Consider the following 72089-nt stretch of genomic DNA (forward strand, 5'->3'; position numbering starts at 1 on the left):
AAATTACTAATTAAGAAAAAGATGTAGCTCAGAGAACTTGAGAATAAGATCAAAACTTTTGATAAAAATACTATTGTACAGCCCTTTTTGAATCAACTGAAGATAGATATGGAGGGATTTGAGAAATTCATTATAGATGGTAAACGGAAAAAACTTATGAGGGATCGCCAGGACTATGATAGTGGAGCAGCCTATAGGTGGAGACATAGAGGGAATGGGAGGAAGCATAGGAGACGCCCCAGACCACAATATCCTAACAGACCTAATGGAGCAGTGCCACCTCAATCCAGGCCTCCTCCACCATCTAATAATGGACAGAATGTCAGGGCCACTCCACCTAATGATACCATCTCTACAAGCGATTGTTTATCGGACAGCGACACAGACCTAGAAGGCGAACTCGGAGGGGTGGTAGGAGACAAGAGAGCAGGATTGCTCAGGGATTTACAGACCCCACGGGTGAAACGACTGAGGGAACAACAACACATGGATTGAAAATTATAAACCTTACAAATTATGAACTAACCGAGACTAAGTAGAGTGTTTTGGAAAACTCGTTTTCAAAAAGAATTTTGAGGGGGGCACGGAGGCCCCGCCTCCAAACATGGAGTCCTTGGACCGTCAGGTCTTTGAGGATCTCATGGGACTTTTGCAGGAGAATCAACAAAATGATGCGGAGGCGGACAAAGCGGGCAACGTCGTCCAAAGGAGATGTATCTACAGGAGGCCTATAAACTACTGAAGAACACTAACAACTATACATTGTTACCAGGAAATCCCACGGAGTACTACAAAGCTCTACTTGATGACATCCTTGCCTCGGCCAGGAATGCAGAAATCGATTTCCTGGATGTCAAGATCAGGATCAATGTAGAGGGTCAGCTTAGAACTGACCTTTTTCGCACGCGGATTAACTGACCGATTCAGGGACAGGGGCTATCCAAAAAGAGTGGTTTCCCAGGCATACCAAAATGCGAAAACTATGAATAGATCTTCACTTCTCCATCAAACATCTAAACCTTCCAGTCAGCTGAGATCGAATTATATTTGTGAAATGCCTTTTCCATCTGACTTATGGATGTATGGACGTTTTGGACTCTCCTCTTTTGCCATCTTTGTTTATTACATGCCTGAACTTTGTGGACTCAATTTGGACTCTAGCTCATTTGGATGGACTTTGGACTGCCTGTCCTTTTAAATCATACATATATATATATATATATATATATATATGTTCTTTGAACTGCCTGTCTCTTTAATATCTGGACCTGGACTTACCTTGCCCTCTATGCCCCAGTACTATACATCTGGACCTCCCTTTTGGTTTATGGAATTTACTCTTATAATGTACTTTTATATGTGTATATGTATATCTGTTGGAATGCATATAGATATGTTTATTATCAGCTCTGCTTTGTTTACTTGCCTGTTTGATCTATGGATAATGAATTATAGCGCTTGGTGTGTATTGTGATAATGTGCATTAATGCCAGGTTGTCTCCCTCTGGTGGTCATTTACTATTCTCTACTATCCCTCTCCTCCTCCGTCTTCGTTCTATATTATCTCTTCTTAGCTGCCTATCTGTTGGCACAGGTGTGGCTGCATCTACTCACCTTCCGGCTTTCTTGCCGCTTGCGCTCCAGCGTGGTTTCTTCTTCCTGGATCTCCACCAGACTACTTCCTCTTTCGTGACGTCACATCCGGTAGACGCGCGGCGACTCCTGGGGCGTCTGCCTCGCTCTCTGGACCTTCTTAAACATCGATCTGGCGTCTTGCAACATGGTATCCCTCTCCTCTCCTTCCAAAGCGGGATGACGCCCGCGGAGCTTACGGGACTGTCTTGAAGGGACCTTTCTTTATCTACAGCTGCACTGTCTCAGCCTCCTTGGTCTTCCTGGGCTAAGTATCTTCTATTTTTGGCACTTTCTTTCACTCTATGCGCTTTAACTATAGGCTGCTCCCAGGGATATTGTTATAGCAGCCCTTGCTGGTTTGCACATTTATTTATATTTTACAGGGATTGCTTCATGATATAATATGCTTGCACTGGCTATTTACACTATATTGTAAGTGGATGTATATGTTTGTTTTCCTTGCTGAACCCGGGTTCAACCTCGTGTGTGCTCTGATTAGATGCACACTAAAGGCATTTATATAGGCATTATTTGTGCCATATTTGTGATTATAATTATATGGTGGTTTGCACCCCTGATTTGATTAAATACATGATTGTATGCAGCCGTTACCATATTAGACCACATGGTCGGTGTTAATTGTTTTTATCTTTTTGAAACTCAAAGATGTCATTTTTTGTTGTACTAATGCTATATATATATATATATATAAATTTTTGAATAAAGGTTATACTACTTTGAGTGGTGCTATTTTTATGTGCTTTCTGTTCCTTTGCACTCTTAACCTCCTGAGCGGTATGGACGAGCTCAGCTCGTCCATCACCGCCGGAGGCTGCCGCTCAGGCCCTGCTGGGCCGATTTGCTTCAAATAAAAAGCAGCACACGCAGCCGGCACTTTGCCAGCCGCGTGTGCTGCCTGATCGCCGCCGCTCTGCGGCGATCCGCCGCGAGCAGCGGCGAAAGACGGTCCCCCCAGCCGCCCGAGCCCTGCGCAGCCGGACCAATCAGTTCCGGCCAGTGCTAAGGGCTGGATCGGAGGCGGCTGACGTCAGGACGTCGGCTGACGTCCATGACGTCACTCCGCTCGTCGCCATGGCGACGAGGAAAGCCAATCAAGGAAGGCTGCTCATTGCGGCCTTCCTTGTTTGTTCTGGGCGCCGGAGGCGATCGGAAGAACGCCTCCGGAGCGCCCTCTAGTGGGCTTTCATGCAGCCAACTTTTAGTTGGCTGCATGAAATAGTTTTTTTTTTAATTGAAAAAAAACCCTCCCGCAGCCTCCCTGGCGATCTCAATAGAACGCCGGGGAGGTTAATTACATGGTTTAGTGTTGCGGACACACTTACTTTTTTTTTTTTTTAGCAGCATGTATGCGGCTAATTGAAGAGAGGAAGAAGACGAACGGAGACGGCACCACAGGACAAGTAATGTATAAATGCACATTACATTCATTCACAGTGGCGGACTTGCCCAATTCCTGAGATTTCATGCTGAAATTGATTGGGAATTGGCCTGTAGTGTATGGGAAGCTAACAGATCTCTCTAATCAGATTCGATTAACCTCCTTGCCAGTTATCCCGAGCTCAGCTCGGGGTAACCTGCGCAGGAGGATTTCTCAGGCCCCGCTGGGCTGGTTTGCATAATTTTTTAACTTCCGATCGCCGCCGCGCCGCCACCCCCCCCTCCCAGACCCCTGCGCAGCCTGGCCAATCAGGGCCAGGCAGCGCTGAAGGGTGGATCGGGATTCCCTATGACGTCCCGACGTCGATGACATCATCCCGCCCCATCACCATGGCGACCGGGGAAACCCAGCAAGAAATCCCGTTCTGAACAGGATTTCCTGCTTACTCCGATCCCCGGAAGCGATCAGAGTGGCTGCGGAGCTGCCGCTGCTCAGCGGCTATCATGTATTATCAAAAAAAAAAAAAAAAAAAGTGCTGCGCTGCCTCCTTGCTGGGGGATTTAGATCGGCAAGGAGGTTAAGAGAGATTTGTCTCTTGGTCGAATCTGCCCATCATTGCTAGCTGTATGGCTACCTTAACTTCCTAACATCCGCCTAATGTCAATTGGCGTGAACAAGGCGACTCCCCCAGGACCACCTAACGCCAATTGGCATCAAGTCCTGGGGGTGAAGATTGCACGGGATTGCACACATCCCCGCTTGAATGACGGAGCTCGGCTCAGTCATCAGTCTCCAAGCGGCAGTCACCGCTAGGAAACTGTTAGACGGTGGTGCGATTTGCCTTCTGTTTTAAGAAGGCAAATCACACCACACTTGCCAGTGAGGTCTCCCTCCTTGCCTTTAATTATGTATATTTTCCCATTATCTTGATATATAGCGTTCTTCCTGTGTGGTCAGAGCGTTGTGTGGTAGAATACCAGGGAAGCTGCAGATTCCAGTTCACCTTTAACCACTTGATGACCCAGCCTTTACCCCCCCTTAAGGACCAGCGTGGTTTTTTATGATCTGTGCTGGGTGGGCTCTGCAGCCCCCAGCACAGATCAGGTTGCAGGCAGAGTGATCAGATCACCCCCCTTTTTTCCCCCCTATGGGATGATGTGCAGGGGGAATCTGATCGCTCCTGCCTGCCTGGGTGTTTTGGGGGGGGCACCTCAAAACCCCCCTCCGCAGCGAAAATCCCCCCCTCCCTCTCCTCCCTGGTAATCGGGGCTGCACAGGACGCTATCCGTCCTGTGCAGCCTGTGACAGGCTGTCCTCTGTCACATGGCGGCGATCCCCGGCCGCTGATTGGCCAGGGATCGGCGATCTGCCTTACGGCGCTGCTGTAGCAGCAGCGCCGTTCAATGTAAACAAAGGAGACATACATCTCCTGCGTTTACATTTAGTCTGCGAGCCGCGGACAGCTGCTCGCAGTCTATTCACGGAGACCCGCTCCGTGATCTAACAGGAAAGGGCCGCTCGCACGAGCGGCCTTTCCTGATTAATTAGGGAGGCACCTGGCGACCTCCAGCTACCACTTTGCCGACGCACGGTATGAGTGTGGGGTCGGCAAGTGGTTAATATCGTTGAGTTAGAAATAAAAGCTGGCATTTCAACCCTATGCCAAGTGGATGTTTGTGTGGATACAGTATAAAAACAGATGAGGATGGGAAGAGTAATAAAAGGATAAACTAGAAAAGGGGAGAAGAGATTAAGAAATGAAAGGAGAATTGTCCCCCTCCGCACAGCGGGAACATAGGACAGGTAATGTATAAATGCTCATGTGGGGGGGGGGGGGGGGGGCACATTTATACACCGGGGGAACAGCACCAGGGGCATCATGCAAGCCACCGCACATGCAATCTACTACGATCACGCAACATTTCCCAGAATGTTTGATACCTGCGACTAATTTCGACCTGAAATTGGTAGCATCGTTGATCAGGCATTTTGGCGGCACAGAATTTCATCTGTTTTGGTAATTATCGAATCGGATTATCGACCGGCTGCTAAGTCAAGTATTGTATGACCACCTTGATACTTACCACAAAATGAGAAATACTGCGTTCCACAGAACCAAAAAAAAAAAAAAAAAAGACCACAAGGGATCGCAGCTTAGTTCGGAGTCATGTCTCCTTTCACCAATAGAGCTGCGCTTCTTTCACATCCTTACAACAGTGCAGGAAAGTAACCCTAAAACAAAATACAGTGCGCACACAGTGCAAAGTACTGTTTACTTAACAGTCAGCACCCAGAGATGCGCCACCACCTTTGAGGATATACACAGCTGGGCTCCCCCTCATGTGAATCCACTCGCCAGACGGCAACTGGCTTCATGCGTATCAATATTTGTATAGACAACAGCAGGCGGTTCCAAGATAAAAGCTTGTCTTTAATAAAACAGCATCCGACAGGTTACCAACAGCAGACCACTATACCCCGGCCATGGAACTCAGGGTAGTGCGTCCAACCGGGTTGCCTGCACAGCGTAACGTCAGCGTGCAGCCATGCTCTGCCCTACAGGTTTCGTCAGAGCAACTCATTCAGGGGCTGGCTGCACGCTGAGAGACGTTACTATATACCACCGCTGAGATATCCAAGGCGCCGCCCACGCACCCACCTTCTCTAAGCGACCCCTTGGACACCTTACAATTCTAGATGCGTACACCTAACAAACATTACGTACATACAAATTGATACTTAAAAATCTGACAAGCATGCAGATCAGGTGTTAGTCTGACCCATAAATCCTGAACAAGATTGGCTGCATATTTGTGTTTCAGGTGCATAATTCAGACTCTCCTGACTAGATATCAGCAGTGCTGCCAAGTAACTTGTATTGGAGAGGAAACAGAGGCAAATCCAGTTTCCCTGCAAGCAAATTGCATGGGGAAACTGCCATAGGGGATAATTCTGCCACCATCCGAATTGCTTGCCCTAGCGATTCGGCCCGACATTGCAGTCAGTGTTCAATGTGAGTAGCAGCAAATCCCATTGCTGTGCACTGCATGGCTTCCAGGATTCGGCTGCATACTCGCAAAAAAGGAAGTGCCACCACGTGTCTCAGGACATGCAGCAGCTAGTGGAAACAAAGCCTCACGGGAAATAAAAATGGATACTGAAAATTAACCTGAGGTGTGAGGAATAAGGAGGCTGCTATATTTATTTGCCTGAGGTGCACTTTAATGAAGCCCTAACTATCACAAGCAGAACCTCACGAGTCAAGAATGCAAGTCTGCAAAAGCTTTTATGACCCCTTTCACATTTACACCAAGACTGACAAAATGTCTGCTTGTCTTTGGTAAACCATTACTGAAGTTTTGCAAAACATTGGCAGAAGAAATTCTGCAACTTCATTTTGCAAAATATGTGAAAAATGCACGACATTATTCCCATTAGTTTGAAAATGATAAACCCTGAGTACACATTTACCGGGGTGAATGATTTTATTTTTAGTGTGATATGAGAGAAGGGTTTTTCCCTATGACAGCAGAAAGGCTTCTTTTACATTGTTGGTAGCATCCAGTAAAATTGTGATTTACACAGCAAGAAAACCTGCAGAAAAAAAAAAAAAAGTTCTGCATGCTGCAGTTTTTTTTTTTTTAAAGAATATCAATTTTTACATGCAACTTTATGCATCAAATTGGAATGAGTGTAAAAGAGCCCATATGCTGCTTTTTCGGCAGGTGGTTCGATAATTTCCGACATGTCCCATCTGATTTTCAATCGTTTTTCTGATCAACTTATCATAAAAGTGTATGGAAACTGATTAGAACAGATAAGATAATCAAAATTAAGATTGGACAGTAAATTGACTGAAATCTAATTGTGTATTCCCAGCATTACTCAGTTTCCACTGGGAATCAGATAAGGCTAGAATGAGGAGGGGTCAAAAAGGACACTGCAGAATATTGTACGGCTTGTAGTTCTTTGAGTGACGCCCAAAAGCTTGCATCATTTCCTGTATTGCACTCCGACGCCTCAGTTTATCATACCGACTAAGACTCCTCAACTCCTCCAATTTGCATATAACAATTTTGCTGACTGAGGCTAGGTTCATAGTGGGACATTGTGGTACGAATTTATAGGGGCATCTTTACACAGAAAGTCACACTGCATTAGTAAGTATGTACATTGTAGGTAGTGTGTTCCTGCACAGAAGCAGTGAAGCATACTTTGACTGATTCACTGCATCTTACCTTAAGGTCACAACACGGTGCAACTTTCGTTGCTTTCCTGTAATACATGGATTGCAATGCCCCACTGTGAACCTAGCCTGAAAGTATTCAACATAAAAAGGCATGTCATCACTGCCAAAGCTGACACTACCCTGTTGGCCATCCTGATCTGTCTTCGCTAATGTGAATGCCCTTGGCATGTCATCTGTATAAGATTCGCCAAAACTCCATATCAGCTGGGTTCTGGCGTGGCCTTCCAGAAAGGCCTTTGCCTTTCCTAAGCACAGGAACCCAGATACAGGGTTCCAGTGATATTATTAAATAGACAAGGTTTTGAGACTAAGCATTAGTGTACCTCTGTTTTTATGTACACCAGAGATGCAATTTATATCCCAAGTTATTGAGTAGCTGTTGAAGCAGAACTGAAAATCCCCCAAAAAGTTTACCTGGGGCGTCTGCCAGCCCCCTGTAGCCAGCCTGTACCCATGCATCCACTCACCGATGCTCCAGTCCCCCACCACAGCTCATTTTCTCTTCATGCAGTTTGAGTGCACTGCCCTGGCCGTGCGCATCCTCGTTTGAACTTCCGTTGCCCGGGAGCGTACTGCAAAGACGCAGTGGAGATTTTCCTCGTACTGCGCGCCTGCTCCTGGCTATGAGAATGCATAGAAGGATATGTGTGGCAAGGGTGCAGTGGATCAACTAAGAAGTTGCCTTTCACTGCGTGAGAAGTAAGCTGCAGCGTGGGAACAGAGGATCGGTCCAGGATAGCATGGGCACAGGTCAGCTGCAGGGGGCTGGCAGAAGCCCCAGATAAGTGAAACTTTCAGTTCCGCTTTACATATACTCTAACCAAGGACAAGATTTGATTTCTATTTAGAGGGTGCAGACAGGAATGAAGATTATCAGGCCCTAGGCAATCTAATTGTGGATACATCCGAGAGTCATGTGCAGGCGGATGAGGGTCTTACTCTATTACACATTCTTCATGCACAACCTGAACCAGCTTTGCAGGGGATAAACACCTCTGCATTGAAAATGCACTTTGCAAAACATCCTCAGATTCACAACAGCCATGCAGGAAGGGAATATGTATAGTACCACTGTATATGTTAAGTTGTAATCAGATGCCAAATTTAATATCTGCTGAATGGTGACTAATAAATAAAATTGCTTTTTTTTTAACATTCATTTTTGTGCAAAGTCCCTCTTTACATTTTGGTGACATGGTCAGCACTTATTAAATTGCTAACTGATAGAAAAAAAATATTCTGTCAATAACTAGGGATGAGTCAAAGAGTTGCAAATAATTTTAGGTTGATTCATGGTTATGCAAATTCTGATTTCAACTATATGAATCTTGAAATAATAGACATATTGAATTCCATTTTGGTGGAATTAGATTGGTCCAGGTTTCAAACTGCATACAGTTTCATAATCCTGCATAAACTCAGATTTGCATTTCATTGCCCATTCCAATCAATAATTACCCCTAAAAGCCACAGCAGATCTTGGTGTGCTGCAAAAGTCAAAGCTAGACCACTAAATTTGATTTAGCAGATATGGTCACATCACCAACTGTCAACACAGGTTTTTTTTTTGTTTTATAGCAACTTTTATTGAAGAGTCAAAATGTTGGTATTACAAAGATGACTCCAAACTGCACAAGCAGTCTCTGTTGGTAAAAGAGCAGAGGTGTTTTCCATGGTATAAAAGTCTTAGCGGGTTCCAATAGTCACTTGCCAGACTCTGATTAAGTTGTCTGTGTAGCCGGCAAAGAGTGTCTGCAGGGAAAGAAATAAACACCAATCAGGATAGGTCACACCAGGGAAACCTGTATGTTGTATAGTCTAACATCACTTTAAACTGATCAACAAAATAGTGTTGGTTTCAGTGAAAATTGCCCTGACTCAAGACTCCAACGCCCTGGTTTACAAGGCATTCCGAAAAGCCAAATACTTAAGTTTATAGGGAATGAAGAGTATTAAAACAAACAAGCCTTGCCTGCAGCTTCACCAACGCCAAGGCATTCAGACCCATGTAGCAAGGGCTTATGGGAGCTTAGTCTGGGCGAGGAGGAGGTTACTAGCCAGAGATTTCAAGGAGAACCGAAATGAGAGGTATATGGAGGCTGCCATATTTCCATCTAAGTAATGCCAGTTGCCAGGCCCTCCTGCTGATCCTCTGCCTCTAATACTATTAGCCATAGCCCCTGAACAAGCATGCAGCAGATCAGGCGTTTGACATTAATGTCAGATCTGACAAGACTAGCTGCATGCTTGTTTCTGGTATTATTCAGGATACTACTGCAGATAAATAGACCAGCAGGGCTGCCAGGCAACTGGTATTGATTAAAAGGAAATATGGCAGCCTCCGTATACCTCTTACTTCAGTTACCCTTTCAGAGGGCAGAGGAGAGGGGGGAGTAAATGTTTCACAGGCTGAGGGTTGGAGATGCAGTTTACCTGTGTAATGATGACAAACAGAACATGGTATCACAGGATTATATCAAACTATTGAAGCTGTATGCAGCCAGATTTACCGTGTAAACTATCTAAACTTTAGATAAGATATACAGACAAGTTACTTGTTATAGTTCGTTTTTCATCTCGGATCCACTTTAAGCTACAGGGCACTTTACTTACAGTATGCACAGTAGAAGCCATTACTTTGCACTTACACTAATAGCAAATGTGCTCTGAAACTATACCCACTGCTTCTACAGTTGGAAATTGACTACCTGTTATTACTGTCCCTCTGGAAATGTACTGCACTTTAACACTTGAGAGAGAGTACAGGCTAGTAATGAACAAAATTTGCATTTGAAAACTAAATATATAGTAAAGTACATACTCCCAAAAAAATATAGCAAACCACACTTTTTAGCTACTGCATTTGCCAATATTGTAACCCCTTAAAGTGGATTCGAGATGAACTTTTACTCATTGCATAATTGTGTTCCTTTCCTATAGTTTATAGGGCATTCCTCAAGCCAAATACTTTTTTGTTTTTGTTTTAATACTCTACAAAGAACACTTATATCGCGCTTTTCTCCTGGCAGACTCAAAGCGCCAGAGCTGCAGCCACTAGGACGCGCTCTATACGCAGTAGCAGTGTAAGGGCCTTTTTCCACTAGCCTGCGATTTGCGATTTGCTTCTGATCGCAAATCGCAAGGTACATTAAACTAATGGAAACTGCAGCAGCAATTTCCATTAGTGCAATCTGATTGCGATGCGATTTTGGTCAAAGTGCAATCGTTGTCCTGCCGCGTTTTGTATGCGATTGAGCTGGACTATAATTAGTATAGTAGCGCAATCGCATGGTGGAAATTGAAACACGATCAGAATCGCGATCGCATTTCATAGTGGAAGTCCAAGGTCTCCTGAATAGCTGCTGGCTTACTGAACAGGCAGAGCAGAGATTCGAACCCTGGTCTCCTGTGTCTGAGGCAGAGCCCTTAAAGAGAACCCGAGGTGTGTTTAAAGAATGTTATCTGCATACAGAGGCTGGATCTGCCTATACAGCCCAGCCTCTGTTGCTATCCCAAACCCCACTAAGGTCCCCCTGCACTCTGCAATCCCTCATAAATCACAGCCGTGCTGTGAGGCTGTGTTTACATCTGTAGTGTCAGTCTCAGCTGCTCCCCCGCCTCCTGCATAGCTCTGGTCCCTGCCCCCGTCCCTTCCCTCCAATCAGCAGGGAGGGAAGGGATGCAGGCGGGGACTGGAGTTCTGCAGGAGGCGGGGAGAGCAGCAGACTGACACTATAGAGATAAACACAGCCAGCTCTGACAAGCTGTTTGTCAGCAGCGTGGCTGTGATTTATGAGGGATTGCAGAGTGCAGGGGGGCCTTAGGGGGGTTTGGGATAGCAACAGAGGCTGGGCTGTATAGGCAGATCCAGCCTCTGTATGCAGATAATATTCTTCAAACCCACCTCGGGTTCTCTTTAACCATTACACCATCCAGCTAAGCTCTAATTGCCTATAAACTAAATAAGCCCCACCCACAGTTTTCAGAGAGCCTTGGCAGTAGCAAGGGCTCATGGGAGCTCAGTCTGGGCAGGAGGAGGGAGAGGTATTACTAGCCAGAGATTTCAGAGGCAGAGGGGAGGAGGGAGGATTCGTTTTTTTCAGTCTGAGTGCTGATGGTGCAGATAAGCCTGCCTGTGTAATGCCTGTGTAATGTTTACAAACAACATGTCTGCTGTCATTGTATCACAGGAAGAAATAATCATATTCTATTAAAGCAGTATGCAGACAGATTTGCTGTTTAAACCATCTAAACTGAACATCAGATATATAGACAAGTTACTTGTTATAGTTAGTTTTTCATCTCGGATCCACTACAACAAGTCATGATGGCATAGGATACAGACTAGATGTAAAAGCAATTAAACTGGTGGTTCATCACTGACCCTGAAAGCTTCTACAGCTCTACTGTAAACCACAAATATATAATTAACTGAGTGACATTAATACAATGCATTTACCTGTCCATCTGCTGACCATGCCAGAGAGGTGCACTGTGGTGGTTCAGCCTTGCTGCTTGTACTGATCACTTCCTGCTTCAGCTCATCTACAATAATCTTGCCCTCCAGATCCTGTGATGGGGAAAAACAACATGCAGGTCAGCAATACAGAAAGTCCTACAGTAGCAATGTATGTCAGGACAGTCACTGCTCAGAAACAGCCTCTGATTTCAGCATTGAGCTTCAGATGGCATAGAATACATCATAGCAGGAAGACTAACCCTAAGTAGTACCCCTGGAGTTACAGTGTACACAGCTTTTAAATATAAAATCTAAAAAAAAAAATCATCTTTGTAGCTACGATTAGATAAGAATTTGCTTAAAGCAGACGAACTCTTGCACAGGAAAAAAAAAAGAAAACAGAAGTGTACCCTGTGTAGAGAGTTTAGCTTGTCTAATTCCCCCTCATCTGTGACCAATCGCCACTGTAATTTGATCTCTTGGCTGTGTCGGGTCAGGAATCTCTGCTGTCACAGAAGCCAATTTGTAATCACAGGATGTTAACCCTATATCCGCTTCCATGAAAGCAGGAAGTAAATACTGCAGATATATTGCAGGATTATCAGCTGTAACTAAAGGTTTTCTTTAAAGGTTATTATGCTGTTGCACATCTTTTACAGCAGAGAAGAAGTTCTGAGTTCAGGTCCACCTCAAAGCAGAATTTCTCTAAAATGTTAAAGGCAACACAATCCACTAAATTCAGCTCTATTACAGAAATCAACAAAACACAAAGCACTTGTACATAATGCTGACATCTTCCGTAGCTTTTTTTTAACAAAGTGCATAACCTTACTTAAAGGGAACCTTAACTGAACGGGGGGTAAAGAGTTTTACTTACCTGGGGCCATTACCAGCCCCCTGCAGCAGTCCTGTGCCCTCGGAGCCGCTCTGGAATCCTCTGGTCCCCCGCTGTCACTTAGTTTCGTTTTTGACGACTCACCAGTCGCCGGCCGCCATGCGTATTATTGGACGCATTCACCAATGCAATTAGCGATATTGCGGACCGCAACGCGTACAAAAATACGTGTTGCCGCATTCCGCACGCGTAGATATGCGGCAATACGTATTTTTGTACGCATTGCGGTCCGCAATAGCGCTAATTGCATTGGTGAATGCGTCCAATAATACGCATGGCGGCCGGCGACTGGTGAGTCAAAAACGAAACTAAGTGACAGCGGGGGACCAGAGGATTCCAGAGCGGCGCCGAGGGCACAGGACTGCTGCAGGGGGCTGGTAATAGCCCCAGGTAAGTAAAACTTTACCCCCCGTTCAGTTAAGGTTCCCTTTAAGTTTGTGATTGTGCTGCCTTGCTCTGTTCATACAATTTTACTCCAAACAGTACTGTTGCCATGGTAAAAGTGCCGATTTAGGGACATAGCTGGCTGCATGTAAAAGATATATGGTTTTCATTAAAAACTAATTGCTTCAGTTGTGCAAAGGTTACAAAAGACTTTCAAGAGAGCCAAGTTGGAAGTGATGTAAACATTCATCTGTACACATACCCAGATCTTGATGCTGGGGCCTGTGGCAGCACACAGCCAATAGCGGTTAGGGCTGAAACAAAGGGCATTGATTACATCTCCGCTGTCCAGAGTGTACAGGTGCTTCCCCTCATTCAGATCCCAAAGCATAGCTTGTCCATCCTGGAAATGCAAATATAGTTATCAGACAAGGGTAAGGTTATTTTATTTTATTTATAAAGTACCAACATATTACGTAAATACATTCAACGTTGTAAATACAAAAGGTTATAAATACATTCTCCTACACAAATAATGAACCCCACTAAATCGAAGTGTAATGCTTCTCACACCCTATACACAGCTCATAGGCTGAAAGGCTTGGTTTGCGTGAAGGATGTTTTAACCAGAGATGCCACCTTCTTGGCACCTCATCCCGAAGTAGCGACAGGTCTTATAACTAATTTGTAAGGGCCAGATCACACTAGAGCATATGTAAAAACAGACATGGTAAGTTCCATCAGTTTTGCATCCGCTGCAGCTATCTTCACCTCTCCACTTGTGTCCACACTGCCACTCGTGTTCCACCGCTCAGACCCTCGGTACTCAGCCCGGAAGCTGGTAGGGGCAGACGACAATAAACCAATTCTGCCTAGCAACAGGAAGAAATTTCATTGGACCACCATGAACCAAAGTGGAGGCGGATCCTATCCCACACTAAGTGGAGATTAAAAAAAAAAAAAAAATATCGAACGGGTATATTTTTGAAAGTATGAACCAGGTTCTAAACCAGTTGCTAATGGTTGCCATGTTCTGCTATCATGACAAAGACCAGCACATCGCTCCTTTAAAAAAAATAAAATAAAGGGAGAGTGTAACTGTACTGAAAGACAACTATTTACGGTAACGTCTTTTCCAGTAGTCAGGAGGACAGCACCCCTGGATGAGACCCGTCTCCCTCCCCACCGTGGACAGGAAACTGCAAAAGAGAAATTTGCATAAGCAATAGGCAGCTGAATAAAGGTACTTACTTGCCTCTATACTTCATTTAATAAAAAAGATGACACGGGCATTAATAATGCTTATACAAACCTTTAATCTTCCACCCATTAAGGGCGGGTTGTAAGGGTGCTGTCCTCCTGACTACTGGAAAAGACGTTACCGTAAGTAAAGTTGTCTGTCCCAGATCGTCACTCTGACAGCACCCCTGGATGAGACGCTATACTAGAGATTAGGCTTAGGGCGGGACTACTGCTTGCAAGACCTTTCTTCCAAAGGATAAATCTGTGCCCGCAGATACATTAAGCCGATAATGTTTAACAAAGGTGTTTTGACTAGACCATGTTGCAGCTCTGCATATCTGATCAATAGAGGCCCCTGTCCTCTGCCCATGATGTTGAAATGCCTCTTGTAGAATGAACTTTGATAAAAGAAGCTAATGTCTTCCCTTGTGCATGATATGATAAAGCAATTGCTTGTTTGATCCAACGTGCCAAGGTTGTTTTTGAAGCCTTGTTCCCTCTTGCTTTGCCTGAAAACAAGACAAAGATTGCATCTGATCTCCTCCAGGAATTAGTTCTTTCTAAGTAACTCAATAGACATCTTCTAACATCTAGAGAATGTAGTCTCTTCCTTTTCATTTGATGGATTTTCACAAAATGAAGGAATGTAAACCTCCTGGTTCCGGTGAAATGAAGAAACCACCGAAGGGAGAAATGTTGCGTCAGGACGTAGTGTTAGCCTATCCTCCGAAACAATACAATAAGGTTCTTTTATGGATAAAGCTTGTAGTTCTATTCTTCTTGCTGTAATTATTGCTAAAAGAAACACGGTCTTCAACGACAGGAACTTGTCCGAAATCTGAGATAAAGGTTCAAATGGTGACTCACATAGGCTGTGCAGAACAATATTAAGATACCAGGAAGGTATCCTTGATCTTACTGAAGGTTTTAATCTCTAAGGCCTGAAAAAACTGAACTTTTAGAGTACTAATGCTGAGGCCCTTTCTATAACCACATTGTAAAAACACACAGATTTGAGTTAATCTGTTAAAGGACCTCTCCGCACACCAATCTTTAAATACTCTCCATGCTTTCTGGTAAATCACACGAGTTACTTTTTTCCCTTCTGTTGAGTAACGTTTTCGGAAAGGTCATCTGAGAATCCCTTGTACTTTAAGATCTCCCACTCAGGTTCCAGGCTGAGAGGTGAAGTAGATTCAGATCTGGATGAAGAACTGAGCCCTGGGATATCAGGTCCGGAGTAAGTGGAAAGATTATCGGCTCTGATATTGCTAGAGACTGAAGCAACGTGAACCATGGTAGTTTGGGCCAAAGCGGGGCAATCAGTATGACTCGTGCCTTGTCCTGAATAATCTATCACTCGTGAAAGTAGTGGAATTGGAGGAAATGCATATATTATCATACTTCCCCAATTTATTGTGAAGGCATCCACTGCCCAAGGCGCATCTTCCGGATACAGGGCACAACATTTCGGACACTTCGCATTCCTTTTCCTCGCAAATAGATCCAACTCTGGACATCCCCACTTCGAGACAATCATCCGAAATATTCCTGGATTGAGAGACCATTCGTTTTGATCCAGTGTCCTGCTGAGATAATCTGCAATCTCGTTTGATGTCCCCTTCAGATGAGCCGCTGTTAAGGATTTGATGTTATTCTCTGACCATAATTTTTGCCGTCTGACTCCTCGTGCCCCCCTGTTGGTTTATAAAGGCAACAAAAGCCCTGTTGTCAGACCTTATCCTGACATGATAACCTCTGACCTGATTGCTGAAATGTTGTAAGGCCCTCCATACAGCTTCCAGTTCTCTGCTGTTTGATGAATTTGAACTAATTTGTACAGACCACCATCCTTGAGCTGGAAGAGCATCCAAGTGGGCCCCCCAGCCCCATACACTGGCATCCGTTGGAATTGTCTTGATGCGAATAATTCCATAGGCGACCTGGTGATAGACGAAAATGATCCAGCCAGCAAAGAAGAGACCTTTATGCTGTGAGGGATAAGAATCTTTTTGTCCAGAACTGCGAGACTTCTGTTCCATGATCTGAGTATCCACAACTGTAGGAATCTTGCATGGAATTGTCCCCACTGAACTGCAGGAAATTGTATCCATGTCAGCACTAGTTCCAGGTAAATCAGAAGGAACAGTAGAAGTAGAAGCAATAGCAGAATCTTTTATCTCCTTTATTGCTGTGGACATTTTGGCCCGCATCCAGCCCATCAAATCCTTAAACAGGTGAGTCATCCTTAACCACTTTCTGTACGGTACTGACAATGTTTTAGAAGAAGATGAAGACAAACGATTACAACAAATTGCACATTTCCTTTCAGACTTGCTAGAACCATGCTGACTGGTTTGAGTAGCAGATCTTTCAGACTTTTCTGCTTTATCAGTTTTATCACTCTTGTCATGTTTTTTGGGCTATATATATAAAAAAAAAAAAAACAAACAACTATTACTAATGCCTCTCACAATGTCACTTAAAATCAAGCAGGAGTATCACAGTACTACATCTACTTGACAGAGAGGGGTCTGGCCAGACAGACTGCAAAGGAGCTGACCCTGAAGCGTCCTCCATGATCACAAACAGCAAAGTGAATCATGGACATAGCATCCAGCTATATACACAGAGAGACCCAGCTGAAACCAATTACTGCAGCCCCTGCTGCTTAATTACTCTAATCAGCTGCACGTACCTTATAGAATCAGACTGAGTGCTGATTCAGCTTCACCGCTGTGGCCCCTGCCGCATAATTAGTCCGGCAATGATTGCTTAATTACAATCAGCTGTTGCGCTGATTCTCCTTCCTCCCCCGCGGCCCGTCGCTCTGCAGGCCTCAGATCAACCGGTACGCCATCGCCCGACTACTTCCGGTTCAACCAGAAGTGAACTTCCTCCATGCACGCGCGGAGAAGCCTCCCATACGCTGAAGGACTCCCCACTGCTCACTGAACAGCTTCTCCTGGGAGGCCTGCTAAACGCTGCCCCTGCCTGCTGACACGGATGGCACTCCTGGAGACCTCTCCTCCGCTCCATCCGGGACAGGAAACTAAACTGAAGTAGAGAGGCAAGTAAGTACCTTTATTCAGCTGCGTATTGCTTATGCAAATTTCTCTTTTGCAGTTTACTGTCCACGTGGGGAGGGAGACAGGTCTCATCCAGGGGTGCTGTCCGAGTGACGATCTAGGAAAATAGCTTTTTATTTTCACCTGCCATTTAAACATCTTATTTATCAAAGTGGGCAAAACACTGACTAAATTAACAAACATTTAAGAAAAATGGTCTCCCAGAATGCTCTGGGAGATAACATATCTAAACAGCCTAGGCTTTGACATTGCTGGGAGTGACAGGGCTACATGGCAATAAAATACAGCAATATTTACTTTCTGATGCTGAAGCCAGGAAAAGAAAAAAACTAGAAAATCAATTATTCATAATTTTGTTACAGTATCACTAGAGTGCCTCTTATCATGGCCTTCACTAGGGTGGCAGTCTACAACAAGGTCTTCATTACTTTAAAAGATACCTGAACTGACATGTGACTTGTATGTACAGTGCCTAGCACACAAATATCTATGCTGTATTCTTTTTCTTTCTCTGCCTGAAAGTCATATATCAGGTATGCAAGTGGCTGACTCAGTCCTGACTCAGACAGGAAGTGACTACAGTGTGACCCTCACTGATAAGAAATTCCAACTATAAAACTTTCCTAGCAGAAAATGGCTTCTGAGAGCAAGAGAGAGGTAAAACAGGGGAATTTCTTATCAGTGAGGGTCACACTGTAGTCACTTCCTGTCCGAGTCAGGACTGAGTCAGCCACTGAGTCACAGGAAGTGACTACCTGATATTTAACTCTTTCAGGCAGAGAAAGAAAAAAAAAAAAGGAACACAGCATAGTTATTTGTGTGCTAGGCACTGTACATACACGTCTATCATGTCACATGGCAGTTCGGGTATCCTTTATATCAGGGGTCCCCAACCTTTGAGCCCGGGGCCCACTATCCCGACCAAAAATTTCTCCGGGGCCCCCCTGGGGGCGGGGGGTGGGTGAGTGGGCGTGGCTAGTGTCAGCGGCAGCAGCTCCCCCTTTTTTTCCAGTTTTCACAGTATAGCAAGTACAGTTAGCCCGGTATAGCAAGTACAGTTAGCCCGGTATAGCAAGTACAGTTAGCCCGGTATAGCAAGTACAGTTAGCCCGGTATAGCAAGTACAGTTAGCCCGGTATAGCAAGTACAGTTAGCCCAGAATAGCAAGTACAGTTAGCCCAGAATAGCAAGTACAGTTAGCCCAGAATAGCAAGTACAGTTAGCCCAGAATAGCAAGTACAGTTAGCCCAGAATAGCAAGTACAGTTAGCCCAGAATAGCAAGTACAGTTAGCCCAGAATAGCAAGTACAGTTAGCCCAGAATAGCAAGTACAGTTAGCCCAGAATAGCAAGTACAGTTAGCCCAGAATAGCAAGTACAGTTAGCCCAGAATAGCAAGTACAGTTAGCCCAGAATAGCAAGTATAGTTAGCCCAGAATAGCAAGTATAGTTAGCCCAGAATAGCAAGTATAGTTAGCCCAGAATAGCAAGTATAGTTAGCCCAGAATAGCAAGTATAGTTAGCCCAGAATAGCAAGTATAGTTAGCCCAGAATAGCAAGTATAGTTAGCCCAGAATAGCAAGTATAGTTAGCCCAGAATAGCAAGTATAGTTAGCCCAGAATAGCAAGTATAGTTAGCCCAGAATAGCAAGTATAGTTAGCCCAGAATAGCAAGTATAGTTAGCCCAGAATAGCAAGTATAGTTAGCCCAGAATAGCAAGTATAGTTAGCCCAGAATAGCAAGTATAGTTAGCCCAGAATAGCAAGTATAGTTAGCCCAGAATAGCAAGTATAGTTAGCCCAGAATAGCAAGTATAGTTAGCCCAGAATAGCAAGTATAGTTAGCCCAGAATAGCAAGTATAGTTAGCCCAGAATAGCAAGTATAGTTAGCCCAGAATAGCAAGTATAGTTAGCCCAGAATAGCAAGTATAGTTAGCCCAGAATAGCAAGTATAGTTAGCCCAGAATAGCAAGTATAGTTAGCCCAGAATAGCAAGTATAGTTAGCCCAGAATAGCAAGTATAGTTAGCCCAGAATAGCAAGTATAGTTAGCCCAGAATAGCAAGTATAGTTAGCCCAGTATAGCAAGTATAGTTAGCCCAGTATAGCAAGTATAGTTAGCCCAGTATAGCAAGTATAGTTAGCCCAGTATAGCAAGTATAGTTAGCCCAGTATAGCAAGTATAGTTAGCCCAGTATAGCAAGTATAGTTAGCCCAGTATAGCAAGTATAGTTAGCCCAGTATCGCTGCCCCAGTGTCGCCAGTACAGTTAGCCCAGTGTAGCCTCTCCTCTCCTCCCCCCGCGCGGCTGCCGCTCCTGTTACCTTACGAGCGGGCAGTCGCTTCTTTATGTTCCCCATAGCTCCTCTCCTCTTGCAGCACCTCGTATTACAGCAGCGCTTCCCGCGCGGCTGCTGTAAGGAAGGGTCGGAAATAGGGCAGCGTCTTCCTGTAGCGGCGATCGCCGTTACCATGGGAACGCTGCCCCGCCTCCTTCCCTGCTTACAGCAGTCGCACAGCAAGCGCTGCTGTAATACGAGATGCGAGAGGGGCTATGGGGAATATAAGGAAGAAAGCGGCCACCCGCTCATAAGGTATCAGGAATGGCGGCCGCTGGGGGGAGAGGAAGAAAGGCCAGATCCGCCACGGCCCCCCAGAAATCTGCCCACGGACCCCCAGGGGGCCGCGGCCCCCAGGTTGGGGACCTCTGCTTTATATGATCTTGCATTTAAGTCTATTAATAGACATACACTACAGCCATCTCAGACAAAGTCTATGCAGAACATCATTCTGGGTACAAGATACGTTTTCCGCTTGATTTTCCACCTGATCGTTTCTTCGCTCGATTCTGCACTCAATTTTCTTATCTACTAATTTACATTCTGACATTTATCACATGGTGACTTTTTACTGCTGGCAGGTGAGGTCAGTGGAAGGAGAAGCTGCTAGCTTTTTTTGGCAGTTGTAAACAGCTGTTATTTCTCACGATGCAACACGGCTTCCCCACAGTGTGATGTCAGGACCTTTGTCCTGACATCACATATGGGGGGGGGGGGGTTTCACCACAATATCAGCCATACAGAGCACCCCCCTGATCTGTTTGAGAAAATGAATAGATTTCTCATGGAAAGGGGGGGGGGTCTCAGCTACTGATTGGGATGAAGTTCAATTCTTGGTTACAGTTTCACTTTAAAGCACACCAGAAGTGAGAGGACTATGGCAGCAGACATTTAATTCCTTTTAAACAATGCCAATTGCCTGCCTGTCCTGCTGCCCCCATTACTTTTAGCCATAGACCCAGAACAAGCATGCAGATCAGGTGTTCTGATGCACGTCTGACCTGGTTAGCTGAATGCTTGTTTCAGGTGTCTTATCCAGTCCCTACTGACTGAAAGCCAAGAGATTAGCATGGCTGCCAGGACACTCGTAAGGAAATAAATATGTCAGCCATCATGTGATTCCCACTTCAGGCTCCCATTACCACCTGGACAGTTCTGAAATGTTTGCTGAGAGAAATGTCAACTGCCCTCCATCACAAGAACATTTCACTTTTCTGGTCTGCCACCTTTGGTTTCAGTGTTTGCAGGTTGAATGTTGGAATATCAGTGACTCAAAAGAAAGAAACTTATCTGTACTAACCACAGGTAACTGTCTCAAAGAATTACACTGCCTGCAGACATTACACATAGCAAGGCATGATCAGATACAGGGCTCTGTACTGAGCTGACCTGCATGATCTGTAACCAAAGTAACCAGCTACGAAGAAATCAAGCACGGCTGAAGGCAAGATCCCTATGCACAACACAACACAATTTCCAGACATTGACTGGGGTATTGAGGCTACCCATTCTGGTAAAAGCAGCATATTTCTGGCAGCACTACAGGACAATTACTTGACTCAAATGGTAACGGAACCAACTAGGGGGAATGAGTTACTGGATCTGATCATTTCTAATAGACCAGATAATGTATCAAATGTGCAGGTTCAAGAACATTTGGGAAATAGTGATCACAACATGATAACGTTTGATCTGGTGACTGATCGGCCACGGGGCAGCGGGACTACTAAAACTATGAATTTTAGAAAAGCAAAGTTCAATCAAATTAGGCAGGCACTAAGTTTGGTGAACTGGGATAATGTACTACAAGGGGAGGACACTGAAGGGAAATGGCAAGCTTTTAAACTTATTCTCAATCAATATTGTAGTATGTATATCCCATATGGAAACAAAATGTCTAGGAATAAAAAAAGGCCTCTATGGATGAATAGAAAGGTTAGGGATACAATGAAGAGGAAAAGGAATTCCTATAAGGTCCTAAAACAGGAGGACCGAGGCTGCACTAAGCAATTATAAGGAGTGCAATAAAAATTGTAAAAAAGAAATTAGGCTGGCAAAGATTGAAGCTAAAAATCAAATCGCTAGGGATATCAAATCTAACCCAAAAAAGTTTTACAAGTACATCAACTCTAAAAAAAGAAAGGTTTACTATATATGACTCCTAAAGAATGAGGGTGGGAACTCAATGGTGGATGACCAAGGTAAGGCAGAGTTATTAAATGCTTTCTTTGCTTCTGTCTTCACAAAGGAAACAGCACTGTTGCAAATTACAGAGGCAGAGGAGTCTCAATCTTCTAACTGTAATATTAAATACTTTTAGACACTGAAGCGAAAAAAAAAATATGATATAGTGAATTGGTTGTGTACTATGAATAATTACTAGAAGATGAGCAGCAAAGAAAATATTCTCACACTTTTATTTTCAGGTATATAGTGTTTTTTCTAACATTGCATCATTCTATAATATGTACAAATTACACAACACTCATCATTCAAAATGAGTCTTTCAGAGCAGTCTGAAGTAATGACCTCTCCTCTAGCAGAGGAAAAGTAAATAGTCCAGGAACAGTTGAGATAATAAAAGTCAGATAACAGCCCTCTCCACGACTAACTTAGTCGGAGAGCTTAATGGCTTGTTTGCATAGAGATAACAACTGGAGTTTCTCAACTCTTCCTGTACTGGAAACAATTAGACTGATGTATCTGATCTTAAGCAGGCCATACACTGGCTCGATTCACGGCCGTTTCGACAGCAGATCCGATCCTGGGATCGGATCTGCTGCCAATCGCTTGCGCTAAACGCACCCGCCGATCCGATTCCCTCCCGAAATCGGATCGGACCGTCGATCGCGCCGTGCGGGAAATTACCCTCGATCGCCCGGCGGTAGGAGCGCGTCGCTTGCGGCGTACGATTCGGGCCCGATCCGAGCATGTATACATTACCTGAAGCTGGCTCCGGGGTCCTCTTCTCCTCGCTGCACCGCATTTCCGCATAACCCAGTGTACGCTTATACTTCCTGTGTCACTCCGGTGACCAGGAAGTTGAAATAGAGGGCGCTCTATTTGAACTTCCTGGTCACGGAGTAACACAGGAAGCGCCGGGATGGAGCAAGAACAGCGGTGCGGTGCAGTGCGGAGAAGACGCCCGGGAGCCAGCCTCAGGTAATGTATACGGGGGGGGGGGGACAGGCGGCAGGAGCAGCTGAACAGATTGTGATCGGTTTCAGGCTGAAATCGATTCACAATCTGTTTGCAGTAAAGGCAGCCATACGATCCCTATCTGATCAGATTCGATCAGATAGGGATCTGTCAGCTGGTCGATCTAATGGCACATCGACCAGTGTATGGCCACCTTAAATGTTTAATTTCTTAGCTGTGCTACACATACAGAATCATATCATTTTTTTTTCGCTTTAGTGTCTAACGCAGGAAGTAGTAAAGGCAAGACTAAATTAAAAATAGACAAGGCACCTGGCCCGGATGGCATGCATCCTCGGGTCCTAAGGGAATTAAGTTCAGTTATAGCTAAGCCCCTTTATCTTATCTTTTGTGACTCTCTTGCAACTGGCAGAGTCCCAGTGGATTGGCGTACAGCCCACTTTTCCCATTATTTAAGAAGGGCAAAAAATCTGATCCAGGAAATTATAGACCTGTAAGTTTAACATCAGTTGTATGCAAACTACTATTTGAGGGGTTACTAAGAGATACTATACATGACTTCATAGTAGAAAATCTTATTTCTCAGCATCAACATGGGTTTACTAAAGACAGGTCCTGTTTGACTAACATGCTCAGCTTTTATGAGGTAGTGAATGCTAATACGGATATTGGGAATGCTGTAGATGTGATATACTTGGACTTTGCAAAGGCCTTCAACACTGTTCCCCACAGAAGTCTGGTGCAAAAGTTGAGGATGCAAGGACTGGGGAAGAGTTTGTGTGCATGGATAGGGAACTGGCTAATGGACAGAAAACAAAGAGTTGTGGTCAATGGATCGTACTCAAAATGGGAGACTGTTAGCAGTGGGGTCCCACAGGGGTCTGTACTGGGTCCAGTGCTCTTCAATTTATTTATTAATGACCTAGTAGATGCAGTAGTGAGCAATGTTGCTATTTTTGCAGATGATACAAAATTGTGCAGAATCATCAACTCTCAGGAAGATAGTGTCATATTGCAACAGGATCTGGATAGGATGGCTATATGGGCACATACATGGCAGATGAAGCTCAATGTTGACAAATGTAAAGTCATGCATTTTGGTCGTACCAATGGTCTAGCACCATACAAAATAAATGGGATACAGTTGGGGACATCAAACTTGGAGAAGGACTTAGGAGTACTCATCGACAACAAGTTAAATAATCGTACTCAATGCTAAGCCGCTGCAGCTAAAGCGAACAAAATTTTGGGATGCATTAAAAGGGAAATAAAAACTCGAGATGCTAGCATAATATTGCCCCTGTTTAACTCTCTAGTAAGGCCACATCTGGAATATGGAATTCAGTTCTGGGCACCACATTACAAAAAAGATATTGCAGTTTTAGAGCAGGTGCAGAGACGAGCTACAAAATTGATACGTGGGATGGAAGGTCTCGCTTACCAAGAAAGGTTAGATAAACTGGGTTTATTTAGTCTAGAGAAAAGACGCCTTAGAGGGGATCTAATTAACATGTATAAATACATCACAGGGCAATATAATAGCTTAGCGGATGAGCTTTTTGTCCCTAGGCCTTCTCAAAGGACTAGAGGACATGATCTGCGCATGGAGGAAAAACGTTTTAGCCATTTATTTAGGAAAGGGTTCTTTACAGTAAGTGATTAAGATGTGGAATGCATTGCCACAGGAAGTCGTTATGGCAAACTCTATACCTGCATTTAAAGTGGGCTTAGATGCTTTCCTTGCGTTGAAAGACATCCATGGCTACAATTACTAGGTTATGCCTAACGATGTTGATCCAGGGATTTTATCTGATTGCCATCTGGAGTCAGGAAGGAATTTTTCCCTTTTGGGGCTAATTGGACCATGCCTTGTGGGGGTTTTTTCACCTTCCTCTGGATCAACAGGGGTATGTGGGGGACGGGCTGGAGTTGTACTTTGTACTGGTTTAACTCGATGGACGTATCTTTTTTCAACCAAAATAACTATGTAACCAACTACAGAAAAGTGATACTTGTTAAGATGGTGACCCAGAATGATCACAGATGGATGTTCTGGCTCTATAAGGCTTTAAACACAGATTACTAGAGAATATATAGTTCATAAGGTTGCCCATAATCTTGACCCTGCCAGTTATTCTCTCCAGGCCAAAACAATTAGTAATCTGTGGGTAGAAAAAAAGGTTATGCTCAGCTTACCAAGAGTACTACTTCTGGTGTTTCCTGGTCTCCTCTTACCAGATCCAACATGCAGCAAGGTGTTTCCACTTATCTTCTAGTCACCACTCTTGTAAGCAAATAGCCCTAACAATCAGGATAACTAAATGACAGCAACCTCTCTGAAGGCACAGCAGCACTGGGCAAGGAGTGTATCCACTGGAGAGTAGTGGAGACTTGAGAGCCCATGGTGGGCTCCTATAATAAAAACACCCCACTAAGGTACCCAATTCGGGGCCTGGGTGGATCAGGTAGCCACAATCCCCTCTGCTCCTGAGACCTGCACCGCCCCAGTTTCACTTTTGTGACCTCGGAGTCTTGATGCTGGAAGGAGATCTCTCTGCCCAATGGCAGTTCTGGAAAGCCTGCATGAACACCCCCTTTAGGGGGCGTTCCTCCCATTACCCTCCAAGATGGCAACAAATATTGTCGCTAATTTCAGGGCTATAACGCAGGCTGTGGGTGACACAGAGGCAAGTCATGAGAGAGAACATTCGTAAGTGTCCCATCTGATCCCTGCCCCCAGGTTTTCTTTAAAGGTCAACTGTAGCAAGAGATGTGGAGGCTGCCATATTTATTTCCTTTTAAACAATACCAGTTGCCTGGCTATCCTGCTGTTCCTCTACCTCTAATACTTTTAGCCAAAGACCCTGAACAAGCATACAGCAGATCAGGTGTTTGACAGAATTGTCAGATCTAACAAGATTAGCCACATGCTTGTTTCAGGTGTGATTCACACACTACTGCAGCCAAATAGATCAGTAGGGCTGCCAGGAAACTGGTATTTAAAAACAACTAAATATGGCAGCCTCCATAGTCTCACTACAGTTGTCCTTTAACTACTTTCGCCTTCTGGACTTAGAAGCTACGCCCAGGAGGCCATGTGCGCTCCCGCGGACAAATGCACGCGTGCTCCCGGCTACAGATAGTTAGCCCAGGAATCAGTGAATCGGGCCATGGTGCCCGATCACTGATTCCTCTCCCCCGCAGAAAAATCTACCGCTTCTCTTGGAAGCCTTGCTTTTTCTGCCTCCTATGTCCCCTTACGTCCCTCTAAGCATACATGTTAAAGAAGAACTGTAACGACAAAACGGCCCCTGGGGGGTACTCACCTCGGGTGGGGGACGCCTCAGGATCCTAATGAGGCTTCCCACGCCGTCCTGCGTCCCTCGGGGGTCTCGCTGTAGCCCTCCGTACAGCCGTGACGCAATATTTACCTTCCTGGCTCCTGCGCAGGCGCTCTGACGGCTGTCGGCGCCGAAGTAGGCGGAAATACCCGATCGCCGTCGGGTCTGCTCTACTGCGCAGGCGCAAGTTTCCGGCGCCTGCGCAGTAGAGCGGACCCGACGGAGATCGGGTATTTCCGTCTATTTCCGTGCCGAAAGTCGCCACAGCGCCCTCGCTGGAGCCAGCAAAGGTAAATATTGAACTGACAGTCGGCACAGTCGCCGGCTGTTCGGAGGGCTGCGGCGAGACCCCCGTGGGACAGAGGACTGCGTGGGAAGCCTCATTAGGATCCGGAGGCTTCCCCCACCCGAGGTGAGTACCCCCCAGGGGATCTTTTTAATGTTACAGAGTCTCTTTAAGCTTAGAGTGACATCATGTAAACAAACCCAAAGTTGCCATCTTGTGGCCAAAAAGTAAAAAACTACATCTAAATAAGAAAAACATTTACATTAAAAAAATTACTATGTTCATCCCACCCTCCCAAAAATACCCAAATAAAATGGTTTATAATAAAAAAAAATATATATAAAAAAACACAAATATTTACCTAGGTGTAAACTTTTTAAATATCTATGTTAGGGCTGGTTCAGACGGACGTTTGGAGGCGTTGCGTTTGCTGGCGACGCGTTCAGCAGCGTTCGTGTGCGTTTGGATGCGGTCGCGTTTTTTCTTCCCCTAGGGGGACATTAGCCGTCGCGGTTAACCTCCCCTGGAAGCTACATGTAGCTTCCAGGGGCTCCTTGAACGCCAGGGAAAATCGGGACCCAAACGCCGCGTTTGTGTAAACGCGCTTGAAAGCTTGGTACAAACGCTCCCATTCACTTGAATGGGAGCGTTTAACACCAAGCCCTGAACGCTGGCTGTAAACGCTCTGCAAGCGTCCGTCTGAACCAGCCCTAAAGATGAAATATTTCTATTTTTTATTATAAGCTTGTAAATCGTGATGGATGCAAAAAAGAAAAAATTCACTTTTATTCCCAAATAAAATATTGTCACCATACATTGTGATAGGAACATAATATAAACGGTGTAATAACTGGGACAAATACAATATGTGGGTTTTAATTATGGAGGCATGTATTTTAAAACTATAATGGCAGAAAACAAATACCGTATATACTCGCAAGCAAGCCAAATTTTTCACCCCCCAAAAGTGGCCCAAAAGTTGGGGGGTCGGCTTGCTTGCGAGTCATGGGTAGGTGGGTGGGTAGGTGGTGCCCCTCTCAGCTCCCCCCGCGGCCGCCGCTGCTATTACCTTAGGCGGCGCCACTTCCTCTATCCCCGTCCTGCACCGATAACTAACTACTTCACAGCAGCGCGCCCCCCGCTGCTGTGATGACGGAGGAAACCATAGAGAGCGGTTCCCATAGTAACGGCTTTGCCGCTACAGGAAGCTGCCCTCTATGGTTTCCTCCGTCATCACAGCAGCAAGGGGCGCGCTGCTGTGAATTAGTTAGTTACCGGAGCAGGACGGGGATAGAGGAAGCGGCGCCGCCTAAGGTAATAGCAGCGGCGGCCGCGGGGGGAGTGGGGAGGGGCACTAACTACCTACCCACCTACCTACCCATACTGGCACTATGCTAGCTATACTGGGGCACTATACTGAGCACTATACTAGCTATACTGAGCACTATACTGACTATACTGGGGCACTATGCTAGCTATACTGGGGCACTATGCTAGCTAAAGTGGGGCACTATGCTAGCTATACTGGGGCACTATGCTAGCTACACTGGGGCACTATGCTAGCTACACTGGGGCACTATGCTAGCTACACTGGGGCACTATACTAGCTACACTGGGGCACTTTACTAGCTACACTGGGGCACTTTACTAGCTACACTGGGGCACTTTACTAGCTACACTGGGGCACTTTACTAGCTACACTGGGGCACTTTACTAGCTACACTGGGGCACTTTACTAGCTACACTGGGGCACTTTACTAGCTACACTGGGGCACTTTACTAGCTACACTGGGGCACTTTACTAGCTACACTGGGGCACTTTACTAGCTACACTGGGGCACTTTACTAGCTACACAGGGGCACTATACTAGCTACACTGGGGCACTATACTAGCTACACTGGGGCACTATACTAGCTACACTGGGGCACTATACTAGCTAAACTGGGGCACTATACTAGCTAAACTGGGGCACTATACTAGCTATACTGAGCACTATACTAGCTATACTGGGACACACCAGGGGAATAAGGCGGCCAGCATTTCCTACCCCCGGCTTATATGGGGGTCAATCATTTTCCCGTTTTTTTTTTTCAGGTGAAAGTTGGGGGGGGGGGGGGGGGGGGGGTCGGCTTACATGCGGGTTGGCTTGCTTGCGAGTATATACGGTACTGAATTTTCCGTTTTTTTCTTGCTGTTAAAATGCATTTACAGTAAGGTAGCTCTTAGCAAAATGTACCACCCAAAGAAAGCCTAATTGGTGGCGGAAAAAACAAGATATAGATCAGTTCCTTGTGATAAGGTTATAGGCTAATGAATGGGATGTGAACATTGCTCGGATGCATAAAGTGAAAACGACTGAGGGCTGTAGTGGTTAAGGAGTGTTCCTGTAGATGTATGCAAGTTCTTGTCATGGGTCAAGCAGACAGCAGTATTTCATCTCACCTTGCCTCCAGAGGCACACAGGGAGCCATCAGGTGACACAGTCACTGTGTTTAGGTAGCCAGTGTGACCGATATGGTTTGTCTTCAGCTTACAATTGGCCAAATTCCACACCTAAAATGAAAGTATAACATTACAAGACCAGCAGGTATTCAGCAATGCACACATTTGATAAGGACTTTGCAATATTACAAACAAATCTGGCCCATGCAATTATCTGCAGTTTTACAAGGATAAAAAAAGGGCTTAGTTCACATACACAAAAACAATGCAGTTTATTTTAACAACTGCAGATTACCTGGTGACAGATGTTATCATGCAAACATACATGAATGTGCAAAGCAGCTGACGTGCAATGAGCTCCCGCTGTTGTGGTTCTTCGCACACAAAGGCATGTTCAGGTTTGTAGGCATCCTAAATAGTGTTCCAGTGCAAGTGTATACAACAATTCATCATAACCAAGATGCTGCCCACAGGACCAAAGAACCATAACGGACCTTCCAGGTTGACAAACCAATGCATCTATAGGTTTCAAATTTATGGCATGGCAGTAGATCTGCTGCAGTACAGCTGTCAACCGATAGTAAGCTTCTCCCCCCCCCCCCCCCCCCCCCCCCCAAACATCTGAAAATCAATTTGTCCATTTGGCATGTACGAGTTGAGCCCATAGGAAACTATGGTCACTTTCTGCATGCCCACTCCTACAGTTATGTCCACAGCGTTTTATGCAGGCAATTCCAACTGGCACACACCCCAATCTAAGTGAAGTCAGTAAGGACAATTATATTTCAGACTCCAGCCACAGAAATGTCATTACAACTTTTAGTGTGTCCAATAGGATGCCATATTACTACAAGTTCACAGAATCTGTTATAGTTAAACTACCCCCATTAAGGTTCCGATGCCATCTGACCTTAGTTCCAGTATGACTGCCACCGAATTGCTATGCAACGCGCATTTTCTAATGTTTCCCAAAACCTCACTGTAGAAAGTGTTTTTTTTTTCAAGACAGATGTTTCCATGTCAATACAATTGTATGGCTAGCAAATTCACATGCAGTTATGAAGCAAAAATATGCATAGTGTGAACTCACCCCAACTGTATCTGAACTTCGGATGACTGTTAATAAATAAGATTTGTATGTTCTCCTGTAAAGCCTGTCACGGAATAGCTGTGAGGAGCGCAGGCGAATGAGGAAGATTCGCGCAGTCGAATTTCTGATTGTTTCCCGGTTAGATTTGTGCAATCATTGCAGCGATCAGGATGACATTCCTTCTTAAAGGCAGTTTGCTTTCCTTTTACCAAATGGCAGGAAGCCTAAAGCAGGAAAGTGTCCCAGGCACCCAGCTGTGCTAAGGGCCCATCCATCAGATGAAGTCAGATAAGTAGCCTGACAAACAATTTAATGGAGATAGCGCGAGACTCCTAAACCTCGATCTCAGCAGGGGAGCCGACACGTAGCTCTGCTATCTTAGCTTCAAAGACCTCATTGAGCCCTTCACCTAGAACTGACCTGCTGTAACTCCTAGATGTCTATAATAATCTATAAACTACTATATTTGTCATTTCCTGTGTTGCAAGGCTGCCAGGCCCTTCAAACTCACAGAGTGTGCCGGGCTTTGCCTGGCGCTGGTACTGAGAAGGTCTCAGAACATTCAAGTTATGGGCTGTCAGTTAGGCAGTTCGAAAGTGACCTGGTGATACCACTGGGGTCCTACCCCTCGTGTTTGGCATCTTTGTGCTGGATAAATGCAGACTGACCGGAAAATGTTATTAAATCTACCCTGACCTGTACGGTTCTGCGAGATAGAGCCCATATACAGGTCCTTCTCAAAAAATTATATTGTGATAAAGTTCATTATTTTCTGTAATGTACTGATAAACATTAGACTTAAATATTTTAGATTCATTACACACAACTGAAGTAGTTCAAGCCTTTTATTGTTTTAATATTGATTTTGGCATACAGCTCATGAAAACCCAAAATTCCCATCTCAAAAAATTAGCATATTTCATCCGACCAATAAAAGAAAAAAAAAGTGTTTTTAAAACAAAAAGTCAACCTTCAAATAATTATGTTCAGTTATGCACTCAATACTTGGTCGGGAATCCTTTTGCAGAAATGACTGCTTCAATGCGACGTGGCATGGAGGCAATGAGCCTGTGGCACTGCTCCGGTGTTATGAAGGCCCAGGATGCTTAGATAGCGGCCTTAAGCTCATCCAGATCGTTGGGTCTTGCATCTCAACTTTCTCTTCACAATATCCCACAGATTCTCTATGGTGTTTGGGTCAGGAGAGTTGGCAGGCCAATTGAGGACAGTAATACCATGGTCAGTAAACCATTTACCAGTGGTTTTGGCACTGAGCAGGTGCCAGGTCGTGCTGAAAAAGGAAATCATCTCCATAAAGCTTTTCAGCAGATGGAAGCATGAAGTGCTCCAAGATCTCCTGATAGCTAGCTGCATTGACCCTGCCCTTGATAAAACACAGCGGACCAACACCAGCTGCTGACATGGCACCCCAGACCATCACTGACTGTGGGTATTTGACACTGGACTTCAGGCATTTTGGCATTTCCCTCTCCCCAGTCTTCCTCCAGACTCTGGCACCTCGAATTCCGAATGACATGCAAAAGTTGCTTTCATCCAAAAAAAGTACCTTGGACCACTGAGCAACAGTCCAGTGCTGCTTCTCTGTAGCCCAGGTCAGGCGCTTCTGCCGCAGTTTCTGGTTCAAAAATGGCTTGACCTTGGGAATGCAGCACCTGTAGCCCATTTCCTACACACGGTGGCTCTGGATGTTTCTACTCCAGACTCAGTCCACTGCTTCCGCAGGTCCCCCAAGGTCTGGAATCGGTCCTGCTCCACAATCTTCCTCAGGGTCCGGTCACCTCTTCTCGTTGTGCAGCGGTTTCTGCCACTTTTTCCTTCCCACAGACTTCCCACTGAGGTGCCTTGATACAGCACTCTGGGAACAGCCTATTCATTCAGAAATTTCTCTGTGTCTTACCCTCTTGCTTGAGGGTGTCAATGATGGCCTTCTGGACAGCAGTCAGGTCAGCAGTCTTAACCATGATTGCGGTTTTGAGTAATGAACCAGGCTGGGAGTTTTTAAGAGCCTCAGGAATCTTTTGCAGGTGTTGAGATAGTGGATTCAGATGATTAGGTTAATAGCTCGTTTAGAGAACCTTTTCATGATATGCTAATTTTTTGAGATAGGAATTTTGGGTTTCCATGACCTGTATGCCAAAATCATCAATATTAAAATAAAAGGCTTGAACTACTTCAGTTGTGTGTAATGAATCAAATATATGAAAGTCTAATGTTTATCAGTACATTACAGAAAATAATGAACTTTATCACTAATTTTTAGAAGGACCTGTATGGTTAGATAGGATTTTCGGCCCCCAGGAGAAGGGGAGGACTCATCTCATGTTCTAAGGGGGTGTGTGGTTCCCGCCCTCACTCCCTCCTACTGGATCAGGGGTATAAAAATGACAGAGGACCCAAAATCAATGTCCTCCACTTTGAAACATCATCCTGATTACACCCTTACCAGCTTGAGGACATGCTGGCATCCGGCTTGTTTGGACTTTGACACCGAGTCCTCCACTCTGAAACCAAGGACTTAGCATTTCTTTTCCCAGAAAGGACATATTTCACCTGACCTTAAAGGGATACTGTAGGGGGGGGAAATGAGCTGAACGTACCCGGGGCTTCTAATGGTCCCCCGCAGACATCCTGTGTTGGCGCAGCCACTCACCGATGCGCCGGCCCCGCCTCACTTCTGGAATTTCTGACTAAAGTCAGAAAACCACTGCGCCTGCACGCCCGTGTCCTCGCTCCCGCTGATGTCACCAGGAGTGTACTGCGCAGACACAGACCATACTGGGCCTGCGCTGTGCGCTCTTGATGACATCAGCGGGATCGAGGACATGGCAACGCAGGCGCAGTGGTTTTCAGACTTTAAAGTCTGAAATTCCAGAAGTGAACCGGAGGCGGGGCCGGAGCATCGGTGAGTAGCTGCGCCAACACAGGATGTCTGCGGGGGACCATTAGAATCCCCTGGTAAGTTCAACTCATTTTCCCCTGACCCCCCCTACAGTATCCCTTTAAGTGTACGTATTTTCTTCCATTTTTATACTGGCTATTTGTCTCTATAATTGTTGATTTTAAGTCTATATTTATAATGCATTTTTAATAAACGAAACCCTATGTTAGTTACCTGGTAACTTCATTTTTAGTAACCTCCAGGACAGGTCCACCATGAGACGACATAGGCTCCTCCCAGGAACAGGAAACGTCCAATTGAGTACTCTATAAATTTTATCAGACACCCTCACTCGCCAGTATAACACAAGAACTGTTCTTTAGGTAACACCAAGGGTGTCATTCATATTATTATCATTAATATAAACATATATATACATATATACACATACATATATATATATATATATATACACATACATACATACATACATACATATCCCTTAAGTAGGGTGGGTTACGGACCTGTCCTGGAGGTTACTAAAAATGAAGTTACCAGGTAACTAACATAGGGTTTTTCCAGTAACCTCCAGGACAGGTCCACCATGAGAAGATGGGCAAGAATCTTACCATTTAGGGTGGGTTAGCTGCCTGCAGAACTTTTCTTCCAAAAGATTGCTGTCTTGCAGACATCAGATTCACCCTGTAATGTCTTGAGAAGGTGCCAAGGCTTGACCACGTAGCTGCTCTACAGATTTCCTCCGGCGTAGCGCCCGCTCTGTAGGCCCATGACGTAGCTGTTGCCCTAGTAGAATGGGCTCTTACAACCCCTGATAAGTTTGACCCTGTCAACTTATAAGCCTCCTTTATACATAATCTTATCCACTTTGCTATTGTTCTTTTAGACATCTTCATGCCCTTAGAAGCCCCTATAGTATTTATAAATAAAGCTCTAGACCTTCTAATATCTGCTACTGCTTCTAAATAATTTATCAAACATCTTCTGACATCCAATGATGGTTCTGTATTATAAGAAGGTAACGTAATCTCCTGAGATCTGTGAAACCTCGTAGATACTTTCGGTATAAATTCTTCACATGTCTTCAGAATCACCTTATCGTAGATAGTGCAGAATGGTTCATCGCAACATAAAGCCTCCATCTCACTTACTCTTCTGGCTGACGTAATTGCTATTAAGAATATCGTTTTCATTGTTAATAACTTCAATGATATATCTGACAATGGTTCAAAGGGCTCTTTCTTCAACACCCCCAAGACTAAGGATAAATCCCAGGTAGGGATCTTCCTAACAATCAATGGTCTCTTCCTCTCTATAGATCTAAAAAATTGAATGATAAGAGGATCCTCTGCTAACTTAACATCTAGAAATGTTGACAATGCCGCCACTTGGACCTTCATAGTACTAAGGGCTAAGTTCTTCTCCATTCCATCCTGCAGAAACTCCAAAACCATAGGAATAGTATCACCTGAAAACCCTGACTGTTTCTGCCACATATTGAACGTCTTCCAATATTTTAGATATATCTTACGAGTTATACTCTTTCTACAATCTAATATTGTCGTAATTACTCTCTCTGAAAGACCCCTTTTTCTCAGAGGAGACCTCTCAGAAGCCAAGCGGACAGGTTTAGATTTGGAATGCAACCTGGGCCTCTTCTTGACTTCAAGATCACTGATTCCTTTTGTGGAATCCTCCATGGACCGTCCAATCTCATCTTTAGAAGTATTGGATACCAACTTCTTCTTGGCCAGTCTGGTGTTATCATGATCACCGTAGTCCTTGACTGTATCAACTTCTGTAACACCCGAGGTATTAACTGAATCGGAGGAAATGCATACGCCTTGTTGAATACCCATTTCTGGCTCAGTGCATCCACTGCCTCTGCCCCCTCTCTGGGATTTAGTGAATAAAATCTTTTGCATTTTGTGTTTTGTCTGTTCGCGAATAGGTCTATTTGAGGACGACCCCACTTCCTGACTAATACTCTGAATATCCTGTTTGATATCTCCAACTCTGTATTCGATAGTCTGTGTCTGCTTAGAAAATCCGCCATGTTGTTCAAAGATCCCTTTAGATGAATTGCTGATAACGATAGGAGATTCTCTTCTGCTAACATCAATATTTCCATCGAGAGCTCTAGAAGCTTTTTTGATCTCGTTCCTCCCTGACGATTTATGTATGCCACAGCTGTGGTATTGTCTGTCCTGATCTGAACATGCTGTCCCCTTAATAGATGTAATGACTGCATCAGAGATTCTTTTATTGCTCTTAGTTCCCTGTAATTTGAGGACTGGTTTCTTACTGTTCTTGTCCAAAGACCCTGAAGAATTCTTCCCTCTAAATGTGCACCCCATCCTAGTAGGCTTGCATCTGTAGTCACCACCTTCTGTGTGGGATAACTCCATAATCTTCCCTCTGTGAGGACCTTCTCTGTCAACCACCATTCTAGTGACTTTAGAACTAGTTCCGGTAACGTTAATGTCTTCTCTAGATCCTCCTGTTTCTTGCTCCAGTTCTCCATCATCCAGAACTGTAGGTTTCTCGTGTGCATTAGAGCCCACTGAACAGCTGGAGAAGTTGATGTTAGAAATCCTAATACCTTCATGATTTCTCTTATTGACATGGTTGGATCTGCCTTGCAATCTACTATAATTCTTTTTGTCTTTAATACTTTTTCTTCCGTCAGATAAAGTCTCTGTGTCTGTGAGTCTATCAAGACTCCTAGAAATTGTATTCTTGATGTTGGTTGAAGAACCGACTTGTCCCAGTTTATGATCCATCCCAGATTCTGTAACTGCTCTAGAACCGTCTCTGTGTGATCCTCTGCCTGTTTGTTCGACTCTGCCACAATCAGAAGGTCGTCCAGATAAGGGATAACTAGAATCCCCTTTGTGTGAAAGTCTTTTATTACCTCTCCCATTACTTTTGAAAATATTCGGGGAGCTGACGATATTCCAAACGGTAGGACCTTGAATTGAAAGTGCTGAACTAGTTTCTTTTTCTTTACCGCAAATCTTAGGAATTTCTGGGACGAGTCTCTTACTGGGATGTGCCAGTATGCATCCCTTAGGTCGATATTTGTCATTACACATCCTGGGGTCAGTAAGTTTCTTACAGAAAAAATCGATTCCATCCTGAATCTTAGATAAGATACAAAGGGATTTAAAGGCTTTAGATTGAGTATTAACCTGAACTTCCCCGTCGGTTTTCGAACCAGGAAAATCGTCGAGTAAAATCCTTTGTGTTCCTGACTCTTTGGGACAGGGACCACTACCTTTTCCTTCACCATATTCTCTATGCTGTTTACCAACGCGAATCTCCTTTCCTTGTCTCTTGGAAGAGGAGTCGCCACAAATCTTTTTCTTGGAAATGATTGAAACTGAATTTTGTATCCCTGTCTTACCAGATTGAGAATGAAATCGTTTTTCGTTATTTTTGACCATTGGGAATAATACTGCATTAGCCGACCCCCAACTCTTCCTTTGGCGTCACTTTTTTTCTTTATTGTCTGTGTTACGAAAAAGAAAATTCCTTTTCGCTCCTTCCTTATTAATGGCCCAGGGTTTCTTTCTCTGTTGAAACTTATCCCTATTATCCTGCCTGTTTCTCCTGAAAAATCTTTTGTTCTGAATAAATTTCTTTTTCTTCGGAAACCCTTTCTTCCTATCGGAAGTTCTCTCCAATATTTCATCTAGCTGGGCTCCGAACAGCAGTTCTCCATCAAAAGGTATATTACACACCCTAGCTTTGGAGGCCTGACTTCCATCCCAGTTTTTTATCCAGAGATTACGTCTGGCCGTATTAATTAATGCACTTGTTCTAGCATTTACTCTAATATTTTCTGCTGCAGCATCCGTAATATAATCTGTAGCCTTGGCTACAACCTCTAATGATTCTAAAATTTCTTTTTTAGATGCCCCCCTCTCAACATTTTCCTGAACCTTCTTTACCCAAAGGGCTAATACTCTTGAAACACAAGTCGTAGCTGCCGCAGGTCTAAAGTTAGCTCCAGCTGAAGCCCAGGCCTTCTTTAAAGCAAATTCGACTCTCTTATCTTGTGGGTCCTTGAGGTATCCCAGATCCTCAAATGCTAACTCGTTGTCCTTATTCACTTGTGAGAAAGCTGCATCTAATCTGGGGCATCGATCCCATGTCTTTATATCCCCCTCTGAAAATGGAAATCTTTTAACAAACCCTTTGGACATGAATAATTTCCTATCCGGAAATTTCCATTGACTCATTATAGTATTCTTAGTGGATTTGTGAACAGGGAATGTCAGTGGTTCTGATGGCTCCATTCCCTGATATAATTTATCATGAATTGATATTTCTTCCGTCTTTTTGGGTTCTATTTTAAGAGTGTTATTAATAGCTAAAATGAGTTCATCCGTCTCATCCGCTGGAAATCTGAATCTAGAAACCTTCTTAAGATCCGACTGACTTTCCACACTCCTTACTGAGGATGCATCAGACTCATCATCATCTCCTTCATTATCCTCATCCTCTTCCATAGCTTCCTCTTCTGATGAAGAGATCACTCTTCTTTTATTTGATTTACTTTTATGTTTACCCGGTTGTTCTGGCTGTATCGGATCAGAACTATGCTCCGGTGCTGTACCAGCCGCTGTGCCAGCTGATGCTGTAACTACTTCCACTGCCGGATTCACAGCCTCTGATAGAGCTTCTTTCAAGGATTTAATTGTATCTGTCATCTCTTGTTTCATCACTGATCTAATTTCTTCCTGTAATGTGCCTGACTGTTCCTGAACTAACTTCACTAGGCAAGGTTGACAAAACTGTCTGGCATAATTATGGGCAAGCTTTGTGTCACAGAGCGGGCACCGCCTTCTTGGCCTTGAAGGGTCAGTAGCTTCTGTGCCCTACAATAAAACATATAAAAAAACAGTGTCACCTAAAGTCCTCTACAGAAGAAGGACACCCAGGTGCATATACCTCTAATAGTGATAATACAGCCATCACCCAGACAAGGCATCCATGATTGTGTAGTTAGAATATGTACTAACTATACATAATAGATAGACTAAAAGATCTTCATCAATCTATTTAGTACTTCAAGACAGAATATACAATATTAATCTGTATATAACAACATCTGTAAAAATACCCCACGGCAGACTATAATATGCGAAATAGCAGAATCCATGTTTATAAAATAATTGCAATGCACTATAATCACGGATTTCAGACATCTGCCAGATACATAATAACTAATAATATGTCAATGAACAGACCTCAGAAAAGACGCTAAGCAGACAACCCGCGTATACTGCTATACTGATAGTGCTATGTATACATTCTGTATATAAACAGACCTCAGCATAGATGCGGCGTACTAGCGTATGGCTCATACCATAAAGGTCACCAAGCCTCCGCCAATCTCACCTTTCCCGGTTCCTGCTTAGCGTCCATCCCGCTCCGCTCTCCAAACGAAATGCCGAGCCATGCGGGTTTCCGGCGTCTCTTCACCCTCGCGACCGGAAGTGACGTCACGTAAGGGCGGAAGTCCAACGTCCGGGCGCCGCCATTGTGGGCAACATCCAGCCAACCCTCCGGAGGCTCAGGACCACTCACTCCGTCACTTCCGGCGCGACCAACGGCCTCCGCCACGCGGGGAGTCACAGACGCCGCATGCTGTGCCCGGATCCACCTCATCCAGGGTAGCCGAGACAGTCTCTGGAGGAGGTAAGAAGAAATCAGCTCCTCCAACCGGATCCAAACTCCTCTCCAGGCAGGTCCATCATACGCCGCCAACCCGGTCCCTGGCACACCTGGCCTGACAGACCGGCGAGCGACATAGAGCACTCTTGTTCCCTGGAACAGGAAACGTCAACTGGCGAGTGAGGGTGTCTGATAAAATTTATAGAGTACTCAATTGGACGTTTCCTGTTCCTGGGAGGAGCCTATGTCGTCTCATGGTGGACCTGTCCTGGAGGTTACTGGAAAAACTATCATTTGTTTCGCTACCCTGCTATTCAGCCGCACAAACTGAACCCTGGCTTCTGAAGAGTCCCTACTATGGTTGATAGCTAGATAAAATAGAGTGCAGTGTTCTCCCCAGGCTCTTTTAGCAGGGTGCTCCACCCGGCTAGATTTGGTGACCACCCGGCTGTCATCGGCTCACCTCCTCACCTCCTCCTATGCTGTAAGCACAGTTGCCCTGCATTTTCAACTCGCCCCACCCGGCTACTTTTTAATGCCACCCGGATACTATTTCATGCCACCCGGCTGGAAAAAAATTCTGGGGAGAACACTGGAGTGTGTTTAACAGTTTTCTATTTGCCGGTCTAGAGTCAGCCAGTCAGTGGGTTCCTCTGTCTCATGGTAACAGAGGTGGTGGCAGTTATACCCTGAAATAGTGTGTAATTTGTATTACCGTAACTCACAGGCTCCCCTTCTAGTCGGTCTGCTGCCAAATTCTCAGCGGTTTCTGCACACCAATTGCGACCACAGATCGCATGGTCTGTGTCCTGAAACCGATTGGAAGGCATTGTGCGGTCCCGGCCACTAGGGGCCCTGTGACAAAGCCCAACTAGCTACACAACTGTCTGAAAAGTCCAAGTTCTCAGTTAATCCCACTTCCTGCCAGCAAGTATACAGGCAGGGAGTGGCAATTTTGAAGGAACAGATTTTTAGAGATAAAAACTATAGCTTATCAGAGAAGAACCCTTTTGTTTATATAAAATAAAGACATCCAGAACTCCTGCATACATAAATCAGACTTTCACTGAGCAAATGCCCAGACTTCTTACCTTCACCATCTTGTCCCATCCACAGGAAACGATTATTGGATTGCTGCTGTTGGGCGAGAAGCGGACACATGAGACCCATTCAGTGTGAGATTCCTCCTGTTAAACATAAATCATAATTCAGAGATCAAATGCAAAAATAACCAGACTACTTCTTAAAGCATTACAAACTACAGCTTTACTGATCCCATCATAATTGCAGGATTCTCAGCCTATTTGATATTGTTTCTATGAGAAACACTCAGGTGAGAGATTTTCTAATCATGGGGACCAGATCAGCCCAATCAGCAATGTCCTCCCCAGGTCAGTGTCTCACCTGCACTGTGTACTTGCACACTCCTAGCGTGTTCCACAGCTTAATGGTCTTGTCTCGGGATCCAGACACAATCTGACGGTTGTCTGCAGAGAAAGCCACGCTCAGTACATCTTTAGTGTGACCCACAAAGCGCCTGGTGGTGGTGCCACTGAAACAAAGAATATTTATACATGATACCACTGTTAGTCAAGCCAGCCTCCATATCACCATGGGATTCATCTAAATCAGGTGCCAGGAAATTTGGGTGCAAGGTCGAAAAAACGCTCACCTGTTCCTGAAAAAGCCCCAGCGGCGTAGACCACTATCCCCACCCCCCAGGATGGCAAGATGCAATTCAGCTGCTGGCTATTGCTGGCGGCTGAATTGCACTTTTTTGTAATTTGGGCTCAGTCTTTTGCTGCAGTCCAAATTATTCTTTGTGCACAGCTATAGCCATTATTCACATTACAGTCTAAGGCGGCACCCAGCTGTCCGGTGCCCTTTAAAAAACTGTCTCAACTCAGATCTACCAACTTACGTAGTAAGATCCCACAGACGTAGAGTTCCATCCCAAGATCCAGACAGAGCAAACTGACCATCTGATGAGATGACAACGTCGCTGACGAAGTGGGAGTGACCACGCAGGGCACGCTGGGGTACACCATAATTTGTCTCATCACGGGTCAACTTCCACATAATGACTGTCTTATCTGCAATGAAAATGTCGAGCTTTACTAGGCTGCAAGGAAACCGAAACAGAGCAAAAATAATTACATTAACCTTATGAAAAAAAATTACAACAACATAGGTATGAATATCCAAACTAAGCAACAACTGTCATTCAAATACAAAATATAAAAAGGAGTGTATTACAAAAATGCATAAATGGTAGCACAAGTAAAAGCTGCTTATAAACATACACAAATCCAGTAACACAAGTAAATGCAAGGGGAAGGGGAGGGGGGGTGGTCCACTTTCTTGGCTGGAGTACAACTTTAAAGAGAACCCGAGGTGGGGATATTAGAATGAAATCGATACACAGAGGCTGGGTCTGGCTATAGTGCCCAGCCTCTGTTGCTATTTGAATCCCCCTCAAGTCCCCCCTGCGCTCCGTTCTAGCCCATAAATTACAGCCGCGCTGTCGGGCAATGTTTACCTCCCTAATGTCACTCACGCCGTCCCCCCCCACCTTCTGCAGAGCGCCGGTCCCCGCCCCTTCCCTCCAATCAGCGGCGAGGGAAGGGACGTGGGCGGGGACCAGCGTGAGTGACACTAGGGAGGGATTCAACTAGCAACAGAGGCTGGGCACTATAGCCAGACCCAGCCTCTGTGTATAGATTTCGTTCTAAGATCCCCACTTCGGGTTCTCTTTAATTGCCTAACTGGACAAGCCCTACAGAGGTGTTACTAAAAGACAACTGCTGGTGATATGCCAGTAGACTAACCACAATCTGCAACAGTCTGACCAACTACATGTAAACAGAGCAGCAGCGCAATTCTAGTTCATTCCTGCAATCTAATATATGAATGATATAATAAAGTACCAAAGTATCAGATAAAAAGCACACAATGTCCCAGTGAGCAGCGATGGGATTAAAAATGTAACGTTTGGCCCCAAACACCAAAATTAGCAGTAGCTGAAACAGAAATCGTAGGGAGTAATTTACACAGCCAGTTTCCAAACCGTTCAAGGAACACCATAGTAAAATTTAAAATACATGTGTACACATACTTCTAAGTACATTTCTCCCAAATTAAAATGCTCTACAAATTATTCTAAGTTGCCACTTACAGTAGGCAGTACAAATCTGACATGTTTCCAACTAGTTCATCACCGAATGGTGGGATTCTCAGTTTTTTTTTTTAAAGCATTTACATGGCAGTGACAGTCCAGCTGCCTGAATAGTAGGCCGAGTAGGCAAGCCATCCAGCATCATTTCCAGGGAGCGCTTTAGTAAAGAATAAAGGAGATACAGAGAATCCCCCACGAGGAGATTGACGAGTCCAAAATCTGCAGGAGCTGTCAGAGTTTAACTGCCTTATGTAAAGTGAAAGGAACATAGAAACGTAGTAATTTATAGTTTAATTTACTATGGTAGAATTGTACTATAAGAATGTGTACACATGATTTATACATTTTACTGAGAGTTGTCTTTAGAGCCACATTACACCTCAAAAAAGCATGTGCAATCTCCATTGCACTTGTGCTGTAGGCCTTTACCTTTTAAGCGCAAGAAAGGCCTATCTACATATACAGTAGCAAGTATGAAGCCTATAAACTATAAGGAACTCTATAGAGCAAGAGAAACGGGTGCAAGAAATAAACGAACAAGAGCATGACTTCACATGACTTCAACAATTGGCGCACAGAACGAGGCAATACTACAGTGCTAGGCCCACACAGAGCCTGTACTGCTACAGACCAGTGTTGCCAACCTTTCACGTTTTTACTGACAAATACCTAAAAATTTACTGACAAAAGATTTTTTTTTTACTGTCAAAAACCCCTGCGCCACAAAAATATGCGTGGTCACTCAACAGAATGTGGGCATGGTCATGGGTGGGGCCAAATATACATGATTTTAGTATTGCTGTAAAAGGTCTGCCAGAGAAGTTTGAGCTCTGTCATAGTGTTACACCCCCCCCCCCCCCCCTTTCATGTTATCTTAGGGCCTGTTTCCACTACACGCAGATTCTGCATGCAGAAAACTGACTTCAATGAATTCCTATGGGCCTGTTTCCACTGAACGTGATTTTTCTGATGCAGATTTCCCATAGGCATTCATTGGAGTCAGTTTTCTGCATGCAGAATCTGCGTGTAGTGGAAACAGGCCCTTACAGCATTTCACCAAAAATCCAGGTAATCTGGTAGAGGTTCCCTAAAAATAGATCTGGCAGCAGATCTATAGACGTCCCCAAAACAGGTAGCCGGGGGGGGGGGCGAGACGTCCCCAAAACAGGTAGCCGGGGGGGGGGGGGGGGCGAGACGTCCCCAAAACAGGTAGCCGGGGGGGGGGGCGAGACGTCCCCAAAACAGGTAGCCGGGGGGGGGGCGAGACGTCCCCAAAACAGGTAGCCGGGGGGGGGGGGGCGAGACGTCCCCAAAACAGGTAGCCGGGGGGGGCGAGACGTCCCCAAAACAGGTAGCCGGGGGGGGGCGAGACGTCCCCAAAACAGGTAGCCGGGGGGGGCGAGACGTCCCCAAAACAGGTAGCCGGGGGGGGCGAGACGTCCCCAAAACAGGTAGCCGGGGGGGGCGAGACGTCCCCAAAACAGGTAGCCGGGGGGGGGGGGCGAGACGTCCCCAAAACAGGTAGCCGGGGGGGCGAGACGTCCCCAAAACAGGTAGCCGGGGGGGGGGCGAGACGTCCCCAAAACAGGTAGCCGGGGGGGGGCGAGACGTCCCCAAAACAGGTAGCCGGGGGGGGGGGGGGGCGAGACGTCCCCAAAACAGGTAGCCGGGGGGGCGAGACGTCCCCAAAACAGGTAGCCGGGGGGGCGAGACGTCCCCAAAACAGGTAGCCGGGGGGGCGAGACGTCCCCAAAACAGGTAGCCGGGGGGGCGAGACGTCCCCAAAACAGGTAGCCGGGGGGGCGAGACGTCCCCAAAACAGGTAGCCGGGGGGGCGAGACGTCCCCAAAACAGGTAGCCGGGGGGGCGAGACGTCCCCAAAACAGGTAGCCGGGGGGGCGAGACGTCCCCAAAAAAGGTAGCCGGGGGGGCGAGACGTCCCCAAAAAAGGTAGCCGGGGGGGCGAGACGTCCCCAAAACAGGTAGCCGGGGGGGGGGGGCGAGACGTCCCCAAAACAGGTAGCCGGGGGGGGGGGCGAGACGTCCCCAAAACAGGTAGCCGGGGGGGGGGGAGACGTCCCCAAAACAGGTAGCCGGGGGGGGCGAGACGTCCCCAAAACAGGTAGCCGGGGGGGGCAAGACGTCCCCAAAACAGGTAGCCGGGGGGGGGCAAGACGTCCCCAAAACAGGTAGCCGGGGGGGGGGGGGCAAGACGTCCCCAAAACAGGTAGCCGGGGGGGGGGCGAGACGTCCCCAAAACAGGTAGCCAGGGGGGGGCGAGACGTCCCCAAAACAGGTAGCCAGGGGGGGGCGAGACGTCCCCAAAACAGGTAGCCAGGGGGGGGCGAGACGTCCCCAAAACAGGTAGCCAGGGGGGGGGCGAGACGTCCCCAAAACAGGTAGCCAGGGGGGGGGCGAGACGTCCCCAAAACAGGTAGCCAGGGGGGGGGGCGAGACGTCCCCAAAACAGGTAGCCAGGGGGGGGGAGACGTCCCCAAAACAGGTAGCCAAGGGGGGGGAGACGTCCCCAAAACAGGTAGCCAAGGGGGGGCGAGACGTCCCCAAAACAGGTAGCCAAGGGGGGGCGAGACGTCCCCAAAACAGGTAGCCAAGGGGGGGGCGAGACGTCCCCAAAACAGGTAGCCAGGGGGGGCGAGACGTCCCCAAAACAGGTAGCCAAGGGGGGGGCGAGACGTCCCCAAAACAGGTAGCCAGGGGGGGGGCGAGACGTCCCCAAAACAGGTAGCCAAGGGGGGGGGCGAGACGTCCCCAAAACAGGTAGCCAAGGGGGGGCGAGACATCCCCAAAACAGGTAGCCAAGGGGGGGGCGAGACATCCCCAAAACAGGTAGCCAAGGGGGGGCGAGACATCCCCAAAACAGGTAGCCAGGGGGGGGCGAGACGTCCCCAAAACAGGTAGCCAGGGGGGGGGGCGAGACGTCCCCAAAACAGGTAGCCAGGGGGGGGCGAGACGTCCCCAAAACAGGTAGCCAGGGGGGGGGCGAGACGTCCCCAAAACAGGTAGCCAGGGGGGGGCGAGACGTCCCCAAAACAGGTAGCCAGGGGGGGGCGAGACGTCCCCAAAACAGGTAGCCAGGGGGGGGGGGCGAGACGTCCCCAAAACAGGTAGCCAGGGGGGGGCGAGACGTCCCCAAAACAGGTAGCCAGGGGGGGGGCGAGACGTCCCCAAAACAGGTAGCCAGGGGGGGGGCGAGACGTCCCCAAAACAGGTAGTCAGGGGGGGGGGGCGAGACGTCCCCAAAACAGGTAGCCAGGGGGGGGCGAGACGTCCCCAAAACAGGTAGCCAGGGGGGGGGGCGAGACGTCCCCAAAACAGGTAGCCAGGGGGGGCGAGACGTCCCCAAAACAGGTAGCCAGGGGGGCGAGACGTCCCCAAAACAGGTAGCCAGGGGGGACGAGACGTCCCCAAAACAGGTAGCCAGGGGGGACGAGACGTCCCCAAAACAGGTAGCCAGGGGGGGGGCGAGACGTCCCCAAAACAGGTAGCCAGGGGGGGCATGCCATGATGTCATGTGGGTGGAGCTAACTAATGTAGTTATACCAGCTAATGTAGTTAATGACAAACAGCCAGTGCGCCCAGTACACGTAGCCAGGGGTACGTGCGCCCCGTACACGTAGCCAGGGGTACGTGCGCCCCGTACACGTAGCCAGGGGTACGTGCGCCCCGTACACGTAGCCAGGGGTACGTGCGCCCCGTACACGTAGCCAGGGGTACGTGCGCCCCGTACACGTAGCCAGGGGTACGTGCGCCCCGTACACGTAGCCAGGGGTACGTGCGCCCAGTACACGTAGCCAGGGGTACGTGCGCCCAGTACACGTAGCCAGGGGTACGTGCGCCCAGTACACGTAGCCAGGGGTACGTGCGCCCAGTACACGTAGCCAGGGGTACGTGCGCCCAGTACACGTAGCCAGGGGTACGTGCGCCCAGTACACGTAGCCAGGGGTACGTGCGCCCAGTACACGTAGCCAGGGGTACGTGCGCCCAGTACACGTAGCCAGGGGTACGTGCGCCCAGTACACGTAGCCAGGGGTACGTGCGCCCAGTACACGTAGCCAGGGGTACGTGCGCCCAGTACACGTAGCCAGGGGTACGTGCGCCCAGTACACGTAGCCAGGGGTACGTGCGCCCAGTACACGTAGCCAGGGGTACGTGCGCCCAGTACACGTAGCCAGGGGTACGTGCGCCCAGAATAGGTAGCCAGGTGTGCCTCCAGCAGGAAGGGAGCAGTGCAGAGAAGAGGGAAGCAGTGGAGAAGTGGGGCCAACTCTACTCTCCCCCCCCTTCGGAACTAAGTGCTGAGTAGAGTTTGGCAGAACTTACCTCCGTGACTCCGTCTCATTGCAGGCACGGGATGATTTGCCGCTAGACCAAAGCAGAGGAGGTAAGTTCCGCCCGCTGCCAAACACCACACAGCACTTAGTTCCAGTGTTGCGTCTGATTATGCTGCCTATTAATTTGCGCTGTCCCGCATGCGCAGGAGACTGTGCGGCCAAAGTTCCTATTTAATTATGCTGCTGGTTGTAAAATACTAAATATCTCCGCTTCCTCGAATCCTACACTCACCAAATTTTCAGGGTAGGGAGGGGACCCTGCTTACTACCTATATGCCAAATTCCCACTGGTTCTCTAATCTATCTCCTGAACCAGCAGGGCTCGGGGGGGGATTGGAAGCGGAGATATTTATTATTTTACCATCAGCTGCATAATTAACTTCACACTGCGCATGCGTGCTACTCAGTGTAGAGGGGAGCTTCCGGGCAGCATAATCAGACATTACACAGGAGAGAGCCCTAAGGTGAGCGAAGGGGTGGGGGGAGATGGCCCCCACATTCCCTTCACTGCGTTGCTCTCCTCCTGCTAATAGGGCGGGCGGTACAAATACCCGGCCACACATCGCATATCAGCCACACAGTGCAAAAGAAAGGGAGCAGCACAGCTCCATGCTGATAGAATAGCCGCTATAAACATTCATCTCACCCCGGGAGGAGCTCAGGATCATATCTGGGAACTGCGGGGTGGTGGCGATCTGTGTAACCCAGCCATTGTGCCCCTTGAGGGTCCCCCGAAGGGTCATCTGCTCGGTCATGTCTGCAATTTGCCCCGGGACGTTCCACCAGAGGAAGATGGAGAAGGATTCTCTTTCAAGTCCAAAGACACACCGGGAAAAGGCGGAAGTGGATGTACGCGTGCCTTTTATAGTCGACGTGCACAACACGACGGCATGATGTCACATCCAGAAACACGTAACGGTGTAGTGACAGAATGGGCAGCCTCGCAGAATGGGCAGCCCCGCATGCGCAGTAGAAGCCTGCGCTCCATTAAATTGTAGTGATGGGAAGTCCGGTGTAATGTCAGCTAGTGCAGCCCCGCATGCGCAGTAGGAGCCTGCGTCCCTTTAAATTGTGCAGCCGCGTAAAACGTCCTAAATATCTCCGCTTCCGCACCACGTACACCTCCGAAATGTTCAGGGGAGGGAGGGGACCCCCAGATCTAGCTCTGTGCCGAATTGCGGCCCCCGAGCCCCGCTGGTTCCCGAGACTGATTGCAGCAAACCTATATCGGGAACTAGCGGGGCTCGGGGGCTGCAATTCGACACAGAGCTAGATCTGGGGGTCCCCTCCCTCCCCTGAAAATTTCGGGAGTGTACGTGGTGCCGAAGCGGAGATATTTAAGGTTAATAATGTCTAACTTCCCACTGAGCATGTGATACTCAGTGAGGAAGGCTGCTTCTGGGCTGCAATATCTGACATTACACAGATCCTTTCAGTAAATCGATTCATTTGATTCAATTCATGAAAAAGACCCGGATCATGAATCGATTCATTTGATTCATTTCACTGAGGAGTGTGGCTAGCAGTAACTAGTTTCTAGTCACGCCCCTCCCCTGCTAATTGGCCCAGACATTATTATTATTTAGTATTTATATAGCGCTGACATATTCCGCAGCGCTTTACAGAGTATATATTGTCTTGTCACTTAACTGTCCCTCTGAGGGGCTCACAATCTAATCCCTACCATAGTACTATGTCTATGTATGTATTGTGTAGTGCCTGTATCATAGTCTAGGGCCAATTTTAGGGGGAAGCCAATTAACTTATCTGTATGTTTTTGGGATGTGCGAGGAAACCGGAGTACCCGGAGGAAACCCGCGCAGACACGGGGAGAACATACAAACTCCTTGCAGATGTTGACCTGGCTGGGATTCGAACTGGGGACATCTATTATTCCTCCTCCTGGCTCCTTTTCTTTCAGCTGTGTGTGTTGGGCCCTTTTCCGCTAGTTGCGTTTTTGCCAAAAACGCATGCGTTTGCTCATTCTTAAGGGATCTTTCACACTAGAGCCCTTTTTCTGCGTTTCAACGCAAAGTTGATACCTTGAGTTAACAAAGGTAAAATTAAAGTCCATAGACTTTCATTTTACCTTTCACACCCAACGCTGCGTTTCAATGCGTTGCCGTACGACGCACCCGGGAGCTGTTTATCGCCTGGAGCCGGCGTTTTTCCATCGGGTTAATTAATTACTACCGCCGCTGAATGCGTTGCACCGCAGATTCCCGACGACACGCCACAGGCTATTCAACGCTTGCAGGAGCCGTTTCCTGCACGCGTTGAATAGCCTGTGGCGTGTCTAATGTGAAAGAGGCCTTAGTGCAGTCTGGTTAAAATAATAATCCTGGGTGGCGTTTTCCACTGTTGTGTTCCAATTTTAAAAAAAATGCAAACGCATGTCTGCACGATTATGATGCGTTTTGCGTTTCAATGTAAAGTATAGGAACTCATGAAAACCGCTTTGCGTTTTGAATGAATTTAACCACTAGTATGTATTTTCAAAAATCAAGACAACACTTGCCAATCAGAAAAACGCAAATGGAACAAAAACACACATCAAAATTGGCCAAAAACGCAAATGCACATCAAAATTTATCAAGTTTTGCATTTTGCAGTGGAAAAGGACCCTGTGCAGCTGCAGTTCCCGGAGCAGAGCTTTTCAGCGATGCTAGATTTGGGCGCAGCCAGCGCCGCCAGCGCTGCCATAGACTGTGATGGGAATCAGTCTATAGCGGCGCTCAGTGAGTAACGTCGGCTCCGTCAGAAGACGAAGCCGAAGTTGCTTAAAAAACACAATAATTCAGCCTCCAGCAATTGCTGGAAGCCGAATTGTTTCATTCCTCCACTATCCATGGCGGCCTGGAGGGGGAATAGTAATTAAAACGGCCCAGACTTGTGCAGAAGCAGGATCAGCCATATTTCGCTGTATCCTGCGCCCAAGTCTATCGGCGCCGATTTCAAATGTACTCGCAGTTCCTGACAAATCCACTGAACTGATTCGGTTCAGTGTGATGAGTCGGATCACTCGACTCACAGGAAAGAACCGGCTCAAATGAACCAATCACTCATGAACCGGACATCACTATTAAATTGTGCAGCCACGTGAAACGTCCTAAATATCTCCGCTTCTGCAGCACATACACTCCCTAAATTTTCAGGGTAGGGAGAGGAGCCCCCGATCTAGCTCTGTGCCGAATTGCAGCCCCCGAGCTCTGCTGATTCCAGATATAGGTTTGCTGTAATCAGTCTCGGGAACCAGAGGGGCTCGGGGGCTGCAGTTCAGCACAGAGCTAGATCGGGGGCTCCCCTCCCTACCCTGAAAATTTAGGGAGTGTAGGAGGTGCGGAAGCGGAGATATTTCAGGAAAATAATGTCTAACTTCCCACGGAGCATGCGTGATACTCAGTGAGGAAGGGAGCTTCCGAGCTGCCCATTCTGATATTACATAGGCACCGCCAGTCGCAATATGGAGGTAGTTTGCTGCTCTACTGCTCCTCTACGTAACAGAGCAGCGCCACACCAGGTCGAATACGTAAATAGGGCTTTCGAATTCATTATGAGCATGCGCAGCTTATTCAATCAAGACAGGCACAGCATAGTACGGTGTATTGGCTGTTGTCATGACAACGCAGTGCAAGGCGCAAGGAACACTAGCCACAAAATAGAAAGCAGAGGCCAAGCCCTTCACATGCTGCGGCTGTAGTCACGTTTTGCCGGGCATCGCCCACTACTAAACCAATCAATTTAAAGGCCTGGGGACTGCAGGGCAGCCTTGCTTCATGCCGCTTGCAGCGTCAATCTTCGAAGGGGGCGCAGCTTTCTGATATTTCAAAGCAGTCTGTGGTTTTTCACGTTGATTGTGGTCCGCTGCAGCTCATGATAGATTCTATATCGGATTTCACACAACAGCGTAGACAGCGTAGAAGCTACAGTAGCTAGTGTACTGTAGAAGCAGTGTGAGCCAGTGGAGAAACTAAGGCATAGCTCTCTGTCCCTCTATTGGAGGGAAAGTTCCTCTTTAGGAACCCTGTCCCTCTTCTCATTTGTCCCTCTTTCTATATAAATATATATATTTCTCTACTAAAAATGTGTTTGATTAACTCTAAACTTTATTCCTATCCTTTACATATTTTAGTATATTACTAATTTGAAAATGTTAATATGAAGAAAAATGAAACAGGGTAGAAAGGACCAGTGTGGTTTGAATAATAAAACAACATATACAGTGGTGTGAAAAACTATTTGCCCCCTTCCTGATTTCTTATTCTTTTGCATGTTTGTCACAATTAAATGTTTCTGCTCATCAAAAACCGTTAACTATTAGTCAAAGATAACATAACATAATTGATAACATAATTGAACACAAAATGCAGTTTTAAATGATGTTTTTTATTATTTAGTGAGAAAAAAAACCTCAAAACCTACATGACCCTGTGTGAAAAAGAAATTGCCCCCTGAACCTAATAACTGGTTGGGCCACCCTTAGCAGCAATAACTGCAATCAAGCATTTACGATAACTTGCAACGAGTCTTTTACAGCGCTCTGGAGGAATTTTGGCCCACTCATCTTTGCAGAATTGTTGTAATTCAGCTTTATTTGAGGGTTTTCTAGCATGAACCGCCTTTTTAAGGTCATGCCACAACATCTCAATAGGATTCAGGTCAGGACTTTGACTAGGCCTCTCCAAAGTCTTCATTTTGTTTTCCTTCAGCCATTCAGAGGTGAATTTTCTGGTGTGTTTTGGGTCATTGTCCTGCTGCAGCATCCAAGATCGCTTCAGCTTGAGTTGACAAACAGATGGCCAGACATTCTCCTTCAGGATTTTTTGGCAGACAGTAGAATTCATGGTTCCATCTATCACAGCATGCCTTCCAGGTCCTGAAGCAGCAAAACAACCCCAGACCATCACACTACCACCACCATATTTTACTGTTGGTATGATGTTCTTCTGCTGAAATGCTGTGTTACTTCTACGCCAGATGTAACGGGACGCGCACCTTCCAAAAAGTTCATCTTTTGTCTCGTCGGTCCACAAGGTATTTTCCCAAAAGTCTTGGCAATCATTGAGATGTTTTTTTAGCAAAATTGAGACGAGCCTTAATGTTCTTTTTGCTTAAAAGTGGTTTGCGCCTTGGATATCTTCCATGCAGGCCATTTTGCCCAGTCTCTTTCTTATGGTGGAGTCGTGAACACTGACCTTAATTGAGGCAAGTGAGGCCTGCAGTTCTTTAGATGTTGTCCTGGGGTCTTTTGTAGCCTCTCCGATGAGTTTTCTCTGCGCTCTTGGGGTAATTTTGGTCGGCCGGCCACTCCTGGGAAGGTTCAACACTGTTCCATGTGTTTACCATTTGTGGATAATGGCTCTCACTGTGGTTTGCTGGAGTCCCAAAACTTTAGAAATGGCTTTATAACCTTTACCAGACTAATAGATTTCAATTACAGTACTTTTGTTCTCATTTGTTCCTGAATTTCTTTGGATCTTGGCATGATGTCTAGCTTTTGTGGTGCTTTTGGTCTACTTCTCTGTGTCAGATAGCTCCTATTTAAGTGATTTCTTGATTGAAACAGGTGTGGCAGTAATCAGGCCTGGGGGTGACTACAGAAATTGAACTCAGGTGTAATAAACCACCTTTAAGTTATTTTTTAACAAAGGGGGGCAATCACTTTTTCACACAGGGCCATGTAGATTTGGAGTTTTTTTTTCCCACTAAATAATAAAAACCATCATTTAAAACTGCATTTTGTGTTCAATTAGGTTATCTTTGACTAATAGTTAACGGTTTTTGATGAGCAGAAACATTTAAGTGTGACAAACATGCAAAAGAATAAGAAATCAGGAAGGGGGCAAATAGTTTTTCACACCACTGTATTTCTTATGCAATCTTTATGGTATGCGTGACTAGGGGTGTGACGGGGCGTGCCTTAAGTGTTCTCTTTCTAATCTCAAAAAGTTGGGAGGTATGCTAAGGTAAACCCGGTGATCCAACAAAATAGCCTACATCGTCAAATTAATGCTGGGTACACAAGTTACGTTTTTTCGTGCAATTTTGTGACCCGATTGTTTTTTTTTGGACAATTCCGCACACGATTCAGCACTCAATTCTCTTATCTTCATTCGTTTTTCTTATCTTTTTCCATTCACCGCTATGAGAAATCGAGCGCGGAAACGATCGGGAGCAATATCGGACATGACGGATTTTATCTATCTGATCCATCTATCGCACAGAAAATCGTACCTTGTGTACTCAGCATAACCTACATCCAATTGACTTTACTTTCCTAACCCTAACCATCCTGCCTATACATTTGTCATTGCATGTAGGTAGATTCAACGGATAGGCTATTTCGTTGGCAGGCCCCCGCCCCCCCCCCCCCCCCCCCCACCCTAGCAATGATAACCCTGGGGCCCCCATCCCACACCAAATTAACCACTTAAAGTGGAACTGAAATATGAGGTATACGGAGGCTGCCATATTTATTTCCTTTTAATCAATACCAGTTGTCTGGCAGCCCTGCTGGTCTATTTCTCTGCAGTAGTATCTGAATAACACCAGAAACAAACATGCAGCTAGTCTTTTCAGATATGACATTAACCCCCTTGGCGGTATGAAAAATACCGCCAGGGGGCAGCGCAGCAGTTTTCTAAAAAAAAAAAATTTTTAAATCATGTAGCGAGCCCAGGGCTCGCTACATGATAGCCGCTGCTCAGCGGCATCCCCCCGCCCGCTTCGATCGCCTTCGGCGATCTCCGATCAGGAAATCCCGTTCAAAGAACGGGATTTCCTGGAGGGCTTCCCCCGTCGCCATGGCGACGGGGCGGGATGACGTCACCGACATCAGCGACGTCGGGACGTCATTGGGAGACCCGATCCACCCCTTGGCGCTGCCTGGCACTGATTGGCCAGGCAGCGCAGGGGTCTGGGGGGGGGGGCCGCGCGCCGCACCGGATAGCGGCGATCGGGCGCGCGGCGGCGGCGATCGGGGTGCTGGCGCAGCTAGCAAAGTGCTAGCTGTGTCCAGCAAAAAAAAAATTATGTAAATCGGCCCAGCAGGGCCTGAGCGGCACCCTCCGGCGGCTTACCCCGTGTCACACACGGGGTTACCGCTAAGGAGGTTAATGTCAGAAACACCTGATCTGCTGCATGCTTGTTCAGGGGCTATGGCTAATAGTATTAAAGGCAAAGGATCAGCAGGAGGGCCTGGCAACTGGCATTGCTTAGATGGAAATAAATATGGCAGCCTCCAACCTCTCACTTCGGTTGTCCTTTAAGGACCACAGGCTTACACTCCCCTATTGACCAGGCTATTTTTTACAACTCAGCACACTGCAGCTTTAACAGTGTGCTACACAGCGATACAACTTAGCAGCCAAATGAGTCTGCCTCTGCCCCCCTTTTCTGCCCACCAACAGAGCTTTCTGTTGGTGGGCTCTGATCACTGCTGCAGTGATTTTTTTAAATGAATTTTAAATGTTTTTTTTTTTAAATTAAATTTCCCTATTTTTTTATTTACTTCCCTACCCCTGAGATCCAATCAGTGATCACCTCTCATAGGCATCAGCCTATGAGATGAGAGGGGATCACATTGTGGGCCCCTCGAGGATACAGCTTTGTCACTAAGCTGTCCCCTTACAGTGCTGCGCATAGATTGCATTGCTGTATAAAGGAAAACAAATTTTTTTTTACTTCTAACAGCCTGCTAGCCGCGATTGCGGGCTAGCAGAATGACTAAAGCGGGGATGGGCGTGCAATCCCCGCTAATCTCTGCCCCCAGGACTTGACGCCAATCAGCGTTAGGCAGTCCTGAAGGAGCCACTCTGCAGCCACCAATCGGCATTAGGCGGTCGCAGAGTGGTTACCCCTGAGTGCTGCCAGACTTCCGCTTTACCAGAACCCGCGTATGTACTAGTATGCCGTTGGTGAGTTGGGAGCACAGTAGGCTGAATGACGGCTCACCCTGTTGCGGCTCAAATTACCGGCGACGTTAAATACTATTTGTGACGTCCAGCCCTGTGAGGCCGTCTAACTTACTCCAGTACCATCAGGGATTATTCGCTTACAATGGCTTGTAAGACTGTGAGCAAGCTGATGTTACATAACAGGTTGCTGGGTCGTCAGGTAATAATGCGACAACACGCATCCGATGGTTTGAAATACGTTGAACAGACGGACGCCTAAGATTGGTCGCACTGCTGCCGACAATGTGACGTATGCGCAGTCACCCACCAATTCCTGTTCCCTTTGCTGCAGTTTACCATAAAGCCTCAGACCCTGAGGGAATCCTGAATGTAGTCAGAACTGCAGGCAAAGTAACCTTTTGGATTGGTTGGTGAGTCGACACACAGTCCAATTTCGATTGTATATACAATCGATACAATCTGGGCTCTCATATAGGGGCCAGGTCGCTGCCACCAATCCGCAATAAAGCATGCAAATGAGCTAAGTCTAACTCTAGCTAAATCCTGTAGGAAAAAGGGTTATAATTTGACAACCTTTCTAGAGATAGCAAAATAACAATATTAATATTAACTCTGTTATGGTAACGTGTCTCTCTTTGAAGATGTGAACTCTTTTTGCAGAGATTTTTTCAGAACAGCACTTGGACGAACGGTTTTTAATTGTTGATTTAAAGAAATAAAGAAATAATGCAGAAAAAAATATAGCAAATGAAACAAATCGATACAGAAATTAATAAGGATTAAATGGTAAAATAGCTATTGATAGTCTTAACAAGTTGTCAAGTTTGTCCTTTGTGATATGAAGTCCAACAGAAGTTATGAAGTCCAATTCCGCAAAGTTCTGTGGTATGGATATCAGTCCTTTTATAATCCAGCCAAATCTGTGATGGTAAAGGATGGCTGGTGTCTCTCTCTCAGGCTGAGTGTCAGTCAGTTTTAACCCTTTCTGTGCCAGAGGGTGTGGATGGTAACAAGAGAGGTTTCCCCACCCTTAGCAATCTGACCTCACGCTGCTGAAGTCCGCCCCTATTGTCTGAGGGACAGAATTGGAAATTTCTCCAATTATGCCATAACTCAGCGGATATCTGACATATATAAAAAGCAACATTTTACATTCCGTCATCATGCGCTGAACCAATCAATATCAAACGCGCTTGGAGTGGCATCTTCCCTGACTAGGGAGTTGGTATCTCAGCCATAGAAGGTGGCAGATCAACGCTTTGTGGACCAGATGCCTCCAGCTCAGGTTTAAGGCATCTGTGATCATTTTGATATGCTGGCCATCTACGGAACATTGATTAATTTAGTAAAATGACTGAATGACTTATTCCTTCATATCAAGGTGAATTAAAATTCATTCTCTCTAAAGCCTCATACACATGAGGCACAAATGTCTGCAGTTGCAAGCAGACAAGAGACAAAAAAAAAAAAGCAGCAACAGTTCGTCGCCAGAGATGGGGCGGAAGCTGTCACCGAAAGTTTCGCCCCCCGCCAGAAGCTCCCTCCTGGCTGTGGGTAACTGTCGCTAGTCCACACATACACACGCAGTACACGTAGCGGACTAGCGACAGTTGCGGAGACATAAGTTGCCGGCGATTGAACTTTTCAGTTCGGGGTGCGCGCCTCATACACACGAGGCAACTGTCGCCCAGACATGCGCGTGCCACGTGTTTGTGGCGACAATTGTGCCCCGTGTGTATGAGCCTTAACTCCCCTCTAGAGCAGGAATGTGGATGGGTCCTAATGAGTTTACGACCCGGCCTGTTTGTCCAGGCCTAGCTAGTATCACCTTTGAAGTAGATTTGTGAGCTATGTGAATGGCTCTGGTTTTAGGGTTTATTGCTGCTCTCAGGAAGAATAAACAAACATTCACATCCCCCCAGTAGAGATGTCGCGAACCTCTGATTTTCGGTTCGCGAACCCCGTTCGCGAACCTTCGTGGAAGGTTCGGTTCGCGGAAAAGTTTGCGAACCGCAATAGACTTAAATGGGGATGCGAACTTTGAAAAATAGAAAAATTTATGCTGGCCACAAAAGTGATGGAAAACATGTTTCAAGGGGTCTAACACCTGGAGGGGGGCATGGGGGAGTGGGATACATGCCCAAAGACCCGGGGAAAAATCTGGATGTGACGCAAAGCAGCGTTTTAATGGCAGAAATTACATTGAATGCTAAATTGCAGGCCTAAAGTGCTTTCAAACATCTTGCATGTGTATACATCAATCAGGGAGTGTAATTAGAGTTCTGCTTCACACTGACGCACCAAACTCACTGTGTAATGCACCGCAAACAGCTGTTTGCGTAGTGACGGCCGTGCTGGACTGGTGCGCACCGTGGCGAGAGTGTAGGCCGTGTCGGTTTTCAAGCCCATATGGTCGCCGGGCTGTGGTAGCTCAATGATATAACAACAGTGACTGTCCAGCTGATCAAATTTGGTCTGTCCACAATAAAGCAACGACCTTATTATCTTCTTGTGTGTAGGTAGGCATAAGTAGGTGTCCCAGTAGTTAGCTAGGCATAGGTAGGAGTCCCAGTATAGGTAGGTAGGCATAGGTAGGAGTCAAAGTATAGGTAGGTAGGAATAGGTAGGTGCCTCAGTAGTTGGCTAGACATAGCTAGGAGACCCAGTAGTTAGCTAGGCATAGGTAGGAGACCCAGTATAGGTAGGCAGGCATAGGTAGGTGTCCCAGTAGTTAGCTAGGCATAGGTAGGAGTCCCAGTATAGGTAGGTAGGCATAGGTAGGAGTCCCAGTATAGGTAGGTAGGCATTGGTAGATGTCCCAGTAGTTAGCTAGGCATAGGTAGGAGTCCCAGTATAGGTAGGTAGGCATAGGTAGGAGTCCCAGTATAGGTAGGTAGGCATAAGTAGGAGTCCCAGTATAGGTAGGTAGGCATAGGTAGGTGCCTCAGTAGTTAGCTAGACATAGGTAGGAGACCCAGTAGTTAGCTAGGCATAGGTAGGAGACCCAGTAGTTAGCTACGCATAGGTAGGAGTCCCAGTATAGGTAGGTAGGCATAGGTAGGAGTCCCAGTATAGGTAGGTAGGCATAGGTAGGTGTCCCAGTAGTTAGCTAGGCATAGGTAGGAGTCCTAGTATAGGTAGGTAGGCATAGGTAGGTGCCTCAGTAGTTAGCTAGACATAGGTAGGAGACCCAGTAGTTAGCTAGGCATAGGTAGGAGACCCAGTATAGGTAGGTAGGCATAGGTAGGTCCCCTAGTATAGGTAGGTGTCCCCATATAAGTAAGTAGGTGCCCCAGTAGTTAGGTAGGCATAGGTAGGTGTCCCAGTGTAGATAGTTAGGCAGGGCCTGGCTGGCACAGTAATAACAATTACCAAGGTCCAGCTGCAACAGATAGGGCTGTATAATGTCAGTGAGCAACACACACACAAAAAAAAAAACACATCTGGAAAACATTATCTCTCAAAAGAGCTGTTGAGGGGTGCTATTTTAGCAATAACAATCAGCCAGGAGCAAGCCAAGACCAAGAGCCTAACTAATCTTTCCCTAGGAGAACAAGTCTGCAGCAGCTGTCCCCAGTCTGTCTATAGCAGGCACACGAGTGAGTGTAATGGCTGGCAAACCAGCCTTATATAAGGGGGGGTGGGGCTCCAGGGCTTAGTGTAGCCTGAATGGCTACAATGTGCCTGCTGACTGTGATGCAGAGGGTCAAAGTTGACCCTCATAGTGCATTATGGGGCAAATCGAACTTCCGCAAAAGTTTGCTTGGTCCAGGCGAACGCGAACCCCCAAAGTTCGCCTGGAACTGTTCGCCGGCGAACCGTTCGCTACATCTCTACCCCCCAGTAGGGATAATCGGAATTTGCGGATTCCGCCAGAGCTGAATTCCATCGCTATGAAAATTCCGCCGGATTTTTACGAAATTCCATGGAATTCCGGATTCCAGCGGAAAAATTAAAATAATCGCAAATGGAACCTTGTTTATGCTATATAGTAGCCCATAGACCCTATTGACTGTTCCCTTAGTCCTTTTTCTCCTTCCTCCCTCACGCCCTCCTCCCGGAGGAGGGTCTCGTCTTCCAGGGAATTGTAGGATTTCAAAAGCCAGCTTACATACCTTGACCAGGAATTGAACCCAGGTCTAGTGCTCGGTAGGTAGCTCTCTTAACCACTATGCCACCACCAACGCTACATGCTGAAGCCAGCCTAGCATGTACCATTATGATATATCCAAGAGAAAAATGAGCTTGCTTAGGGATTTGTAGGATGCCAAAAGCCAACTCACATACATTGGCCAGGCCCAGGCATTGAACCCAGGCCTACCACTCTGTAGGCTGCTATCCTAATCATTATACCACCAACACAACACACTACAATGCTACACGCTGAAGCCAGCCTAACATGTACCATTGTGATATATCCAAGAGAAAAATGAGCTTGCTTAGGGAATTGTAGGATTTCAAAAGCAGCTTACATACATTGGCTGGGAATTGAACCCAGGTCTAGTGCTCGGTAGGATGCTATCCTAACCATTATACCATCAACACTACATGCTGAAACTTCTTGGAGCAGACTTAATTCCTTCCGCCAAAAGACACACATACATCCGCATAAAATCATTCAACAGCAACTGCATGCACAGTCTTTGTGGTACACAGTCTCTGTGGCACAATTGGTTAGCGCATTTGACTATTAACTGCAAGATGGGTGGTTCAAGCCCACCCAGGCATAGCCTTGCTTTTTGTGTTCAAGAGTTGTCCGAAGAGAACCCCAGATAGCCATGTAGATTCATCTCTCTCTCTCTCTCTCTCTCTCTCTCTCTTTCTCTCTCTCTCTCTCTCTCTCTCTCTCTCTCTCTCTCTCTCGTAGGGATGGTCACCGCTTTCCGCGGAATTGTATATTCCGCAATTTTGGGCGGAAATTAGTCATTCCATTCCGTTTGGTTGGAGCGGAATTGCTGTAACGAAAAATCCGCAACGCCGGATGGATTGCGGAAAAATGGTCGCATCCAGTCCGGCAAGCGGACCTTCCAACGCGGAATGTGGAAATTCATCCGCATCCGCTGCACAAACCCGTCCGAGCACTCTGCTTCAAACTCACCAGCATGCTGCTCACCAGGGCTCTGCCATCTTGCCTCTAGGGGGTGCGCGTCAGACACGCCTTTATACTCTTAGAAAGCGTGTCAGCTGACCTGGAGGTCAGCTGACATTTTAGCCTGCTCTGATTGGTTGCTGCCTGGGGTGGAGACTTCTCTCCCAGGCAGTATATAAGGAAGTGCTTTTCAGTCACACTTCGTCTGTGTTTGCGATACCCTGTGTCAGCACTCAGACCTAGTCTGCCTTGTATTGAGATTGTGTTATATATTGGTTTATCGCCAATATATACACATATTATACTGTCTTGATTTATCGTGTATGATTCTGTGCCTGTCTTGACTACTCTTCTGCTTCCTGATTCTGTACTTCGCCAGCCTGTACCGTTACCGACTATTGGCTTGGTTTCCGACTATTCTCTTGTCTCACGTTTCTTTACTGCTGCCGCCTGATCTGTTGCCGAACCTCATTTTGTCTGACCTTTCTCCCTTCAGTGGAACGTCTCCCACTGTAGGGTTCTATCAGAGGCTTGCCTCTTTGAGACGACCACCGCTAGCAAACCCTTGCTGCTAGAGGCCGAGATTCCTCCACTCCGTCCTTTGGAGGATCTCACACACGGGGTTCCCATTCAGAGGTAACCACACCTCTGAGGAATTACTGTGTGGTGGATTTTTCCACAGACTTGTATTTACACTGTATATTATTGTTGTCTGCTGTTCCAGCTTGCCTGGAGGTGGTATCTCTGTGCCCTATAGAGATACTCGATTGTACCAAGCACCCTCTTGCTTACGATTGTGCTGTGTCGCGCTATACTTGCATTATTGGTGATTCTGCAGATCACCATATAATCAGGTATAGTATCTGTATTATTGGTGATACTGCAGATCACCAATAAACAGAATCTGTGCTTGTTGACACCAATCGTTACAATTGCTTTTTCAATCCGGCGGAATTCCGAAATTGCCTGTAAAATTCTGCTGGTATCCGTTGATGGTTTTAAGCTGAAAATTCAGTTCAATGGCATCAAGTGAGAGAGAGAGAGAGAGAGAGAGAGAGAGAGAGAGAGAGAGAGAGAGAGAGAGAGAGAGAGCTGGCTTTTGAAATCCTACAATTCCCTAAGCAAGCTCATTTTTCTCTTGGATATATCACAATGGTACATACTAGGCTGGCTTCAGCATGTAGCATTGTAGTGTGTTGTGTTGGTGGTATAAAGGTTAGGATAGCAGCCTACAGAGTGGTAGGCCTGGGTTCAATTCCTGGGCCTGGCCAATGTATGTGAGTTGGCTTTTGGGGGGAGCCCACTGGTGGCAGAGTATTCGAACAAACAGGAGTTAAACACACTAATGCAATAATGAAAATAACAAAGAGGCACCAGTATGTGTAGTGATTGGTGCAAACAGTATCTTGCTGATAGAGGCTCAGCGATAACCTCTCCAGTGGCGAGGGACCACTGGTGAGTGAGGATAGTCAGACAGATCAGGTAGGCAACAACCGAGCAGATAGAGGTACAGAATCGTAAGACAGGCTCAGAGTAAAGTTTCAGGCAAGAAGTCGGCAACAAGGTCAGATAAGCAGAGGTACAGAATCGCGAGGCAGAAGGAGCAGTCAGAAACAGGCAAGAAGTCATACACAGATAAATACAATTGATATGTAATATACTACTGATTAAAGCTATCAAAGGTCAATTACAATATACACGATAATATACAATAACTCTAGCTATGTGCAAATAGGCCGGGGTCCTGCCGGGTTCAATGCACTAGGATCTAACTAAAGTCTGACCCAGGATTTGCAGTCCAAAGGCTAACAAAATGTCAGGAGTAAGAAACTGTAAGAAACTATGTTTCACTGTGATCTTATTTAACCCCCGATAGTCAATACAAGGTCTGAGCCCACAGTCCTTCTTCTGCACAAAAAAGAACCCAGCCCCCGCTGGAGATCTGGAAGGATGGATGAAGTCCTTGGCCAAATTTTCCTTAATGTACTCCTGCATAGCCAGCTTCTCGGGCCCAGACAAATTATAGAGATGACCTCTAGGAGGCATACAACCTGATCTTAACTCAATGGGACAATCAAAACTTCGATGAGGTGGGTGTTTGTCTGCTGATTTGGGACAAAACACGTCAGAAAACTCGGCGTACTGCACTGGCACCCCTTTCACCTGAACCTTGGTGGCACAAACAGCAATTCTCTCCAAACAATGGTGATGACAATGGGTTGACCAGCTCTGTAGCTGACCGGAAGCCCAGTCAATCTGAGGGGAGTGTAGTTGCAACCAGGGCATACTGAGGATAATGGTAGAAGTTGCCATTTGCAGGACAAAGAACTGTAATTTCTCCTTATGTAGCACCCCTATAGTACATGACAACAAGGGAGTCTGGGAAAGAGGCTGTCTACACTCTAACGGAGAATCATCTACCGCTGTGACCAAAATCTGACAATCCAGCGGGAGTAAAGGAATACCCAATTTTTTCACAAAGTCATAGTCTATAAAATTATTATTATTATTATATCTATAAAATTATTAGAGTCCACGAATGCCTCTGTGGCCGTGGCCTGACCCTCCCAGGTAATGGAGCAAGGGAGGAGCAAACGGTTATTGTTTAGAGGTAGAAACGGCTCGCCTAGGGTATTACCTCTGACTACACCTAGGCGACAGCGTTTCCCGACTTCTTAGGACAATTCTGGACAATGTGACCCTCCTCAGCACAGTATAGACAGAGTCTTTCTGACCTTCTGCGATTCTTTTCCACTTGCGTTAACCTAAAGTGACCGATCTGCATCGGTTCGTCTTGAGGTGATGAGGGTGGAGAAGAGGCGTAAGAAACAGATCTTATAGCGTTTCTCCCACGGGTCTGTTTCTAAAAGCGAAGGTGGCGATCAACCCGTACCGCCAACGAAATCGCTTCGATAGCAGAGATACCGCCGCAGAGGCAAGCGGCATGATGGCTATCTCCGCGTATCAGCCGGCGGCCTCTGCCGCGCAGTTAGTTACATGCGGCTACTCTGCCTGGTCCTTCTATTGCACATAGATTGAGGGCTACGCGCGCGCGCCAGGCGACAGGACCTTAATACAAATAGAAGGGGAGTCAGCTGATCTGTTTAATCAGCTGACTCCAACGGTACTTTGGATTGGCTGAGTGATGGGGGTGGCGTTGCGGGGCATCTCTGTATATATAGTACTAGTCTGTCAGTTGCTCCATGTCTGCTGTTGCGAATGCTAACGTGTTAGCGCTCAGACCCTAGTCAGATCCCAAAGTGTGCTAGAACCGGCTGGAGCTGGGGATCCACACTTAGCCAGATTCTGTTGATAGCTTAAAGTACTAATTGCATTGTATTATCTGTTATGACCTTCTGCTTCCTTTGACTATTCTCCTGCTTGTTGATTCTGTACTTCTGCCCATCTGATTCCTGTTGCCAAACTCTGCCTGAACTTGACACTGAATCAGCCTTCTGTCTTTGTACTTTATTTGTCCGTACGTTGCCTACTCTGCTTGTCTGACCTTCCTGTCCTCACCAGTGGGCCTAGCCACTGGTGAGGGATCTGTAGTAGTCTTCACCTACTCCTCAGGTGAAGCTCCGCTGCAGCACTGTCTGTAACTCCTGCTCCTCAGGTGTCCACTGGCTGCAGTATAGTCTTAATCACCTGCTCCTCAGGTGATCATCCTTGCAGCACAGTCAGTGGTCCCTGCGCCTCAGGCGTCCACTGGCTGCAGTACTGTCTGAATCACCCGCTCCTCGGGAGATCTCCTATTACTCATTACTGTTGCACCAAGCACTATTACACATTGGTTGTCCTGTGTCTGGCTATACTAGCATTATTGGTGATTCTGCAGATCACCACATAATCAGGTATAGCATCTGTATTATTGGTGATACTGCAGATCACCAATATTCAGAAAGTCTGTTTTGCTGACACCAATCGTTACAGAACAGCAGACCAAACATTATGGACGCACTGCGCAGCCAAGTTGAAGTCCGGACCACCTCGGTGAACAATCTCATCGGGGTGATTAATATCCAACAGACTCAGATCACACAACTGTCTGGGACCGTACAGGTACTTCAAATGGCTGTTGATACAGTGCAATCCCCTCCAGTCAAAGACCTTCGCATGTCTGTGCCCGAGAAGTTTTCAGGGCATAGATCTGATTTTCAGAACTCGTGGAACTAGTCTGAAGTATAACACAGTATCCTATGCTAGGGTGTGAGGTCCTTGGTCTCAACACCCGGGGAACTGATCTAAAGTATAACACAGTAATGACACAGTAATCCTATACTTGGGTGTGAAGTCCTTGGTCACAACACCCTGGAACTGGTCTAAAGTATAACACAGTAATGACACAGTAATCCTATACTTGAGTGTGAGGTCCTTGGTCTCAACACCCCGGAACTGGTCTAAAGTATAACACAGTAAACTTCAAGAGCGGAATCTGGCTAAGTGTGAATTCCCAGTTCCAACTGGCTCTAACACACTGTAGGATCTGACTGAGGTCTGAGTGCTCACACGTTAGTATTCGCAACGGCAGACAACCGGCAACTGCCAACCAAGTTGTAAGGATCGGTGTCAGTACACAGAGAAAATCTGATTATTGGTGATCTGCAGTATTGCCAATAATACAGACGTCACTCGATAATTGATGATCTGCAGAATCACCAATAATACAAGTGCGACTAACCTCTGGACACCTAACACAGTAGATAAACGATAACAACAGCAATGATAGTACAAGATCGTGGAAATATCCACCACACGGCGATTCCTCAGAGGTGTGGTTACCTCTGAATGGGAACCCCGTGTGTGAGATCCTCAGTCCTGGCAAAGAGAGGAATCTCGGCCTCTGGCAGTAATAGTCTGCTAGGGCAGGCGTCTCGGAGAGGCAAGCCTCAGAGATAGCCCTACAGTGGGAGACGTTCCACTGAAGGGAGAAAGGTCAGGCGAGCAAAGGTTCGGCAACAGAGAAGGCGGCAACAGTACCGAAACGGAAGGCTGATTCAGAGTCGTTTAAACAGGCAGGGTCGGCAACTTGAATCAGATAGGCAGAAGTACAAGAGCGATAAGAGTAAAGAGAAGTCAGGGCAAGCCAAGGTCAAAACACAGGTAAATATACAAAATACAATCCTAATCTAAGGTGTGACGTCCTTGGTGACAACACCTGGGAAACTGAGCTAAGGTCTGAGCGCTAACACTATGTGTATTCACGACAGCAGACAGTGAGCAAATGACATCTGTGGGCTTAAATGCAGAAGCCCTGTTCCACCAGCCCGCCCAGGGGGCTGGAACTGAAGTCAGCATGTGATTGGCTGGCTGAGGTCAGCTGATCGCCGGATCAGCTGACCCGTCTTCTCCAGAGATAAATGTCCTGCCGCCTCGCGCGCGTGCGCATTACCCTCTGCCTCTGAACATCAGAGAGGCCAGGTCCCAGGTCAGCGCACGCCCGCGCACTGAAGTCCGCCGGCTGGATTGCGGGACCCGCCGCCATATTGGCAGCCGCGGCGTTGACCACCCTGCTCTGCGCCGGCGGCTCCGTATGTGAGTCGAAAACTGCCGGCTGGGAAGCAGAGACCGCCGCCATGCTGCCCTGCGCGGCGGCGGCGGCTCCGCTATTCCTCACAGTACCCCCCCCTCCTTGAGGAGTAGACTCCGGACACTTCCTACCCGGCTTCTCAGGATGTAACTGATGGAACTTCTTCTTTAATTTCTCAGCATGCATGCGACCCTCTGGTACCCAAGATCTGTCCTCCACCACATACCCTTTCCAATGGACCAGATACTGCACGGAATTCTGTACCAGCCGGGAATCCAAAATGTTTCCAACCTTGTACTCTGTCTGGCCCTCCACTACCACTGGGGGGGGGGGGGGAAGGAACCCACATACACTGCTGGTTTCAACAAGGAAACATGGAATGATCTCCCACCTCTCATGCTGGCTGGGAGATCAATCACATACGAGACCTCATTGATCTTTTTGGCCACCGGATAAGGCCCTATGAACTTGGGCCCCAACTTGGTGGACGGTTGTCTGAGTGCCAAATGTCTTGTTGACACCCACACCATGTCTCCAGGAGAAAAGTGCCACTCAACAGACCGTCTCTTGTTGGCCTGTTTCTTTTGATTCTTGAAGGCTACTCCCAAATTTTCTTTTACTTGTCCCCAAAGTTTCTTCAAAACCTTCTGCCAATCTTCCAGGGCTGGGAAGGGAGAGGAACACACCGGCAATGGGGAAAATTTAGGAGACCTTCCTGACACAACCTGAAAAGGGGACAAGCCTGTTGAAGCGCCTTTCAGGTTGTTGTGTGCAAACTCTGCAAAGGGCAAAAACTTAACCCATTCCGTTTGCGCATCTGCCACATAGCATCTAAGGAATTGTTCCAGTGCCTGATTAACCCTCTCGGTCTGCCCGTTGGTCTGTGGGTGATACCCAGACGAAAAGGACAGGTTCATACCCAAACTACGGCAAAAGGCCCTCCAAAACTTTGATATAAATTGGACTCCTCTATCAGATACCACATCATCCGGAATCCCATGTAACCGGAAGATGTGCTGTATGAAGAGGTCGGCTAACACTTGAGCTGATGGGAATCCTTTAAGAGGAACAAAATGGGCCATCTTGCTGAACCTGTCCACGATCACCCATATCACAGTCATACCCAACGACTTGGGAAGCTCGCCAATGAAGTCCATGGACAGATGGGTCCATGGTTCACTTGGAACTGGTAAGGATTGTAAGGTACCCACTGGAGCCTGGCGAGACGGTTTGCTCCTGGCACACATCACACACTCTCTGACAAATTCCTTGCAATCAGAGGCCAATGAAGGCCACCAAACACACCTCGTGAGTAGATCTAGAGTGCGAGTGACCCCCGGGTGACCTGCGTTCTTATGGGCATGGAACAGCTGCATGATTTGCAAATGGAACGGAAGTGGAACAAAGAGGACCCCCTCAGGTTTCCCTTCTGGGGTATCTAGCTGATGAGGAGCTAATGTGACTGCCCAATCCTCCCAGGTTTCAGTGGCTGCCAGCACCACCTTGTGTGGTAAAATGCTCTCGGGAAGTGTGGGCTGAGCTGTCTCGGGTTCAAAACATCTGGAGAGAGCGTCTGCTTTAACGTTCTTGGAACCTGGAGTGTACATGATAACAAATCTAAAACGCGAGAAAAATAGAGACCAGCGGGCCTGATGAGGAGTGAGCCTCTTGGCCCCCTCAATGTACTCCAGGTTCTTATGGTCATTATATACAGTAATGGTGTGTTCCGCACCTTCAAGCCAATGGCGCCATTCCTGGAAGGCTAGCTTGATGGCCAAGAGTTCCCTGTTGCCCACATCGTAGTTTCTCTCAGCAGGAGAAAACCTGCGTGAAAAGTATGCACAAGGATGTGTCTTGCCCTGCAGACCCGAGCGCTGAGACAGCATAGCCCCCACCCCGATCTCTGAGGCATCTGCCTCTACCATGAAGGGGAGAGCGATATTAACATGTCTCAGTATAGGTGCCGAGCAAAACAGCTTCTTCAGGGTATTAAATGCGGCCTGGGCCTCCGATGACCACTGATAGGGGTCAGCCCCCTTCTTGGTAAGCCTAGTCAGAGGGGCTACTACCGAAGAAAATCCCTTGATGAATCTCCGGTAGTAGTTAGCAAAACCAAGGAATCTCTGAAGTGCCTTTAAACCCACTGGCTGTGGCCACTCTAAGATAGCAGAGACCTTTTTTGGGTCCATAGAGAGACCTGAAGTTGAAATAACATAACCCAGAAAAGGGATTTGTGTGACCTCAAAGAGACACTTCTCCAGTTTAGCATACAGGGAATTCTGTCTCAATTTCTTCAACACGAATTTGATATGATTACGATGCTCTCTAAGATTGGGGGAGAAAATTAATATGTCGTCAAGGTAAACCAACACAAACATCCCCAACACTTCCCTGAAGACCTCGTTTATTAACTCTTGGAAGACGGCCGGAGCGTTACACAACCCGAAGGGCATAACTAGGTATTCGTAATGCCCGTCGGGTGTATTGAAGGCTGTCTTCCACTCGTCACCATCTCTGATGCGCACCAAGTTGTATGCGCCACGTAAGTCCAATTTAGAAAAAATACTGGCATTGGTTATCTGAGCAAAAAGATCATCTATCAGAGGTAAAGGGTAACGATTCTTTACAGTAATCTTGTTTAGACCCCTGTAGTCGATACATGGTCTAAGACCACCATCTTTCTTTTGTATGAAAAAGAACCCGGCCCCGGCCGGGGACCGGGATGGACGGATAAAACCCTTTGCCAGATTTTCCTTAATGTACTCCCGCATAGCCAACTTCTCTGGCCCCGACAAGTTATAGAGATGTCCCCTCGGGGGCATACAACCAGATCTTAAGTCTATGGGACAGTCAAAACTTCGATGGGGTGGAAGTTTATGTGCGGATTTAGGGCAGAATACGTCAGCATACTCAGCGTATTGTGTCGGGAACCCCTCTAACCTGGTGGCACCAATAGTGATTTTCCCCAGACAATGAGTACGGCAATGAGGTGACCAACTGAGCAACTGACCTGAGGCCCAGTCAATCTGCGGGGAATGGAGTTGTAACCATGGCATTCCGAGGATAATGGTAGAGGTTGTCATGCGCAGTACAAGGAATTGTAAATTCTCTTTGTGTAGAACGCCAATAGTGCAAGACAACATCGGAGTCTGAGAGAGAGGCTGTTTGTACTGTAATGGGGAGTCGACAATTGCAGTAACTACCACTTGTCGGTCCAAAGGGTGTAGTGGAATTCCCAGACCTTTCACAAACTCGTAGTCTATAAAGTTGGCTGCAGACCCTGAGTCTATGAAGGCCTGGGTGCAAGTGGTCAAATTTCCCCAAGAAATGGAACAAGGGAGAAGTAAACGATCATTTTTATTTAGAGGTAGACTCTGCTCGTCTAGGGTATTACCTCTGACTACACCTAGACGGCAGCGTTTCCCGACTTCTTGGGGCTATTCTGAGCAATGTGACCCTCCTCCGCACAATACAAACAAAGCCTCTCAGCCCTTCTGCGTTCCTTCTCAGCCCGAGTCAATCGGGAGTGTCCGATTATGCATCGGTTCGTCAGTAGGCGGGACAGGTGAGGAGGACGCATAGGAAAGTGCCCTAACTGCATTCCTGCCTCTGGATTGACGCTGATAACATAACCGGCGGTCAGCTTGCACCGCCAGAGAAATCGCATCATCTATTGACTTCGGCTCAGGATGACCTAACATCAATTCAGAAACTGCATCTGATAAACCTGAAACGAAGCAGTCCAGCAAAGCATAGGGTCCCCACCTAGCTGACACAGCCCACCTTCTAAATTCTGCCGCATAGACCTCAACCGTATCTCAACCCTGTTTGAGAGTTTTGAGCTTCCTCTCCGCAGTGATAGAAGCATCCGGGTCATCATAAATGATGGCCATTGCTTTAAAAAACTCCTGGATGGAGGTTAATGCCGTGTCTTCTGGCGGAAGACCATATGCCCAGGTTTGTGAGTCTCCAGACAATAAGGTTTTTTATAAATGTCACCCTCTGAGGTTCGGTACCCGACAAAGTGGGCCTCAATTCAAAGTATGATAAGACTCGGTTACGGAAGTTCTGGAAGTCAGACCTGTCTCCTGAAAATTTCTCAGGGACTGACAAACGCAGATCTGTGACTGGAGGGGATTGCATGGTAGCTACAGCCGTCTGGAGGACCCGCACAGATCCAGACAATTGATTGATCTGGCTCTGCTGGGTATTAACCACCTCGACGAGGTTATTAACTGAGGTGGTTAAAGCCTCAACCTGGCTGCGTAATGCATCCATCATTTGTGGTCTGATGTTCTGTAAGGATCGGTGTCAGCACACAGAGAGAATCTGATTATTGGTGATCTGCAGTATCGCCAATAATACAGACGTCACCCGATTATTGATGATCTGCAGAATCACCAATAATACAAGTGTGACTAACCTCTGGACACCTAACACAGTAGATAAACGATAACAACAGCAATGATAGTACAAGATCGTGGAAATATCCACCACACGGCGATTCCTCAGAGGTGTGGTTACCTCTGAATGGGAACCCCGTGTGTGAGATCCTCAGTCCTGGCAAAGAGAGGAATCTCGGCTTCTGGCAGTAACAGTCTGCTAGGGCAGGCGTCTCGGAGAGGCAAGCCTCAGAGATAGCCCTACAGTGGGAGACGTTCCACTGAAGGGAGAAAGGTCAGGCGAGCAAAGGTTCGGCAACAGTACAGAAACGGAAGGCTGATTCAGAGTCGTTTAAACAGGCAGAGTCGGCAACTTGAATCAGATAGGCAGAAGTACAAGAGCGATAAGCGTAAAGAGAAGTCAGGGCAAGCCAAGGTCAAAACACAGGTAAATATACAAAATACAATCCTAATCTAAGGTGTGACGTCCTTGGTGACAACACCTGGGAAACTGAGCTAAGGTCTGAGCGCTAACACTATGTGTATTCACGACAGCAGACAGTGAGCAAATGACACCTGTGGGCTTAAATGCAGAAGTTCTGTTCCACCAGCCCGCCCAGGGGGCTGGAACTGAAGTCAGCATGTGATTGGCTGGCTGAGGTCAGCTGATCGCCGGATCAGCTGACCCGTCTTCTCCAGAGATAAATGTCCTGCCGCCTCGCGCGCGTGCGCATGACCCTCTGCCTCTGAACATCAGAGAGGCGTGCGCTGAGTCCCAGGTCAGCGCACGCCCGCGCACCGAAGTCTGCCGGCTGGATTGCGGGACCCGCCGCCATATTGTCAGCCGCGGCGGTGACCGCCCTGCTCTGCGCCGGCGGCTCCGTATGTTAGTCGGAAACCGCCGGCTGGGAAGCGGAGACCGCCGCCATGCTGCCCTGCGCGGTGGCGGCTCCGCTATTCCTCACACAAGTACTATATATACTCACGTCGCGCCGCAGCGCCGCCCAAGCCACTCAACCAATCAGAAGTCAAGCCGGGATCAGCTGATCTGCCTGATCAGCTGATACCTCTCCTGCTGGCATAAAGGTCCTGTCTTCTGGCGCACGCGTAGCTCTCCATCTGTGTGCACTAGAAGGCCCAGGCAAACTAGAGACATGTTGCTGCGCAGAAACCGCCGGGCTGAACGCGGAGATAGCCGCCCTGCCGCTAGACCGTGCGGCAGCATCTCCGCTATTCATTACAGTACCCCCCCCGAGGAGTGGACTCCGGACACTTCCCACCCGGCTTCCCAGAATGTGAGTCATGAAATTCTTTAATTCTTAATTTCTTCCGCATGCATGATACAATCCTCCGGCACCCAAGTTCTTTCCTCCACACCATATCCCTTCCAGTGGACCAGATACTGCACAGAATTTTGCACTAAGCGAGAGTCCAGAATTTTTTCAATCTCATATTCAGGTTGGTCATCAACCATCACAGGGGGGGGGGGGGGGGGAGGAATCCACGTGCACTGTCGGCTTCAACAGAGACACATGAAATGATCTCACACCTCTCATACTGGCTGGGAGATCAATCGCATAAGTGACATTATTAATCTTTCTGGTCACTGGGAATGGTCCTATGAATCTAGGTCCCAGTTTGGGTGATGGTTGCTTCAAGGCCAAATGCCGAGTGGATACCCATACCATGTCTCCCGGAGAAAACTTCCATTCTACAGACCGCCTTTTATGTGCCTGTTTCTTCTGGGTCTGGAAAGCTTTCCCCAAGTTCCTCTTAACCATTCCCCAAATCTCCCTCAAAGCTCTCTACCAATCCTCCAAGGCCGGGAATGGTGTAGACGCCACAGGCAACGGGGCAAACTTGGGTGATCTTCCCGACACTACCTGAAATGGGGAAAATCCTGAAGAGGAACTCTTCAGATTGTTGTGCGCAAATTCCGCAAATGGTAAAAATTTTACCCAATCGGACTGAGCATCTGCGACATAACATCTGAGAAATTGCTCCAGGGACTGGTTAACTCTCTCGGTCTGGCCATTGGTCTGCGGGTGGTAGCCTGATGAGAATGCAAGGTCCATATCCAGCTGATGGCAAAAGGCTTTCCAAAACTTTGATACAAATTGGACTTCCCGATCTGACACCACATTCTCCGGAATGCCATGCAGCCGGAAAACGTGCTGGATAAAGAGATCAGCCAACTCCTCCGACCTGGGTAGTTCTCCTACAAAATCCATGGACAAATGAGTCCATGGCTCACTTGGCACTGGTAAAGGTTGTAAAGTACCCACAGGTGCCTGGTGAGAGGGCTTACTTCTAGCAGATACTGCACATTCCCTCACAAACTCCTTACAATCTGTAGCTAATGTAGGCCACCAAGCACATCTGGCCAACAAATCCTGAGTTCTGGTGGCCCCAGGATGACCTGCATTCTTATGGGAATGAAACAGATGTAAGAGTTTCAGACGAAAAGGTAGTGGTACAAACATCACCCCCTCGGGCTTCCCCTCTGGAACATCCTGTTGGTAAGGGGTCAGAGTGACCGTCCAATCTTTCCAGGTCTCAGTAGCTGCCAGGACTACCCTCTGAGGTAGAATGGTCTCAGGGGCTGAGGGCTGTACTGTCTCGGGCTTGAAACACCTGGACAAAGCGTCAGCTTTGATGTTTTTACTACCTGGGGTATACGTTATAACAAATCTGAATCTTGAAAAGAACAAAGACCACCAGGCCTGACGAGGACTAAGTCTCTTGGCGCCCTCTATGTACTCCAGGTTTTTATGATCTGTATAAACTGTGATAGTATGCTCTGCCCACTCCAGCCAATGTCGCCACTCTTCAAAAGCTAATTTAATAGCCAAAAGCTCCCGGTTGCCAATATCATAGTTTTTCTCTGCGGGTGAAAACCTACGGGAAAAGTAAACGCATGGGTGAAGTTTTCCCTACAAACCAGAGCGCTGAGACAATACAGCCCCCACCTCAACCTCCGAGGCATCGACCTCCACAATAAAGGGGAAGGTGACATCCACATGTCTTAAAGTGGGTG

The 72089-nt window shown here is 46.8% G+C and overlaps 1 protein-coding gene across 1 annotated transcript; it reads right to left on the reverse strand.

The window, feature by feature from the left end:
• Positions 1–8842: 8842 nt before the first annotated feature.
• LOC137533881 (small ribosomal subunit protein RACK1) lies at positions 8843–46985 on the reverse strand. Its single transcript, XM_068255139.1, has 8 exons — positions 46782–46985; positions 40530–40701; positions 40013–40160; positions 39700–39795; positions 28920–29030; positions 13284–13424; positions 11743–11853; positions 8843–9035 (listed from the first exon to the last, which is right to left on the reverse strand). The coding sequence occupies exons 1-8, from the start codon at positions 46888–46890 to the stop codon at positions 8970–8972; spliced, it is 954 nt and encodes a 317-aa protein (XP_068111240.1). The 5' UTR covers positions 46891–46985; the 3' UTR covers positions 8843–8969.
• Between the last annotated feature and the right edge of the window lie 25104 nt (positions 46986–72089).

The sequence above is a fragment of the Hyperolius riggenbachi genome, chromosome 10, assembly GCF_040937935.1.
Source record: "Hyperolius riggenbachi isolate aHypRig1 chromosome 10, aHypRig1.pri, whole genome shotgun sequence".
Classification (NCBI taxonomy): domain Eukaryota; kingdom Metazoa; phylum Chordata; class Amphibia; order Anura; family Hyperoliidae; genus Hyperolius; species Hyperolius riggenbachi.

Coding starts and splice junctions, on each gene's coding strand:
- LOC137533881 (XM_068255139.1), bottom strand. CDS start 46,890: ATGACCGAGCAGATGACCCTTCGGGGGACCCTCAAGGGGCACAATGGC. Junction 39,796..40,012: donor TGTGCAAGTACACAGTGCAG/GTGAGACACTGA, acceptor TATGTTTAACAG/GAGGAATCTCACACTGAATG. Junction 13,425..28,919: donor TGTGTGCCTCTGGAGGCAAG/GTGAGATGAAAT, acceptor TTGCATTTCCAG/GATGGACAAGCTATGCTTTG.